The 71,655-nt window shown below is 46.9% G+C and overlaps 1 protein-coding gene across 1 annotated transcript; it reads right to left on the reverse strand.

Annotated features, from left to right (window-relative positions):
- Positions 1-1,371: 1,371 nt before the first annotated feature.
- On the reverse strand, positions 1,372-38,145 carry SI (sucrase-isomaltase). The gene is given in 26 exon segments (XM_054386200.1): positions 1,372-1,466; positions 1,469-1,490; positions 4,292-4,357; positions 5,564-5,734; positions 7,541-7,590; positions 8,727-8,815; positions 9,760-9,884; positions 10,689-10,745; positions 12,457-12,541; positions 13,089-13,243; positions 14,083-14,199; positions 15,685-15,856; positions 16,533-16,650; positions 17,482-17,566; positions 19,360-19,473; positions 20,748-20,867; positions 21,011-21,142; positions 21,994-22,119; positions 23,007-23,119; positions 23,829-23,928; positions 26,805-26,976; positions 29,229-29,380; positions 31,016-31,125; positions 31,215-31,335; positions 36,455-36,528; positions 38,022-38,145. Coding segments are annotated over 26 exon segments (2,865 nt in total).
- Positions 38,146-71,655: the final 33,510 nt, after the last annotated feature.

The following is a 71,655-nucleotide window of genomic DNA, read 5'->3' on the forward strand; positions in this document are numbered from 1 at the left end:
ATTAAGCTAGATGGAAAATTCCTGTTCAGCTATAACTTAGAGGCTGTTGTGAGTTTTGAGTGCAAGCAATCTTCCTGCTTGCAGAATGACTGTTACACCACGTCTTGGGTTGCACAAGTACTGCTTTATTTAGTACCAGAGAATACATTCAGAATGCAGATTAAATATTGTCTTTTTTCCTCTCAAACTCCCATTTTTCTATGAATTCCAAGTGTCTCAGCTGTGCAGTTTGTCATGGTCCTTCCTGCTGTGGTACCTCTCAGAACAGAGGGAAAGGCTTCCTCTGTGTTTCAGCTCAGACTTGATACACAGAAAAATGCTGATATAGTTTAGTCTGACATTGTGGGCTCCTCACAGTGCCCAAGCCCCATGAGGCCTGGCTGGCAGCAGAGGCATCAGGCATCCGTTCCTGTCCTGTCAGCAGGTCCTCTCCTGCCCTGACTGGCAGCCCTGCCATGGCTGCCCAGTAGAGCACCCACCCAGTCAAGCATTCAAGCAGCTCTGATATTTGCTTGCTTTATGGCAATAGCAAAGTTGGTACCAAGGGCTCTGAGGTCATGAAGAGCTATGAAGAAATCCAGGCCCTTGCTTACTTGTTGCATTGGAAATGCAAGAGCACAGATCCCTTATCTTTAGATCACACCTTGTCTAAGGCAGGCTGGGGTGCTCTTCAGATAGGAGCCTTGGAGCTGAGAAAATCAATTGCTGAAAGCAAAGCTTTGTGCACCCAGTGTGCATTTTAAAAGTCACTGCTTGCCCTCCTCACTACCACTGTTTTTGTTTAAGCAGAGGCTATAACCAAGCCTGACTCAAAGCATTCTATGATTTTATGATTCTCTCGTGCCTCCCAGAGACTTGGGAGCTACACAAGCAATGACCTTGGGAATGTTCTGTGCTCCATGCTTCAGCATGTTGTGTGTGGTGGAGGACCTTCACCACATGTCTCACTATTGACCATAGAATCCTTTGGGGAAAGACCTTGATGATCAGCGAGTCCAGCTATTAACTCCACCCCACCATGGCCATCAAACCATGACCCCAAGTGCCATGGCCACATGTTTTCTGAACACCTCCAGGGATGATGACTCCACCACCTCCCTGGGCAGCCTGTTCCAGTGTCTGACCACCCTTGCAGTGAAGACATTGTTCCTAAGGGCCAATCTAAACCTCTCTGAAGTGACATGGAAGAAAACTGAGAGGATATCTCTTAGGGAACCTTCCCCATCCACCCCCACTCAGTGCTGCTATACCGTGCAGTGATGATGTCAGCCCTGCTGGAGCAGCCTTTGGCAGGCAGAGTCATTGCAAGGCAAGCCAGCCTTAAGGTATTGAGCACACAGGGCACAAGGGAATGGGTTGTCTTGAAAAGAGCTAACAAAACCAAGAGAAACAAAATAGAGACATTTCATGAAGTTTTTCCTTGTCCCTGCTTGTTGGGGAGCTCTTGAGGCTTAGTGCTACTGGAGCCTTGCATTTTGATAACCATAAAGCTGAGAAGCAAAAATCAATTTATTTCAATGAAAGAGTTGTTTGAAGTCTTACATATAACGAGGGAAATCTGATAGAAAGTTGATGAAAATATTTGGTATTTTATTTCAATTAATATTCTCAAATTCTTTCACAGTTTTTGGTTTGGGAAAACAAAACAAACCAAAAACCCCAAACCAAACCCAAACAAAAAAACTACCAAACAAAAATCCTCAGCAACACAAATCCAAGCACCAAAACCCAAACCAACCAAACAACCAAAACCAAAACCAACTAATAAAATAAAATAAAATGAAATCACAAACCTGCAGGAGTTCTTTTGTATCAGGAATGGCTTTATCTGATTATTTATATAAATTTCAAGTCTATATTTATATTTAAAATATAAGGGGCTGTATGTATGTGATAAATATCTCTCTGATGCATCATTTATCCAACTTGGAGAGATTCCCTTTTGAAGTTTTCAGTGTTCTGGATGCTGACAGAAGTCAGTTTTTGATGCATGACATTTTAAGGTATCACATTTCTTTCAGCACTATGAAATAAATCCTAGGATGGCTTAGGTTGGAAGGGACCTCAGATATCATCTGCTTCAGCCTCCCCACCATGGGCAGGGACACCTCTCAACTAGACTTAGCTGCTCAAGGCCTTGAACACCCCCAGGGAGGAGGCAGCCACAGCCTCCCTGGGCAGCCTATCAATTCTATTCTAAATAATACTGCAGTGAAAAGAAGTAGAATGATTAAGGTAAAAATAAACTCTACACTCCCAAATAACTTTATCTCTGCATTATCAAACTGTCTTCATTTCTGACTTGACACCACACCTGTGCCTGATTTTTGATTCACATCACTGCATTGTAAAACTGAGTACAAAATCCTAGGATAAAAACAAAGAATAAAAAGATGCAAGATAAGGGCAAGAGAACTGATTGGTTATTCATACCACTTATCCCTAGAACAGCCCCTGAGAGTTCCATCTATTTAGTTAAGGGCTCCTGACAGCAAGTTCCAAACCACTTCCAGGCTCCTGTGACAGGGACACTCAGGCTGGCTGCTGGGAGGTTCCATCAGCTGATGCAGGTTACTGCAGACCACCACCAGCCCTGCCCAGCTCTTCAGCTGAACCTGTGCCTGCTCCACATCTCTTCTCTGCTAATGAAAGTTTATTCACCTAGCAGCACCAAACCCAAAGTGTGCTCAAGTCGAAAGACTTCCAGTCCGCAGCAGGACCAGGGTTTGGTTCCACAGCAAAAGTCATTTCCAAAGGTCCAAAGTTACCAAAAACATTCCTAGCAGTGCAACAAAGTCAGGACAGTCCAGCAGCCACTTCAGCTGTTGCTGCTTCAGGAGCAGCTGGGGAAGAGTTGTGGTCTTCATGCTTAGGACATATGTCCAGGTTGTAAAGTTTAGTCTTGGAGAAGTCATTGAGCTGGTGGGACCCCAACTGCATTCAGAAGCTGCACTGAGTGGATCCTGTACAAAGTGAAAAATACTACAAAATGACATTTTTCAGTGAGGGAAGTTTAGTTTTGGAGAAGCATGAAGTCATTTAGTTGGTGGGACCCTCTGAAGTTCAACCCTGCCAGGAGATGCTGCTCTCATAAGTTAACAGCCACGGGGAAACGAAACTGTGAACAACTGCACAGCAGAGACTGTGATCTGGAAACCCCTCCTCAACATGGCTACAACCAGTTAAGTTCTCAGATGAACCACAGTTTCCAGGGCAGTCCAGGATTTCTTCTCAAACTGAAATCCAGAGAAATTGCTTCAACTTCCAATGTGCTTCAGAGAGTCTGAGTGTCAGAAACAGGGGATGAGCCTTGCAGGTCCCAGTGCAAGGGAAGCAGAAGAGGTAGCTGGAGAGGGTATTCTGCTGTTTCACAACCCCAATAAAATTTCTATCAGTCTCTCTAAACATGCCACCCTTTTCCTCAATTCCTGTTGTACTTTGGGAGAGCTCACACAGTTGCCAGCTCACACAGGTGCCAGCCACCTTGAATTTAGTGAAGTAAATAAAATCTGCTACTCCAGGCCAGCTAATGTCAGCTCATTACATTTACCTCTGACACCTCCACCAGGCTTCTCAGGGCTGTGAGTGCCCAGCTCAGGCTCTGCTCACTGGGGCACTTGCTGAAGCTCAGGGTACCTTGGCACAGCCAAGGGCTGCTGCTAGCAGGCAGAAGCTGATGGGCAGAGGTCGTGCCAAGGCCTGGGGGGCACGAAGCCTCTGCCTCACACTTGCTGCTCTGCACACCAAGGGCCCTGCCACAGCTCTGCCCCCTCTTGGGGGGCAGGAAGGCAGAGGGGGCAGCTGTGGGGAGGAGCAGACAGCACAGCTGAGCCTCAAGTGCCCACCAAGGGATTGCAAGCCCAAGGATGGCATCAGCAAGCTGAGGGATCCCCAGGGTCAATTTCTTCCTTCTCTTCAGTGACCAGCATCCCAGGAGGACTCTGTCCATTCTGCCTTTGATACATGAGTTCCTGAATTCATCTCCAGAATCCAGCTCCTCAATCTGCTTCCCATATACCATTGAGTCCAGTCTGAGACTTGCCCAGTGCCTGCCCCCAGCAGCAGTGGTGCCAGTGGTGCCATCCTTGCCATCAGGGCTTGGGTTCCATGTTGGTTTGTGTCTCTGTGTCTCTATTTCATTTTATTATCATTTTCATTAAACTTGGTTCAGTTTGTTTGTTTGTTTCCTACTCCATCAGTCTCTCTCCCTTATTCCCTTTCTTTTCCATTTGGGAATGCAGAGAGGGCAGAGAGAGCCTCTGGCAGCAATCTAGTGTCTGGCCACGCTCACTCGTTGAGTCCATTGTACTGTGTAGGACTTTCCCAGTTCAAGCTGAAATCCTCTTAGGAGGGCAACCTGTGAATATTAAAGAAAAAGAGTTATTAAATCCCAGATGACAGTCAGCAGTCAGCAGGGATCCCTGTCCTCAGGACCACTGTGCTGCATGCCAGCTCACAAAAGAACCCTGTCCTGTAACATTTGGGTTAGTCTCACTTTTGTACACAACTGATGCTCTTGTAGATAAAAAAAAATAAGGCTCTAAAGAAGCTGATAAAGGTTTAGCCAGTGTGCTTGAGTTTGTTTCAAAAATCAAGGCATTAATGCTCATGCAACACGTTTGTCACCCTGCTCCCATAGCATTCACAATCACAAAGCTATTGCTCCTCACGCAAATTAAAGGTGGCAACAGGAACATCTGCAGAGCTAAAACTTGTAGTGTGGGTCTGAAAGCAAAACTGGGATGCAGGTCCCATGCAGCTGGGACAAGTGCAGTTGTACTTTTGCTGTATTTTCGTAGAATCATCACAGCATGGCTCAGGTTGGAAGGGACCTCAGAGCTCAGCTCCTCCAACCTCCCCACCATGCCCAGGGACACCTCTCAGCTAGACTCAGCTGCTCAAGGTCTCATCCAGCCTGGCCTTCAAAACCCCCAGCAAGGAGGCAGCCACAGCCTCCCTGGGCAGCCTGTGCCAGAGTCTCACCACCCTCCTGCTCAACAACTTCTTCCTCAGCTCCACTCTAACCCTGCTCTGCCTCAGCTTCAAACCATTGCCCCTTGGCCTGTCTCTAGACCCCCTCAGCAAAAGTCCCTCTGCAGCCTTCCTGCAGAATCCCTTCAGGTCCTGGCAGGCAGCTCCGAGGTCCCCCTGGAGCCTTCTCTTCTGCAGGCTGCACACCCCCAGCTCCCTCAGCCTGGCCTCACAGCAGAGCTGCTCCAGCCCTTGGATCATCTTTGTGACCTCCCCTGGCCTCCCTCCAGCAGCTCTGTGTCCTCCTTCTGCTGGGGACTGGAGGCAGGACTGGAGGTGAGGTCTGAGCAGAGCAGAGCCAAGGGGCAGAATCCCCTCTCCTGCCCTGCTGCCCACACTCCTCTGGCTGCAGCCCAGCACATAGCTGCCTGCTGGGCTGACCCAGCTGCAGGACCTTGTTCTGACTTGTTGACCTGCATACAGTTGTCACTGAGCCACTTCTCAGTCCTGAGCACTGTCCTTTGCAATGTATAAAATGAAGGTGATGCAGACTGAAAGGTGTTTCCTTCCCATGTTCCTGTTGCTGTTTTACCTTCTGCACAGGGTCATAGCTGATGTTAACTGGGTGATTCTCCATGACACCGTTCTGAGTGACAGTAACTGCTATTATTTCCTGCAGTGCTCCCAGTATCTTGATATCTTCAAACTTCAAGTTGTTTGGATCAGAATAGCCATTGGCTTTTGCAGATATTTGGAGAGCACTCTGAAAAATAATAGTGATGGCATTGTTATAAAAAAACCACTGCCAAATATCCTCCTGATTTAACTGCTTTTTCTAATTATATTTCCATAATCAGCATGAAGTAAGCCAATTCCTTCTGCCTAACATCAAAGATTGCCTTGCTTGATGTTCTTACAATGATGTTTGTCTGCCATGTATACAATATGCCTCAAAACTGTGTTTTAGCTGCAGGTTTGTTGGTTTGGTTTTGTGCTTGCTTTGGCAATAAAAAAGGCTGACCTGTGTCTGTGACAGGGCAGATAATCTCTGCTTGACTCTGATCTCTTCAGGTGCCAACACATGAAAATCCATATTCGCTTTCCTTGACATACAAATACCAGTTCCCAGCCAGTTCATTACTTATTATCAGTTTAAGAGTCCTAACAGTGGAGCTGAACCATGACTGCTAGCACAGAATCCCAGAATGGCTCAGGTGTCTGTTCAGTATAGAATCACAGAATCATAGAGTGGCTCTGGTTGTAGGGGACCTCAGAGCTCATCTGCTCCAACCTCCTCACCATGCCCAGGGACACCTTTCAACGAGACTCAGCTGCTCAAGGTCTCATCCAGCCTGGCCTTCAACACGCCGAGGCAGGGAGGCAGCCACAGCCTCCCTGGGCAGCCTGTGCCAGAGTCTCACTACCCTCCTGCTCAACAACTTCTTCCTCAGCTCCACTCTAACCCTCCCTTAAACCATTCCTCCTTGACCTGTCTCTAGACCCCCTCAGCAAAAGTCCCTCTGCAGCCTTCCTTATTGCTCCCCACATATAAATGCATCTTCATTTTTATTTCAACACCATTACCTCTGATAATCTGGCTACAAGAGTTTAAAGCCCCAAAAGGAATTGAGTTTTTTATCTACAAATGATTATGTGATTAGACATGATTAAAGGCAATAACTAATGTATGTGCTTCCCCTTTATATTCCTTTGCTTCCACTCCCGTGTTCCTCAGCAATCTCTCTCATTGCTTCCCTGCTTTTTCACCAGGGAATGGGAAAAAAAAATCTTGACTAGATATTTCTATTATTAAAAAATAAAATCATATTACTTGGAATTCTTCTCATATTGTGTCTCTGGTCAATATGGCTGCCTCCTGCCTGGGGGTGTTGAAGGCCAGGCTGGATGAGGTCTTGAGCAGCTGAGTCTAGCTGAGAGGTGTCCCTGGGCATGGTGGGGAGGTTGGAGTAGATGAGCTCTGAGGTCCCTTCCAGCCTGAGCCATTGTATGGTTCTGTGATTATTCTGTACTGAACAGAAACACTCTCTGGACTGCACTCTGACAGAGATTAACCCTTCCAAGGCAGTTTCACTGTAAGAAAAATGGTGTCAAACTCAAAGCTAAAGCAGCTTCCGTGGCTGCAGACAAGATGTAGGTGTCCTCCTCTCTCTCTGTGAACACCCAGATTTATTTTTACAGTTTGCAAAGATTTATTTTCAAATTTCCAATATGCTGAGAATTACAAACACTGCATTCAGCTCCCTTCTGACTCTTAACTGCTGTTGATGCTTTATGGTTCTCCCATTCAATGAACATTGCTGCTGCCTTTGGTGTGTGAAAGGAAACAGGAGCTCTTCAGATGCTTATATTAAGGAGGAGAAGGCAAACAGCACATTTCCATCCCAGTTGAATTACAGTAATTTGAACACAAATCCACTTGGAGTTTGCCAAATATTTTGCTTCTCTGTAAAGCTTGTAGGAGAATGTGGCAGGAGAAAAGAATGCCCTTTGCAGGCATTATTGATAAAGGCAAAATTAAAAGTAAGAGCATTTCCAATAAAATACTTACGCTGGAGACTGTAAACTCGTAGTAAATGTAGGCTTTCCTCTCCACTGTGCCTGAGAGGCAAAGAGAGAAGTTAGCAGGAAGGAGAGGCATTTAAACAAAGCAGACCAACAAGTTCTAATTCTCAGCATTACTCCAGTTAGAGGCTGCACTGAGCAGCTCAAATATTTACTAATGATTCTCTGAGGAATTGAATTTTCTCTTCTTCTGTTTTCCTTAGGCCAGACTCCCAGGAGATTGATTTTTTTGAACTTTCCCACATTCCCTGAAAGCAGTTTTGCTAAAATACACATTTCTTTTTCAGACTCATTTCTTCTCATCTTATCTTAAATGTAGATGTATGGCTTACAGTTAATATGTCACTATACCCCAAAGAAGCCCTTTTTGTGGCAAAAATGAAAATAATATTAACACTCCGTTGCCCACAGAAGCATGAGGGAGGAAAGAACACACCTCCAGGAAAAGGCAAGGCAAGAATGGAGTCAATTTGGCAGGTTTTCTCCTCTGGATGAAAAGAAAATCACTGTCATTGCAGCAAATTGTAAAGAGTTTCTCTGAGAAGCTGCAACCTGCAAGTTTGGGGCAGGAAATAAAATCAGAAGATGTTTTATTGGTTTGTTTCTCAGGAGCAGTGAGTACAATAACAGCTTCGTGATTTTAAGCCCTGACAAAGGAGGACATAGAGCTGTCACCCATACATCCAGCAACCACCCAAGGCCTTCATATTTATGGCAGCAATAATCAGCTGCATCACAGCTTTATTTCTTAAAAGCAGCCCTAACTTCCACAAACTTTGAAAAATGAAGGCTTGGAAGTTTTGCTGGAGCTATGATGAGTGGAGTTAAAATAACAACAGGGAGTTTGACAGGCTGGATGGATGGTCTGGAGGCTAAGGTAAAAAAGGAGATGTATCTCAGCTGTGAAGGAAGGCTGAGGGAGCTGGGGGTGTTCAGCCTGCAGACGAGAAGACTCCAGGGGGACCTTAGAGATGCCTGCCAGGACCGGAAGGGATCCTGCATGAGGGCTGCAGAGGGACTTTTGCTGAGGGGGTCTAGAGACAAGCCAAGGGGGAATGGTTTGCAGCTGAGGCAGAGCAGGGTTAGAATGGAGCTGAGGAAGAAACTCTTGAGTAGGAGAGTGGTGAGACTCTGGCACAGGCAGCCCACAAAGCCATTCTATAAGTGCCCACCTGTAGATTCTCCATCATCCCAGAACAAGTCCCCAGAAGCCGCATTGTTGTCATCCATGGCAATTATAAGTCCCATTGGATTCTTGCGGCTGTGGAAAGAGAGACTTGTGTGTCACACAGACAACCAACACCTCGCCAGTGCCAGCCTCCTTCCTCTCCCTGTTAGGAATGTGCCACTCAGCAGGGCTGCAGCACTTGGAGAATTGCCTCAGGTTAGTCCTTGGTTGCCTGTCCTTTTCCCATAACCAGAGTAAAAGGCACGGCAAGGGTCTGAAACGCTGCACGACTAAGCCTGGCCTTGGTGACTGAGCTTGCGCTGGAACCAGCTGTGCAGCTGAGCTTGGCACACAGCTAGGGCCCTGCTTCCAGGAGGAAATGCTAAACAGAATCAGAGAATCACTTGGGCTGGAACAGACCTTGAAGATCTTTGAGTCCAACCTGTCTCTACTGTACCAAGGCTGGTGCTAAGCTGTGACCCTCGGCACCACAACTCTGCCTCTTTGAAACACCTCCAGGGATGGGCATTCAGCCACCTCCCTTGGCAGCCTGTGCCAGGCTTTGAAAACCCTTTCAGTGAAGAAGTTTCTTCTAATACCCAACCTAAACTTCCCCAGGGGCAACTTGAGGCCATTTCCTCTGGTCTTATCATTTGTTGGTACAGAGAACAGACCAACTCCCACCTCCCTCCAGTCTCCTTTCAAGGGAGTTGTAGGGAGCGATCAGGTCTCCCCTCAGCCTCCTCTTCTCCAGAGTAAACAACCCCAGGTTTCTCAGCTACTGCTGACCAGAGCTGTTCTCCAGACCCTTCCCCAGCTTTGTTGCCCTACTCTGGCATCACTCCAGCCCCTCAATGTATTCTATGAACCTCTGAATGCCCTTCTTGGAGTGAGGAGCCCAAAACTGAACCCAGGATTTGGCCTCACCAGTGCTGAGTAGAGGGGGAAAATACAGGAGGCTGCTACTACTTTGTAACCTGAGTCCTCAGCTCAGTCTTGAAAATAAACCCATGAAAGCCATGAGGGTTGAAGCACACCTTGCAGCTGTTGTTTGATCTGGCTGTTGAGTAGGGTAAACATAGCCTCCCCTCAGATGGAGTCCCATTTTGTCTGCTGGCAGGAAGAGGCTGGTCCATTCTTTTCTCGTTGAGATTTTTGCCCCCTTTTTGGTGGAGAAGGGAAACAGAACAGGTCACATTGCATCAATCACTGCTTGGGCTGCTTTCGAGTCATGAGTTTCATCTTAATGCTTCATTTTAGAGAATGTTTAAGTTATGTAAATATCTCTGTGCCAGAGGGCACATAAAGTTACATCAGCTGCACATCAGTGTAAAATAAATCAACATCTCTCACTATTCAGGTTTGGCTCAGTCAATACAGAGAGCAAGTCCTGTTGGGAGTCTGATGTGAATACAGGAATCTGATGTGAACACTGTTCCTTTTTTCACCCACAATATCCCTTTTTCACCCAGCAAAAGGATTATCACAGCAGCTGGAAACTTAGAATCATAGAATTATTAAGGTAGGAAAAGACCTTTAAGGTCACTGAGTCCAGCTGCTTTGCAGAAATCAGATTAGTAAATTGTAACTGCAGACTCTTGTGCATACAGTTATGTGTCATTGAGTTAAATCTGTTGCTGATGTTCAATGCCATGCTGCTGCCATGCCAGCTACAAAATGAAAGTGCTGGCTGGAGCAAAGTATCCTGGGGCTTGCAGTTCAGATTGTAACAGGGTATTGTATTCTGTTCAGGCACAGCCTTTGCTCAGGTTTCCACTCATCTCCCATGCTGTGTTCCATATCTCTGTGTCCTTCCTTGAGGTGTTGACTCATGCACTTACCCCACCACCCTTCATCCCTTGTCTCCACATTTCCCTCCTGCAGGCTTGTCTTTAGGTCACCCAAGGGGATTTCATCACACAGCCACTTGGAGGCTCTGCCCATAGCACCCCCTGCACTTACTCACCATCTCATAGTCATACCACACTGCGTCAGGAAAATAGGCTTGAATCGTGTCCACACCCTGCAAGGAGAGCAAAGAAAAAGCCTTCAGAGCTGAAGGCAACTTCATCCACTGCACTGCATTTTCCAGTTAAAGCTCAACTTTACACTGGGGAAAGCGATGATACTTCTCCACCTCATTGCTATCTTCATTGGGGTTCATGATGCTGTCCAGAAAGAGAGCATGTAACAGTGTGAGAGCTGAAATCCCCATCCCACACTGACGATGACCAGGCTAGCTCAGTCTGGCAGCAAATGCAAGCTGTATTTACAGGAAAAACTACAATCTATGATGAAATTAAATGAATCTGTACAAATAGACACTAGTCACAACATTTACAAATAGGTACAATCAACAGAAAAACACAAACAAGCCCTCTTTGGGCCCCCCTTCCCTCGAGGGGCTGTGCTTCTTCCCCAAGGGGCCTTCCCCCCCAGCCAGAATGAATGCCCCCAGTCCCCCCTGGCAGAAAGCAGAGAGTCAAGAAGCAGAGATGCTTCTTGATGTTAGACTTAGCTTGTCGAGACCAGTGTGTTATCTTCAGGCAGAAAAAAAGAAGCAGGCAGCTGACTTCCCATCTCCCCAACCTTGTTTTGAATAGAGATTCTTAAACATTTCTAGCTCTCCAATGGAAGTGTTTAGAATAACATTGTTTTGCTTTCTTACATCCAGTGGTGACTTATTTACATTCTTTCACTTTCTCTGCTTGAACGTTGTGAAGAAAAATTAAAAAGACAGTCTCAAAACTATCGCAGAGCAATTCAAGTACAACTTCTACAAAGTTAACAGGAGAAAAGTGCATGAGGAGGGGAGAGAGGAGAGAGGAGAGGAGAGGAGAGGAGAGGGGAGGAGAGGAGAGGAGAGGAGAGGGAAAAAGAAAAAAAAAGGAAAAGGAAAAGGAAAAGGAAAAGGAAAAGGAAAAGGAAAAGGAAAAGGAAAAGGAAAAGGAAAAGGAAAAGGAAAAGGAAAAGGAAAAGGAAAAGGAAAAGGAAAAGGAAAAGGAAAAGGAAAAGGAAAAGGAAAAGGAAAAGGAAAAGGAAAAGGAAAAGGAAAAGGAAAAGGAAAAATTAACAGGGGAAAAGGGGAAAAGGTAAAAGGAAAAAGGAAAAGGGAAAAAGGAAAAAGGTAAAAGGGAAAATGGAAAGAGGGAAAAGGGAAAACTAAAGAAGAAAAAAGAGCAAGGAAAAAGGGAAAGGAAAAAGGAAAATTGAGTAAAGAAAAGAGAAAAGAGAGAAAAGGAAAAAGGAAAAGGAAAGCAAACCCCAAGCTCAGAGGCATAGGTAATGTGTTGTAGCTATGGCAAGATAAATGTAAGCTAAGGATTTAGCCAAACCCTGTGTTTGCACTGGAGACAGAGCTGTGCTAATGCTAAGCAAGGCCTCTGCCATCCCTTTGCCAACAGTGCTCGCAGGTCTGGTGAAGACAGAAGAGTTCAGACTAGAAGAGGACCTCCTAAGCTCCTAAGGAAGATGTCAAAGGCTTCTGTTGCAGTTCAGCACAAGAGGAGAGACAGTGTGATTTCAGCAGGAGGCACACACAGCAGAGCAGCTCTATGCTCTGAGCTGGCTAACAGAACTGTCACGAGGCGAAGGGGTAGGACTGGAGGTGGTTTGTAATCAGAGCAATGAAGGACTGACAGGAACAGTGTAACTTGGGGGTTTTATGCCAGAAAAAAAAAGCTCAAACTGATGGCTTAGCCTGACCCCAACGACACCAAAATAGCCAAACCTACCAGGTCAAGCACAGGGGAAATGAGCAGCCCAGGACCCCACAAGAACTGTCTGTCAATAGCCCACGTGCTGTCATCCGAGTAGAACCTGGGCAGGTGGAGAGGACAGAGGAAGATACAGCATTAGCTGGATTTAATGAACTAGAGCAGCAGCAGCAATCCAGATAGTCAGGGTACTGGCTGTCTACAACCATGACTGAAGAGTGGCATGGCAAAACTGCTCTTTTACAGTTCCTCTTGATCTGAGTCAATCTGAAGATAAGAAGGTCACATTGGATTAGTTTAGTTAGTGTTTACAGGTAACAAAGTGCAGGGGGCTGTGTCCTTCACACAGCTCATCCAAGAGCTTCCAGGCAAGAAAAGAAGCATTTTAATGTATATGTGGTGGTGGAGAATAATTTGATTAGCTGAAAATAGCATCTCATAGCAACTTCTAAGAGTGACTGATAATAATATCTGCAGAAATTACAGCTGGTTTGTGATTACTCTTCTGATTACTCCAAAATGGTATTCCATGACTTGGGAAGTGTCTACATATACTCCAGTCCACATTTGTGCTTAGAAAGTCCCTGACAACATTGGGTGGGTTTTTCACCCCTCACACAGTGCTGCCCAAGGCTGAAGGGTGCACTCACTCATGCAGAAGCGGCCGCACCACCGTGTCCCCTCGAGTATGAGCTTTGTAGAACAGGGTGTACAGGTAGGGCAGCAAGGTGTAGCGAATGTTCAAGTAATGCCTGGAGGTGTTCACCAAGAGGGAATTGGCTCCAAACACAGCTGGGTCCTGAGACTGAAAGCAAACACCACGTTATTACTAGTATTTTCATAGATTCACAGAATGGTTTAGGTTGGAAGGGACCTCAAAGGCCATCCAGTTCCAACCCCTGCCATGGGGAGGTTCAGGGACACCTCCCACCAGCCCAGGTCACTCAAGGCCTCATCCAGCTTGGCCTTGAACAGCTTCAGGGAAGGGGCATCCCTGGGCAACCTGTTCCAGAGTCTCACTATCCTCACTGTAAAGAATTTCTTCCTAGTCTAGACCTCCCTTCCTCGAGCTTTGATCCATTCCTTCTCCTATCACTACAAGTCCTAGTAAAAAGCCCCTTCCCAGCTTTCTTGAAGGCCTCTTCCTTCTGGGCTCCTTTCATCAGACAGAAAGGGCTCTGCAAAACATGTGAGAAGTGGCTGCTGCTTCGGAGGGGCTGAATTTCAGTGGTGCACATCTGCATGGTGCTTGCCTTTTCAGTGATGTGACCTGAGGTCCTGCTCCTCTGTGATCCCTGTGTTTTCTGCTGCGTGCCCCTCCTCGCCCACCCGCAAGGAGGGCACCTCAGGATTAGCCCAGGTTTCATCCTGGCATGCAGTCAGGTGCATGCTAAAGGGCCCCCAAGAGTCAGCCTGGTGGGGTACACAGCAGTGAGAGCTTGTCCTTGGTGCTGGGCACAACCAGCACTGCTCAAATGCTGCCAAATAAGCCTAGTGTCAATTAGCCGTTTGGAAGGCAAAGCTCTCAGGTCTAAGGTTTCATAAAGAGGTTCTGCTGCCTTCAAACTGGTCAGCTAAATGCTACTTTCCAAGGGAATGTGCAGTGAAACACCAGACTGGTTTGCAAGAGAAAGCACAACTTACTATATATCCTTCAGCATTGTGGTTCCTGGAAAAGGGGTAAAAGGCTCCCACTTGCATCCAGCGTCTGCAAAGCTCTTCTGTGGTGTTGTCAAAGAAACCACAAATGTCTGCTCCAATCTTTAAATGCAAACAGAGTGTGTTGGCTGTGCAGAAAGGTGCACCTCCAATACCTGCAGACTTCTGCTTTGCAGAGATGCATTCATTCAAACTTGACTGCTGGCCAGACCAATCAAGCTACACAACACATCTGAACCTTTCTTCTTTCAAGTTCAAACAATCATGGAATGGTTTAGGTCAGAAGGAACCTTTAAAGGTCACCTAGTCCAACCCTTCTGCAGTGAGCAGGGACATCTGCAACTAGGTCAGTTTGCTCAGAGCCCTGTCCAATCTGACATGGAATGGGGCCATAGCTCTGTTTCTTCCAAACCTTCACCCTCCTGTTTGATGTTCATATGCTTAAATGAGGACAAAGCTTAACAGTCAAACAAATTTAAATTATGGGAAAGGATGTGGCTATTTCTCTCACAAATGGATGTCTCTGTTGCATGGGAAATGAGAAGAAAAAGAGCAAAGTGTTTCACATTGATCACCAGTGCTTCAAACTTACTGGAAGGAACAGGTAGCTTGTGATAGTCATACAATTACAGAATGGTTTAGCTTAAAGCTCATCCAGTTCCAATCCCCTGCCATGGGCAGGGACACCTCCTACCAGCTCAGGCTACTCAAGGCCTCATCCAACCTGGCCTTGAACACCTCCAGGGAAGGGACATCCACAACTTCCCAACAGGACAACCTGTTCCAGTGTCTCACCACCCTCACTCAAAAGAATTTCTTCCTTATCTCCAGTCTCAGTCTCCCCCCTCCCAGCTCAAAACCATTGTCCCTCATCCTGGCACTCCCAGTCCTTGTCAAAGTCCCTCCCCAGCTCTCCTGTAGCCCCTTCAGGTACTGCAAGGCTTCTCTGGGGCCTCCCTGGAGCCTTCTCTTCTCCAGGCAGAACAACCCTAACTCTCTCAGCCTGTCCCCATAGGGGAGGTTCTCCAGCCTCTAACCATCTTTGTGGCTCCTCTGGAGCCTCTCCAACAGCTCCAGGTTCTTCTTGTGCTGGGGGCCCCAGAGGTGTAGACAGTGGTGCAGGTGGGGTCTGAGCAGAGCAGAGCAGAGCAGAGGGGCAGAATCCCCTCCCTGTGCTGCTGCTCTCCCTGCTTCAGATGCAGCCCTTTGGGCTGCCAGTGACCATTTCTGGCTCATGGGGAGTTTATCACCAACTGACACCTCCAAGGCCTTCTCCTCAGCACTGGTCTTGAACCACTCCTCACCCAACCTATATCTGTGCTTGGGATTGCCCCAACCAGGTAGAGCTGTATACAAGATAATTTGTTAGCCACATTTATCTCTCAGGCTACACCCACAGCCATGGCACTCCAAAGAGGTGACCTAACCCAAAACTGAATAACTGGAAAGAACTGTTAAAACTAAACTGCTAGGCAGAATTAATTTGGAGCTGAAACCGTAGGATGATTATCTAGAGGGCATTTGATTAGCTGAGCTGTTATCCCAGAGCTGGAGTTACTGCTTATCCAGGTGTTTTGAATGCCATACATAAGGGAATCCAAAGAGGTTAAATTCCAGCATTCCAGGTATGGCCCATCTTAAGTGTTCCCAGGTTGCTGCATTGTCTCCCAGCCAGTGTCCTGTGTAATTTCCTGATCCAACAAAAGTAGACCTCGAAAGAAGGAAGCTTCTTTTCCCAGGAAACACAGCCTCGATGGCTCTGCAAAGGAAATGAGACTGGAATGATGCAAAGGAATGCAGACAATTCAGACATGGACAGTTCCACAGCAGGCAGATTTACACTGCCTAGTTCACACTGATTCTTCAGCCCAGGGATGTGGATTCTTCTCCAGATGCCCAGGTGTATTTTAGTGAAGCTCAAATCATTTGGTGAAGACCTTTCCATGCAGCTCTGACGATCAGCGTGGGGGTAACCTTACAGTCAGTGGATTTTGCCTTTGCTGCACTGGCTAAAATAAAATACAGCACTGGCCAGGAGCTGGGGTCTTAGATGTGAGAGAGACTGTTTGCAAAGGCCTGCACTGACAGGATGAGGGGCAATGGCTTTCAAACGAGAGCAGAGCAGACTGAGATTGGATGTGAGGAACAAGTTCTGCATCATGAGGGTGCTGGAACACTGCGACAGGTTGCCCAGGGAGGTGGTTGTGGCCCTATCCCTGCAGATACTCAAGGTGAGGCTGGACAGGGCTTTGGGCAAATGATCCAGTTGAGGATGTCCCTGCTCAGTGCAGAGGGGTTGGACTGGAGGTCCCTTCCAGCCCAGACTACTTTGTGATTGTGTGATTCTGTGAAGTGAATTCTTTGTTGTTTTGGAAAATGCAGGGCATGTGCTGTGCTGAGAGCTTGCTGTAAAGATTTCAGGATGCATTACTTACTTCTTTGTTGACATGGCCATGGAATGGCCATAAAGATTGTGGACATCATACTGTTGCCCCCACTTCTGCACTGCATCCAGACAAAGTGTCTTGGAATACATGAGTCTGTCCAGAATATCTACAGTAAAGGAATACAAACAGTGCTTTCTTTCATGCATGTTCATGGCATTCAAGCCTTTTTCCCTCTTTAATGTCTGCACTAAGGCCAGTATGGAGCCAGGCTCTGCTCAGGGATGTCCAAGGACAGCACAAGGGGCACTGGGGGCAACCTGGAGCAGAGGAGGTGCCACAGGAACAGAAGGGAAAACTTTGTCACTGTGAAGGTGGTGGAGCCCTGGAGCAGACTGCCCAGAAGGGTTGTGGAGACTCCTTCTCTGGAGACTTTCCAGCCCCACCTGGATGTGTTCCTGTGTGCCCTACCCTGGGTGATCCTGCTCTGGTAGGGGGGTTGGGCTTGATTTCTAGAAGCCCCTTCCAACCCCTACCATTGTGTGATTCTGTGATTACTACTACAAAAACCCAAAATGCCTCTTTTGGCTGTGACCTTTTCTATTCTTGATCTTCACAGCCATGCAAGGAATAGCTGAGAACAGCACTGGAAATGTTGGATTCAGTATCTGACAACACACTGGTTACCTGAACAATGGTTACCTGAACCTTCTCCTTAATACAAATGATGACCTTTGCATGCATCTTAAAATCTACTGGTAGTGAAAGCAGCTCATTGTTTTATCAGACATCATTAAGGCAATGGCAATGTTCAGTAGTAATTACAGCAAAAAGGCAACTACACAAAGCAGGCCTTGGGTGAGGGGCAGAGATATTTTCTGTCAATAGCAATGTTCAGACCCCACCCATGAGAACTACACTACCTGTGCTTTGCATCTTTGTAGCCAATTGCACAGTAATTCACCATCTTTTGATGTCTGGCTAACACAGAAGGACTTACTGGGAGTGTAAGGAGGATAGTTCTTTTCATTCTCTGCACAGCCTTTGTTCGAGCCTTGGACGAAATTGGATACTTCATTCATGTCCTGCAAAGGTAACATCATAGAATCATAGAATCAGTCAGGGTTGGAAGGGACCACAAGGATCATCCACTTCCAATCCCCCTGCCATGGGCAGGGACACCTCACACTAGGCTGGCCAGAGCCTCATCCAGCCTGGCCTTAAACACCTCCAGGGATGGGGCCTCAACCACCTCCCTGGACAACCCATTCCAGGCTCTCACCACTCTCATAGGGAAGAACTTCTTCCTCATGTCCAGCCTGAATCTCCCTACTTCCAGATTTGTTCCATTCCCCCCAGTCCTATCACTATCTGAGATCCTAAAAAGTCCCTCCCCAGCTTTCTTGGAGCCCCCTTCAGAAACTGGAAGGCCACAAGAAGGTCATCTCAGAGCCTTCTCTTCTCCAGACTGAACAGCCCCAACTCTCTCAGTTTGTCCTCATAGCAGAGCAGCTCCAGCCCTCTGCTCATCCTCATGGCCCTTCTCTGGACACCTTCCAGCACCTCCAGATCACTCTTGTAATAGGGGCTCCAGAACTGCACACAGTACTCCAGGTGGGGTCTCACCAGAGCTGAGTAGAGGGGGAGAATCACCTCCTTTGACCTGCTGGCAACACTTCTCCTGATGCAGCCCAGGATCTGGTTGGCTATCTGGGCTGCAAGTGCTCACTGCTGGCTCATGTTGAGCTTCTCATCCACCAGCACCCCCAAGTCCCTCTCCTCAGGGCTGCTTTCCAGCCAGTCCTTGCCCAGCCTGGATTTGTGCTTGGGATTGCCTCAACCCAGCTGTAGGACCCTGCACTTGGTCTTGTTGAACCTCATGAGGTTGGCTTGTGCTCACCTCTCCAGCCTGTCCAGGTCCCTCTGGATGGATCCCTTCCCTCCAGCTGTCTGCTGCACCACACAGCTTGGTGTCATCAGCAAACCTGCTGAGGGTGCACTCAATGCCTCTGTCCATGGCACCAACAAAGATGTTGAACAAGCCTGGTCCCATCACTGATCCCTGAGAGACTCCACTTGTCCCTGGCCTCCACTGGGACATGGAGCCATTGACAGCCACTTTTTGGGTGCAGTCATCAAGCCAGTTCTTTATCCATCTCATGGTCCACCCATCAAACCCATGTGTCACCAGCTTGGAGACCAGGATGTGGTGTGGGACAGTGTGGAAGGCTTTGCTCAGGTCCAGGTCAATGACATCAGTTGCTGGTCCCTCATCTATTAATGTTGTCAGCTGGTCACTGAAGGCCACCAGGTTTGTCAGGCAGGATTTGCCCTTGGTGAAACAATGCTGACTGTACCAAATCACCTCTTCACTATTCTGTCTGCTGATGCTGAACGTCATGAAGTTTCCTAAAGTACATTTTGCTAAGAAAGCCTTGTGTTCTGTTCTCCCATCCTTCAAGAAACAATCCCTTAGAATCACTATCATACAACTGAGCAAGAATACTGGAACTCAGATACTGACAGAGGTCATTCCTGCAGTAATTAGCATCGGTCTCAGGGCTGGACAGACTTCTGTAAGCAGATGAGCATCCTGTCACCAGACTTACACCTCACCCCTTCACAGAGAGCAGTTGCAAGAGATGCTCAGGTACACACTGTCTCTGCCTAAGGCCATCCTCATGTATCTCTCAATGCAGTAGCTCTGGGATGGAGCACATGTGGAGAGAAAAGCAGACCCAGCGAAGGCACGTTGTCAGCACACACATCCTGTGCTCAGCCCAACCATTTTGAACCCAGTGCAGACTGAATCTAATCAAAATCTGTCCTTGACTGCTTCTGCAAGGAACAATAGCAATGGAAGTTGTGAATGGCTTACAATCCAGATCCCATCGTATGGCACGGCATCATAAAACAGTTTGCACTCTTCCACCCACCAGCTTTCACAGTCTGGGTTGCTGAAGTCTGGGAACACAGCTTCCCCTGGCCACACCTGCAGTGTTCAAGGGAAATAGCCAACTAAGCTTGAATGATATTAAAAAATAGAATAGATTCATAGGATCAGAGAATAACCCAGATTGGAGGGAACCATATAAGATCATCTGGTCCCACCTTCCATGGGGAATGGAATATAAATGAGGTCATCTAGCACTATGTCCAATCACATCTTGAAAATCTTCACTGATGGGGACTCTACCATGTCCCTGGGAGGTTGTTCCAATTATTGTTCTAATCTTAAAAGATTTCCAGTGCAACTTGTACCCATAGCCCTTTGTATTCTCCATGGGCCTGCTCATGAAGAGAGAGCCTCTCCTCTTTTTAGCTTCCCTATAGGGACTGGAATATCGCAGTGACCTCTCCCCTCAGGCTTTTCTTCTCCAGAAATACTGAACTTCAGTCCTGCCTCCTAGAGCAGCTTCTCCAGCCCCTTCATCATCTTTGTGGCCCTCCTTTGGATCCTCTCCCATCTGTCTGCATCTCTTTTGAGTTGTGGGAACCAGAACTGGACACAATGTAGCCTGTCAAAGGCTGAGCAAAGTGGGATGATTCCAACTCTGTCTCTGCTAAGTGATGCCCCAGTAGGTGAAGCCCAGGATTTGGTTTGCCTTTGCTGCTGTGGTGGCAAACTGCTGACTCACACTCAGCCTGTTGTCCACCAGGACCCTCGCAGTTAGCCACCAAAGGCAGTGCTAATACAATGAAGCCTTGTGAACAGCAAACTGCTGGTGACAAAGCTTGGATGCAGAAGGGAGGCAGAAAGAGCATGAGCCTCTTAACTGGGGAGTTTTCAATTCCTTTTATGTCACACAACAACAAACATCACAAAACTCTGTCGATAAGAAGCTGGAAATCTAAGTAAAAAGATAATGTGGGAGCTTGCTTTTAAGTCACTACTGGAAATAAATAGGAATTGGGAAATAAATAGGAATTGGCTGATGACTTGCCTCTTGGCTCATCAAACCAACTTGGCTTTCCTTTTTTATTTAACATCAAAAATTGTAATAAAGTAAATAATAAAGAAAAGCAGAGACCTTTGGCTGTTAATTAATTACCTTTGGCTGCTAATTAAGAATAATATATGTTTCCATAATTGTCTAACAGGACAATCCAGAGAAGTATCATATCCTAAGTGAGACCTTAAAACTGAGTTCTCACTGGCAGGTAACTTTTACTGAAAGAAGCAGCTTAGAGAAGGGGAGCTTAGAAGGAACCCCCTGCCCTCAGAGTGCCACCAGAGCAAGTTCAAGCTCATAAACCCACAATTACCTCCCCAACTAGCGTCGTTTCTCCATCTGATTCATAAACCCAGACTTTTCTGTTCGCTCCCCTGACGTAGCTTCCATAGGGACTACCATCAGCTAGATTTTGGGTGCTGATAGCAGGGTCCTAAAAAGAAAAATTAAAAATGAGAAAACAGAACATAAGAGCAGCTCACATACACTCCAGCAATGCCTACTAGAAGGTTGGGCAGTGCATGCCACAATTGCATAGAATATGCAAAGTGGGGAAAGAAACAGCTCTCTGCTTACCAAGATGATGATGTACTTCTGCCCAGCAGCATGCATGTAAGCTGCAAAGGTAGGGAGATCTCGGAACTTCACTTTGTCATAAGTAAAATCTTTCTTTCCTTCCATGTAGTCGATATCAGTGACTTGAGTATCCTGAAAGAGAAGGGAGTCCAGCCCTAAGACAAGGAGTGCCAGGGAAAGGCTTTGGATCTCAGCCCAGCACACCTTCTGCCAGCTCCCCTCTGTCCCACAGTGAATCTGCTGCTGGGATCTCAGTGCAGCCTGGCAGAAAGTGTGCTGTCAGGAGCACTTGCAAACAAAGTACATCTCATCTCATACTTTCAGCCCTAATTAATGGTACTGACACATCTTTTGTGCCTCCAAAGAGCCTCATTTCACAGCAGCAGCATCTCAATGAGTGTGCTCCTTGGCATCCTCTCAGATAGCGCCTGGCCCTGTGCTTGTTTCATTGTAGTTGCCTGACTTCAAGAGCTGTCCCCTTGAATTCAAACACTCCCTCCTCAAATCTTAGCTTAATATTAGGGCATTTTTATTCCATTTAAGCCATCAGACTAATGTAATCTGAAGCTTGATTTTAAAAGTTAATTGTACTTTACCTTTGGCTGTTAATTAATGTGGTGGGTTGAAACCGAACTACCTAAATTGTGGTAGCCTAAAACTACCACAATTAAGAATAATATTTGGCTCCATAATTATCTACAGGACAATTACAAACAGAATGTTGTGGATAAGGTAGCATGAGAAGTGGATCTGGAAAGTGTAACTGAATAAAGGTTTCTAATCCAATGCTCAGATAAAACCTTCTGTCACTGAGCCCCACCATGGCCCAAAATGCACAAACCCCTGCGCCAACACAAGTCTGCATATCAAAATCTGCTAATTTGAGCTGGTGTCAAAGGAAGCAGCTGCAGAACACCATGGCCAGACTCTCTGGGTCATTTCTCCTCCGACAGGATGCTGTCCCCCTCAAGGCCCACACTTACATACGGGATCCCAGTCGCCCTGTTCCTCTCCACAACTGCCTTCACCTCATCCAGGGAGCCATAGTTCCAGCGGCTGAGCTGGAAGCCGAGGTTCCAGTAGGAAGGGAAATATGGCAACCCCACAAACTGCAAGTGGAGAGCAGAAACACCACATACCATCAGTGGACACTGCGTGTGTCACCTCAGCCCCCATCTCCCTGCCCATACTCTCAAATCAATAGTGTAGAGGAAGCTTGAGCATGTGGAAGGAGCAGCCTACTCCCAAATGCAATAGTTTTCTATGCTTTTTTAAAATGTAAGATACATAAGTATCCCCAAATGCAATAGTTTTGTATGCTTTTTAAAGTCTGAGATATATATACACATACCCAAATGCAATAACCATCTATGCTTTTTTAAATTTGGGATATATAAGTATTCCTGGGCAATGCCCAATCTTTAAAGTGCTGCTGAAACCTAAGCAGATCTCAAGGAGAACAAAAGATACCAGTGATGCCTTATGACCATGAGGTTTATACCCATGACATACTTGCAAGCACATTTTGTACCCTAGCCTAACATCACAGCAACAATATTTTGTCCTTATAACAAGAGGGAGCCCCACCAAGAAAGCTTCTCCATCAAGCAAGCTTAAGTCATTCCTTCTCTAGCTCCACTGACCACTGTATAAATCAATGAGGACATAGAGACTGATGAATTTACCAGCTGCTGCATGGCTGCTGCTCCAGCATTTCCAGCAAAAGCAGAGTTAAAATTTCAGCTGCCTGTAAGAGGTACAGCTAAACACAGCTACAGCTCATCTTAACTACAGTTATTTGTAAGTAATGGCAGCAGCCAGGTCAAGGATACACTAACAGTTGTAGATAGTTAAATATATTTAACATCTGCAGTTCATAGATAAGGTGGTGCAGACACACAGTCATATGAAGAGGTGGAAAGAACAACCCACCAGGAAAAACCCAAGCACGTTCTTTTTGATCTGTTCAGTGCATAACTCCTCTAGCTAAAGGCACCTGTAGGTACTCCTGGACCACTTCCTCTGGTGTGTTCCCCAAGAAGATATAGAAATCAAGGATCCCACCAATGGTTCTGTAGGTCACTGCTGGAGCAGGCTGCAGCACAAACTCTGCCAAAGAGAATTGATTATTAGAAAATTAATTTCAGAACAATCCACACAGTATAAAGCAAGGAACTCAAACCCATTAGCAGAACTTGCAATGAAGGGGAAATGTGTTCAGGTAAATAGCTTGTATGTCCGTATTTCCATTTTACTACACCCTACAGAGAATACAATGAGAACAAATCCAATGGCTCAACCTTTTATCTTCACATTTCAGCACAGATTCCCAGCCCCCAGAGCTGTGAGGAGCTCTCTACAGCAGACTCATCTGCATGCTCATCTGAAGAGACTAAAGGGCATTTTCTTTCAGGTGTTATTCACTGTGAATTGAGGCTTTGGTCCCAGTGTCCACCACATCGGCACAGGTTTTGAATGAGGTTCTGATCATCAGGCTTCTAGCACAACCTTCACGTTATAGAATCATAGAATAGCCCAGACTGGAAGGGACCTCCAAAGCTCATCCAGTCCAACCTCCCTGCAGTCAGCAGGGACATCCTTGACTAGATCAGGTTGCCCAGAGCCTCGTCGAGCCTTACCTTGAATACCTCCAGGGAAGGGGCCTCAACCACCTCCCATGGCAACCTGTGTTCCCTTGTGTGCTGCTTACTGCTTATGTTGTGTGTGCAAAGCACTGTGGTTTTAACCCCAGACCCAGAGATCATTTAAAAAGATATTTAACTGGAATACCCAGAGCTAGAGAGAAAGCTTTCCTTACCCATGGCATTGCTGTTCATTAGGAAAACACCAAAGGAGGCTCCAGTGCTGTCTTCCAAACAGAGGAAGAAAGTTTGAACTCCATATAAATTATGCATTGCCTTGAAGAATAAAAAAACCAAAAAGTAAGAGAAGTAAACTCTGATAACAGAAACTGCCCTGGAATGCCTCAAAACATATCATAGGTAGAACTTTGAGGTCCACAAAGTACAGCAAACAACAAAACCAGAAATCCTGACAACTTCGAATCATAGAATCAAGAAGGTTGGAAGAGACCTCAAAGATCATCGAGTCCAACCTGTCACCCTAAACTTCATGACTATCTAAACCATGACACCAAGTGCCACCTCCAATCCCCTCTTGAACACCTCTAGGGATGGTGACTCCACCACCTCCCTGGGTAGGTAGTTGTAGACAGCAATGAGGTCACCCCTGAGCCTTCTCTTCTCCAGGCTAAACAGTCCCAGCTCCCTCAGCCTCTCCTCACAGGGCTTGTGCTCAAGGCCTCTCCCCAGCCTCGTTGCCCTTCTCTGGACATGCTCCAGCAATTCAACATCTTTCCTAACCTGAGGGGCCCAGTACTGGACACAGTACTCAAGGTGCAGCCTAACCAGTGCTGTGTACAGGGGTACAATGACCTCCCTGCTCCTGCTGGCCACACTATGCCTGATGCAGGCCAGGATGCCATTGGCTCTCTTGGCCACCTGGGCACACTGCTGGCTCATGTTCAGCTGCTGTCAACCAGTACCCCCAGGTCCCTTTCTGCCTGGCTGCTCTCCAGCCACTCTGACCCCAGCCTGTAGCTCTGCATGGGGTTGTTGTGGCCAGAGTGCAGCACCCGGCACTTGGATTTGTTGAATGCCATCCTGTTGGACTCTGCCCATCTGTCTAGATGGTCTAGGTCCCTCTGCAGAGCCCTTCTACCTTCTAACAGATCAACACCTGCTCCCAGCTTGGTGTCATCTGCAAATTTACTGATGATGGACTCAATCCCCTCATCCAGATCATCAATAAAGATATTGAACAGGATGGGGCCCAGCACTGATCCCTGGGGGACACCACTAGTGACAGGCTGCCAGCTGGATGTGGCACCATTCACCACCACTCTCTGGGCTCGGCCCTCCAGCCAGTTCCTAACCCAGTGCAGAGTGTTGCTGTCCAAGCCACAGGCTGCCAGCTTGGCCAGGAGTTTGCTGTGGGGGACAGTGTCAAAGGCCTTGCTGAAGTCCAGGTAGACTACATCCACAGCCTTTCCCATGTCCACCAGGCAGTCACCTGATCATAGAAGGAGATCAGGTTGGTGAGGCAGGACCTGCCCTTCCTAAATCCATGTTGGCTGGGCCTGATTCCTTGGCCATCCTTCAGGTGCACAGTGATTGCCCCCAAGACAATCTGCTCCATGATTTTCCCTGGCACTGAGGTCAGGCTGACAGGCCTGTAGTTCCCAGGTTCTTCTGTCCGTCCCTTCTTGTGGATGGGTGTCACATTGGCCAGTTTCCAGTCTTCTGGGACCTCTCCAGTGAGCCAGGACTGGTGGAAAATGATGGAGAGAGGCTTGGCCAGCTCATCTGCCAGCTCTTTCAGCAGCCTAGGATGAATCCCATCAGGTCCCATGGACTTGTGAATATCCAAGTGACTCAACAAGTCTTGAACTAATTCCACATTGATTTCAGGAGTACAACACTGCTCCTTGACCCCATCAACCAGCTCAGGAGGCCAGTTATCCTGAAATCCTCCTGCCTTAGCTTCCCCAGCTGTTTTCCCTTTCCTTGCATTCTTCTCCTTGATGAGAAACTTTTCCATTAAAAACCAAAGTTTCCTCAAACACACAGGTCACAGAAGCAAGCAGATGTGATGGATCTCCAGGCAAGACTGCATTTACTGCAGCACTATTTCTGAAGCACATCAAGTGAACAGCAGAGCTTGAAAGGTGCTTCCATCGCCTTTCAGCATCACTTAGATTTTACATCTGATCTATATGTCTATGAATCCTGCAAAGCAGTCATTGCAATGTCTAATCTATGGAAACAGCAGAGTGCCTTGCTTCTTTTTTTGTTTCCTACCTAATGCTTTTATTCCGTTATTGTTAGCGACAAAAGACTTAGAGATGTTGCTAATTGCTGTAAACATCGTGCTTCTTCCCCAGCAAAAGAAAACTCAGAACAAATTAACCAGAAACAGAACCTGAGCAGCTGGAAACTAGCCTAGCTTGGTTCTGCTTTGGTCTTGATTAGTTTAATTTAATGAGCCTACACTCAACAGAGCCATTCAGATAAGAATTATCTTTAAACTAGAGAAGATAGTGAGAAGGTGGCCCAAGGAATAAAAATTCCAAATGATTCATTAATTACACAGAATGGTCTCACCCTCTAATTTCTGTTAGCAGAGCTCCTGTTTCAGCCAAACACTGAAGTGGCCTCTCATGGGAAAAGCAATGCATTGCTGCTTTGCAAAGGAGGCTGAGGTTATAGGGACAAATAGTCTCACAATTACCAAAAAATGGGTGCCACAGCAACTGTTTCATAAAGAGGCAGTGACACAAGCTGTAGAAATAAGAAACTGCTGCCAGACACAGTTTAGTTTGCAGAGAGACAGCTGCTCAGGAGAACTTCCCCATTGTTTGCTGAACAAGAAAGATGTGAGCTGGAGAAGTGTTGTGTCTTCTGCACTGAGCACTGCACACAGCAGTGCAGCAGGACAGGTTGGTGTTGGTGTGAGCAGGAGAAGCTGGAGGCTCTCAGCTATTAATGTTTAGCAACAGTTTCTCAACTGCACATCAACACAAAAATCAAAATATATGTTAAGTGACTCCTCAGGGCACGTTCATCAGCTCCAGCCAGCTTGCAGCAGTAACATGCAGTGCCTGACAAGCCCCTGGAGGAAATTCCAGTGGAGATTATTAATGTGCCTGCTGCATAACAGGCTGGGATTAGAGAAGACCTCTGCAAAAAGAAAGTGTAGCAAAGCCAGTCCTTACTCCAGAGGGGCCAATGTCCCTGCTGAACATGGGCCAGGTCTTCCAGTTGACGTCGTGCCGGTACTGCTTGTGGACGTGCTCCCCCACACCATAGATGTTGCTGCTTGGCAGTTTGATTGACAGCTGCAGGAACTGGTCAGAGTACTGCAGAGGCCCTATGGTAGTGTCAAACCTGATGACATTGTGTGAAAAGGAAAAGCAGGAATGTGACTAAGGATGGTTGCAGTGATTGCTCTTACCCCTTCTAGCCAGAGCTGGGCAGCAGGGTCAGGTATCCACCCAGAGAGGTGAAGGTGGGAGGGTGCAGGGCTGGGACACAACAGCCCTTGCACTGAAGATGGGATGAGCAGCATCCATCTGTCCTATAGAAACCCTTCTATTGTCAAGGCTACATTTGCAGTCCCCTCTTCCACCAAAGCTTCCTATCCTGCATCTGTTGTACTGAATCCTGAATCCACTCTCTGTGGCCCCTCACAGGAATGGGGCAGATGGGAAACTTCTGTGGGTGGACAGCAACACAAAAATAACCCAACCCCATCAGACTGCAAAGCCATTGCAGCTGCTGCTTGCCAGGGAAGCTGAATAGGACTCACTCTTGGGCTCTGCTGCACCAGTCCCTACAGGTAGAAGCAGACTGTGGCTGTGTGCCAGCTCCCCAACAAACCGAGCAGAGGTGGGTGCAGATTCAAGTGCTAAGGTGGCAAATAAAGACACAGGGCACTGGTAAGTGCCAATACTGCACAAGCAGCAGCACAACCAGAGGGCTTTGGCTTTGCTACACTTTGAATCTGCTCTGTTACTTTCTCTCCTTTTCTTAAGTTAAAAATACTAACATTTGAGATTGGCTTCAGAGGTAAATACTTGACTGATATATTTCTGTCCAGTTTTAAGGATTCCAAGGACTGTCTTGCCCATCTGCTCACAAATTGTATCCAAACCTGCTTTTCTGGGAAGGAAAGTCTGCATTTCTAGTGGAACTGTGCAGCTCTTCTTGCAAATGGTGAGCTTGAAATCAGATCTCTTAAGCCTTTGGTGGGGCTCAGGTGTAAGAAATGAAGATGGCAGGTGACAGGCTGAATAAGTGCCTGGCTAATGAGGATGTTGCAGGGAGCTGTAATAACACAGCAGTCTGTGTTAACTCTTGCAGGGAGGCCTCTCTTTTGTCTGGAGCTGTAAGAGCTGGGGCAAAGCACTCATCTCCTGTGAACCAAGGCAGGGATTTGTCCCTGAGGGGCTGCCCTTACCCCATGACAAGCACAGCTTTCTGTAAGCCACTCAGAGGCAACAGGCACTGCAGTTTCTTTCTTTACAGACAGAAACTGAGGCCACTTTTACCAAATTAAACAGGAGCCTAAGGAAAAGGGGGACAAGCTTCCAGAGCACTTCCAACTGGCTTCTGCTGGACTGGCTTTGCTATTCCCCTCCATACAGCTCTGAATACCAAGCCCACCCTTTGTGCTCTCTGTCATTGCAAATCAATCATTCTAGAGGATTCTGAGCAAGAAAATACTAATAAAAGCACAAAAGTAATCCCTAATTAATTCCCCTTGAAGTGCTGATGATCCAGCTGGGCCAGCACTCTGATGGGCAATCACCTTTACACTGATGTAATAAGAGTGTTCATCCTGACACTCCCTCCTCCTAATGGGCCTTCAAGCCATGCCATTAGTTTTAGAGGTCTGTTTCATTTATTCGTTTTTAGAACCTGAGAGGAATGAAAGCATTCAAGGTACAAGTCCATCAACCATTAGACTTGCATCATGACATAAGACGATTATCAGTGGCTTCCACCAGCTGTTCTTGTGCATCATGGCTCTTAAGGGCAACCTGGTTTTGGTGATTCAGGGCTTCATCATGTTTCTGACAAAGAAAAGATGCCACGAGGAATGAATGCTCTCATTCCATTGGAAGGAAAATCATATAATCACAGAATCAGAGAATGGTTTGGGTTGGAAGGGACCTCCAAAGCTCATCCGGTCCAACCCCCTGCACTCAGCAGTGACATCCCCAACTAGATCAGGTTGCCCACAGCCCTCTCCAGCCTCACCTTCAATATCTCCAGGGATAGGGCCACAACCACCTCCCTGGGAAACCTGTTCCAGTGTTCCACCACCCTCATGGTGCAGAACTTGTTCCTCACATCCAATCTCAATCTGTTCTGTTCTATTCTGAAGCCATTGTCCCTGGTCCTGTCTCTGCAGGCCTTTGCAAACAGTCTCTCTGCAGCCTTCCTGTAGCCCCCTTCAGGTACTGGCAGATTGCTATAATGTCTCTCTGGAGCCTTCTCTAGGTTCAACACCCCCATCTCCCTCAGCTTGGCCTCATAGCAGAGCTGCTCCAACTCTCTGCTTGTGTGGCAACCTGGGCTCTCAGAGCCTAGCAGTGACATATTTGTCCTTCAGCAAGAGAACCAAGGTTACTTACAGCATTCTGTTGTTGCTTGTTCTGGTCACCATGATGCCGAAGGGATCTGGCTTCACCTCTACTTTGTAGTTTAAATTGGAGGCCTTGGATCCAGTGAAAGATTTGACATGTTCATGAGGGACCTCAAATCTTTGTGTGTTAGGATCGGTGATCTGCACAATTTTCAAGAGCAGAAGTGGTGGACTTTGAAATATTTATGTTTTAGCCAAACATTTGAGAGTTTTAGATCAGAGTCTAGATATACAATTTAGATTTTCCATCATTAACACACACTTCTGACTTAACATATTCCTACCCATCCCAGTCTTCTCTTCCTCCTCCATTGTTATTCACTTCCAACTTGTATCACTCCTTTTCAGCCATTTCCCTCAGAAGACTCAATCCTGTGTCTCCATGGTCCACAGGAGCCCAAGAGGAATGTCTCACATGGAAGAAGCCTTGATCAAGCCCAAACACATCCATGTCCCCCATTCATGGCATGGAAAACATAAACTCACTGGAAGATCTGATGTCTGTCCAAATTACTGGGAGATCAGAGAATCATTTCTGCTGGGAAAGAACTCTGAGAGACCAACCATTGACCCACCACCACCATGGCCACTAAACCATGTCCCCAGGTGCCACATCTATGCATTTTTGAACACCTCCAGGGATGGGGACTCCGCCACCTCCCATGGTAGCCTGTTCCAATACCTGACTGCTCCTACAGCAAAGACATCTTTCCTGATCTCTAACCTAAACTTCCCCTGGCACAATTTCAGGTCACTTCCTCTCGTTCTATCACTTGATACTAGACACCAATGCCCACCTAACTCCAACCTCCTTTCAGGTAGTTGTAGAGATGTCTCACCTCACCACCGTCTCCTCCAGACTAAACAGATATGTCCGGGCCATACTGTGTCAGTGTGAGCTGAAATTCCCCCCACCCCACCCCCCGACAATAACCAGGCTAGCCCAGTCTGGAAGCAAATGAAGGCTGTATTTACAAAGCAGAATCTACAATCTACGATGAAATGCAATGAATATCTACAAATATACAAAATTCACAACATTTACAAATATATATATATAATCAACAGAAAATCACAACCAATCTCCCTTTGCTTCCCCCCAAAGGGGACCCTTCCCAAAGAGGGGCCTCCCTCTTCCAGGAGCTTCCCCCCAGACTCCCCTTGGACAGAAAGCAGAGTTAGAGCAGAAAGTTGTTAACTTAGCTGCCAAGCTCAGTACGTGTTATCTTCAGCCAGAAAAGAAGAAGAAGAAAACAGCAGCCAGACAGCCCAGCAACTGCCCCCACTGCAGAACGCAGAATGTGCAGAGTGCCCCACTCTGTTTTGAGTAATAGTTCTTAAACTTTTCTATCTATCCAATGGAAGTGTTTAGAACAATCAGTATTTTGATTTCTTACACCCAATAGTGACTTATTTACTCTCTTTCACTCTCTCTGTTTTGAACTTTGCAAGGAAAAATTAAAAAGACAGTTTCAAACCATCACACCATACATAAAAAAATAACTAAATAACCTTTTCCCCCCAGATGTTCCCATGATGAGGGTAAAATGCAGGTTTAAAAGCTGAGGTCTCAGCAATTTTTTCAGGCAGCAATCCCACTGTGCTCTAAAGGTTTATCAACCTGAAACATTGCAACAGCAGGGAGGACAGAACAAAGAGGAGTCCAGTACTTCAGTGGAAGTCACGTTGGGGATTAACCCATCCCTCCTGAGCTCACTGCACTGCACCAGCCAGCCCCAAATCCCCCACAGAACAGACATGGGCCAAAGGCCTGACCTTGAAGTGGAAGCGGTTGGCTGTCTGGTACTCTGCTGTCAGAAGGACGGTCTCCATGTCCTTTCCAAAGAGGGAAGGTGAGGGCAGCCTTGTCAGTGTGTTCTCAAACCCTTTGGAGAAAGCACAGGTTGCACATGGTTACTGTGTTCAGTCAGACACCAGCACCTGCAGCAGCTGTGGGGCTCAGCCTGCAGCTTACCTGCCTCAGTGGATCTCTCTGCCCCATCCACTTTGTACCCAGAGTTGGTTGGGAAATAACACCAGGGCACGTTGACATCGCTCTGGGGACTCCAGCAGCAGCCACGCAGGGTGCAGGTTCTCTGATTCAACAACAGGAGCAGCACAGATCAGCTGGGGTTACACAAGTCCTCTGCTGTAGCAGGGCAAATGCACATGGAGTGAGACACGCCCCCCCCCCTCTCCCCCATCAGAAACCTTCCTAGGCCCAAAGCTACTGAGGGATTCAGTGGCACAGGATACAGAGACACAGAATTACAGCATGCTGGAGAGTGGAAGGGACCTCTGGAGATCACCCAGTCCAACCCCCCTGCCAGAGCAGGTTCATCTAGAGCAGGTCACACAGGACAGCATCCAGGTGGGTTTAGAATGACTCCAGAAATGGAGATTTCACCAGCTCTCTGTGCAGCCTGCTCCAGGGCTCTACCACTCTCAAAGTAAAGAAGTTCCTCCTCATGCATGAGAACTAGAAAAGGTATTTTCTGCATTCAGAGTAGAAATTTGCCTACTAGATAGTAAATCTGTCTTAAAACCACAAGATCCACAGGCAAAAGGCACATTTAAACAGAATTATTTAAACAGTGGAGCTGTGACAGATGTGGTGTAGTCTGACCAAAAGCCACACACTGGAGACGGACTGAAAGTTATAGTTGGCTTAACAGCTGGTCAACATCTGGTTAAACATCCTTGCCTGCATAATTGATCATTGTGAGTAAAAGCTTCATTTTAATGCCATTTTCCTGTATCAAGCATCTTCTGATGGCTTCTGCAGGCCCTCGAGTTGGGATGAAGCAACTTTTTAACCCTGTTGTTTGAAGCACATCTCAGGGGAGTGGCACCAACCTTCACACCACCTTGGAGTAGACTCATAAGCTACAATACCTTTGCTCACCTATTAGAAATTAACTTCTTCACGTTCTGCCTGCCTGAGTTTTATCTCTGCAGATAAGCTTTGGGTACCACAGCACTAAGCTTCCACACATATTCCCACATTAAAACCCCAGCTCATTGTTTAGGGCAAAGGGCAGCACTAATACAAGTTTCACTGAGGGTAAAGGGCAGCGTCCAGAAGTGATCTCAGGTGTCCAAATCCAACAGACAGATCTTCAAGATCTTTCTCTCCACCTATCCACTGGCAGAAGTGGATTCTGCCTTCATCCTGATTGTGCTCAGATGGTTCTGGTCTGTGCCATGCTTAATCTCAGTGTTCTGCAGCTTGAAACAGGTGGACATGGTCCCAAATCTCTCTTGCTGCTGTCCCTAGTGACAGCAGTTGGAGGGTTATAGAACCTAACTTGGTCATTGCAGAGCAAATGCTTTTCCAGAACTCTATAGAGAGCAAAGATAAAAGCCAAATCCAGCCCAGAAATCATGGAAGTGCAGAAGAAAAGCAGAGGGAGCTCAAAGAGCCACTGGCTTGGGAAGTCTTAGTGCCTTTATTTGGCAGTGATTGCACAGAGCACAGAAATCTCTGCAGAACCACCCCAGGTAAAACCCAGCTTCACCACACAGATCAGTTTTAGCCTCTCTGCCACCTCCAAACAAGTCTGCTGTCACTTTAGCAGTTTCCAAGAAAAAACATGGTTGGAAGAGAGAGACAGTGACTCATTTCCCCCTACATGGACCCTCAAATCTGTGGAAAACCCTGTGCTCACTTTCCACCTTCTCACCTCCTTACTGCCCACTTTACAAACTAATGCAGAGTAAATTAGAAGCACCAAGCCCCTCCAAGACTGCTGAGGCCACAGCTTTGCTCCCTTACTCCCTTCCAAAGGGGAATATCCCAAACACCTGAGAACAGAACCTCCTTCCTCTCATCCTTTCCTAGGCCACTGAGTATTCCCTGCAAGGCAGCAGAGCTTGAGCAGCAGATGTTCCTACAGCCTGGCACCTCAGGCATCTGCTTTCCCAGTTTCATAAACTTGCTTTTCTTTTTACCCAGCTACTTCTCATGAACACTTGTTGTCTTTTTTTAGCAGTTATTTCACTGGTGTTCCTCTGGCTAGGTCTTTTTCTAGGGTGTTTTGGTGGCCTGTTGGACCTGCTGCATAAGGAGTTCAACACAGAAGTGCAAGATCAACAGTTAGGCCTGACACAGGGAAAGGAGCAGAGTTCATCCACAGCCACTGGAGAAGCTGTTGTAAAAGCTATCACTTAGGATAAATAAGGATGAAGATGATTATAGCCTCTGAGCTATAAACACCCAATAAAGCCACAGAGAAAGTCCAAGCTGAATTAGAAGCAACCCTTGCTGTGAGGAAAGAGTTTCCACTGGGATACAACGTGGGATGGCTCCTGAGCACCCAGGATGAGAAGAGCAGCTTTGTCTGTGTGCTGCTGAGCTAAAACGTGCAAACAAACCTCTGCCAGCAGGATATTTGGTTTAAGAATCCCCAACACAGGAACCAAAACAAAGACACCAACGCTGCCTTCCCTCAAGCCTTCAGAGGTATCACTCACAAAGGACTACTCCAGCTCTGCTCATGGCAGTGCATTCCTCACTGATGCCTCTCCTTGTCTAATCAGAGTGTCTAATCTCCTTGTCTAATCAGAGTGTGGCAGCTTCCCACAGCAGGGACTAGTTAATAACTCTCTCCTTCCTTTCAGCATGTCTGTCTTTGTCACCCCTGTGAGCAGTTAATAACTGTCTATTTGCTTCCCAGACCTCCATCCTCTGCAATCCTACTCATTTTCTGGCTTCATCCAGGACATCTTCAGTGAATGCAGAAATCCAGACAGACACTAACCTGCAGTACAAGCTTAAGCAAATCATGTTTTTCCCTGTTGCTGGCTGTTCTGGAAACCACTACAGAAGAGTTCTGTTATGGTAAGCATCTACCTGTAGTTTGACAGCTCTGCTGGTGCTGTGCCAGAACAGCCTAAAGAAGGGCAACCAAAATCTTCCCAGAAGAAAATCCAGACAGGAATGAATGGATATGCTGGGGTGGGACTCTGGCTTGTGTTGGATGTGCACCTAGCAGCTGCCATTAGGCCACAGGGTGAAGGGGGATTTATCTCTTGTCTTCACTAAGAGCAGAACCGATCCAGGAATAATTTATTTCATCTCTAATTCCAGGGCAGGTGCCCCCATATTCAAACTTGCATCTGGCCCTACTTTAATCCAAAAAAAACCTGACTATTTTTAATTCATTCTGCCATCAGTGATGATAAAAAGCAAAGACAGACTTACAGCAGGGCTTACAGTTGCAACCAGAGCAAAACTGTTTCCCTCCCTGTATGATGAGTGCAGCAGTAATGTGGGGTGACTGCTTCAAAGGCATTCAAAGGCATTAAAGTCATTTGCATGACTGCTCCGACCCTGGTGTGCTTGCTCCTGGAGGGGTGGAGGAAGTGAAAGAGCAGAGGAACAGGCTGCAATGTGAGCCTCTCCTAACCTGCTAACCAGCAGCACCTTATTGAACTGTATATCAGAACCAACCCCATGGCAGGACAGAGCCTTACCAACTGTTAGTTCTGGAACTGGACTGGGAACTTCTTCAGAGACTGAGGCAGATGGTTAGTAATGTTTTGTACCTCTGTGGATGACATAAACATCACACATCATAATATATTAATTATTTTTCCTCCTAACCTGCCCTCCTAAACCACAGAAGGATGCCAGGCATCCCTCAGCTTCCCCTGGAAATTGAGAACATCCATTGAAAGATGACAACTAATAATGCTGATAAACAACAACAGCAACAGCATTCCAAGACCAACAAATACAAAAAATGTTCTGAATGTGAGAGCACTGAAAAATTAAGATGATTTACAGGGATCTGCTGGAGAGAGTCCAACAAAGAGCTATGAGGATGATTAAGGGACTTGAAGACCTTTGGTGTGAAGAAATACTGAGAGACCTGGGTCTGAAGAAGAGAAGGCTGAGAGGGGAGGTATGATCAATGTCTATCAACATCTGAGGGGTGGGAGTCAGGATGGAGGTCCCTGAATCTTTTGGGTGGTACCCAGTGACAGGACAAGGAACAACAGGAACAAGGTGGAACCCAGGAGGTGCCACCTCACCATGAGGAGACACTTCTGTGTGGTGAGGGTGACAGAGCCCTGGAGCAGGCTGCCCAGAGAGGTTGTGGAGTCTACTTCTCTGGAGACTTTTCAAACCCATCTGGATGTGTTCCTGTGTGTCCTGCTCTGGGTGATGATGCTCTGGCAAGGGGGGTTGGACTAGAGGATCTCTGGAGGTCCCTTCCAACCCCTAACCTTCTGTGATTCTGTGATCCTTTCCACTGTGGATTTTAACTCACAGCTTCTAAGCTGAAAAGTGATTTCTAAACTCTCCCAGATAATAGATATCACAACCAATAAAGGAAGATTCTGAGATTAAAATTGGCTCTGAAAGGAAGCTGTGTCCATGTCTCTTACAAAGGTCTTCTGCACCTGGGTAAAGTGCATCTCCACCTGCTATTTCTGACTGCCTTAAATGCTGCTACTTGACTGTTAGATGAAAAGAAACTGCTCAAAGTTGATAAAAGTCAAGAGTGGCTTTTTTTTAGCTGCTGGATGTCTGACCAGTGTTGTTTCCACCTATCCCAGAACAAACCTGCTGGAAAGATCACTTTGGCAGTGATCTTTAACCCTTGACAGCAAAGTGCTACAACAGCTGGAATCATATAATCCTAGAATGGCTCAGGTTGGAAGGGACCTCAGAGCTCATCTGCTCCAACCTCCCCACCATGCCCAGGGACACCTCTCAGCCAGACTCAGCTGCTCAAGGTCTCATCCAGCCTGGCCTTCAACACCCCAAGCAGAAGGCAGCCACAGCCTCCCTGGGCAGCCTGTGCCAGAGTCTCACCACCCTCCTGCTCAACAACTTCTTCCTCAGCTCCACTCTAAGCCTGCTCTGCCTCAGCTTCAAACCATTCCCCCTTGGCCTGTCTCCAGACACCCTCAGCAAAAGTTCCTCTGCATCCTTCCTGCAAGATTCCTTCAGGTCCTGGCAGGCAGCTCTAAGGTTCCCCTGGAGTCTTCTCTTCTGCAGGCTGAGCACCCCCAGCTCCCTGTCTGTCAGTGGGTTGAAATGAGTTACCTATGGGTTTGCTTCCCTGAAGAGTGTTCAGGCAATCAGAGATGAAAAGAGGTTGAGATCATGACAGATTTAGCAGAGAGCAGTTAATTTTCTGTAATGAAGCAAGAGGCTGATGAGCTGAAGGCCCTTTTCTAATTAGTTCTAGAACGTTTCCAGACCTTTGTAGCTATCTGATCCGGGATGCAGTCAATCCTCTCTGCTACTGCAATTTTCGGGCATCGTGGGGAAAACACTGTCAGGGAAGGAAATGAACAGGTTATCAGCAGGGCTTCCAAAGAGTAGGAATAACTTGGCTACCTCTTACCTCAGTAACTGCTTCTGCTCTCTGCTTCTCACCATCAGGAAACTCTAACCATTACTACAGGTTCAAATGAGTATGAACTCTACAATGATTTTACCTTTGAAAAACTGCAGACAGCTATTTGAGATAAAGGTAGGACAACTTCACTTGAAAGGTTATGAAGAGATGGGTGACACTGATAGTTTTATTTCTGAAGGTATTAATCTGGTTTTCAGTAATCCCTGCAGCTCACTGTGTAGTGCCTCTTATGAAAATGCATCTCAAATGCAAATTGGAAGGACTTTCATTTATCATCAGTGGTATCATGCTGCAGCTCCCATAGGTTGTCCTCCCCCTGAAGTTCTGTTCTCCCACAGAAGAATTGAAGCACCAGGTAAAAGCACCTTAAAGCTCCACTAAGATGCTCCATTAGATTTTATGTTTGTCAGACCAAATTTAAGGTGACCTCTTGGCAACTTCAGCTGACAAAAGGGTGCCTGGTGGTGGTTTTCAGTTTCTCGAAGCACTGGAAGTTACTCTACAGGTATTCTGGAACACTCTGTATGTTTAGAATGAGAGCTGTAACATGGAACAACCCTGTCCCAGGCTGAGAGACACACAGAACCTTGCCTGTTTGCATTACCTGCAATGCAGGCCCTTGTCCTTTTTGCTCGGGCAGGCTCCTGCTCATCTTGAGGCTGATGCAAGTATTTCCTGCTTGGGCAGTTTTAGTAAAACACCAAAATATTTGTTCTGTCTTATTGACTATTTTTGTCTATTGCCACACTGCCAGCACAATGCTTCAGTGCTCAGGTGTAAAAGGAATTACTCACACAAAGCAGAACTGTGTGCAAAGCAGGGTGCCATGCACAAAACCCCTGCCAGACAAGTGGTTTGCAACATACAAGTGCAGGAGCAGGAAGCACTGCAGGGGTTATGGTTATAGTGCATGTTCCACACCAGGGGGCTGCTCCCACATAGTCTCTCTGATCATTTCCTTTTTTTTAGTTTTGTGTTCTGCATACTCAAAAACACTGGCATCATGCTAGTTCTGTGTCTATTAAAAAAGCCCAGTCTCAGGAGAAAGGGAGAAAAGTCTTTTTCACAACAATAAACTCTGAGTCATGCTGTTTGCTACGTTCATCATTGGTAAGTGTACTCATCTTATCTGTAGGAAGGCTTTGGCACAATTCACCTTTGGGTACTGATAAGAACACTACAGTCACATTGAGGGTCAGGGCTTTACAGTGCTGTGTTTGTTTTTTTAGAGCACTTCTCACCTGAACATCCATGTTCTTGAGAAGTCTGTATCAGCGACAGAGGTGATGCCAACATTTAGCTCCTCAGCCTCTGTGGCACTCAGAATACTTCCAAGTGAGCAGAGCTGAGCAGTTCCCTCTCAGGGTTTTTGCTCTGGTCTCACAGCAGCACTGGGGAGTGCTCACCTGTAGGTTTGATTCCAGATTGTCCTGATGCTAAGAGCCCAATGAGGACACAGGCTGTGACTGTCACCAGACAGACAATGATGATCAGGGTGGTTTCCAGCTCACTGAACTTTCCTTTGGCCATCTAGACCAGGAGAAACACATTGGTGAAAGGAAAACACAGCTTGGCAGGGAACTTAGAAATCATCTGCTCCAACCTTCCTGCCATGCCCAGGGACACCTCTCAGCCAGACTCAGCTGCTCAAGGTCTCATCCAGCCTGGCCTTCAACACCCCCAGCAAGGAGGCAGCCACAGCCTCCCTGGGCAGCCTGTGCCAGAGTCTCACCACCCTCCTGCTCAAAACTTCTTCCTCAGCTCCACTCTAACCCTACTCTGCCTCAGCTTCAAATCATTCCCCCTTGGCTTGTCTCTAGAAACCCTCAGCAAAAGTCCCTCTGCCTCTGCAGGATCCCTTCAGGTCCTGACAGGCAGCTCTACGGTCTCCCTGGAGCCTTCTCTTCTGCAGGCTGAACATCCCCAGCTCCCTCAGCCTGTGCTCACAGCTGAGGTACATCTCCTTTTCTACCTTAGCCTCCACACCACCCATCCAGCCCGTCAAACTCCCTTCAGCTATTGGAAAGCAGCTCTAAGAGTCCCCTGGAGTCTTCCCTTCTCCAAGCTGAACAGAACAAGACCAGGTTCCTCAGCCTGTCCTCACAGCAGAAGTCCTCCAGCCAGAACCCATCATGTGTACCAGCCCATGGTATGCTGCCAGCTTTTGAGATCACAACCACAATGAGGGAGTTTATGTCAGTGGAGTCAGTGCCTTAAAATGCTGAGTAAAAGTCATTTTTTCCCCAGCCTTGGTGTTATGGGAGTCAGAGTGGAGCAAGGCAGGCTGTGTCAAGGGGCTGTGCTGGGACAGAGCCAGCTGCCCAGCCACGTGCAGGGGACAACACACTATCATTAATGCTGAACTGCACATCACCAATAAAACTAATTAAAGCTAATCTCCAGAACCCAGATCAATAGGCACTGGCAGCAGCTAACACATGTTGGCTAAGCTTAGAAACATTGAACCTTATAAAGCAGCCTTAAATATTTGCTCTTTTTAGCTAAAGCAAGAAATTGTGGGAGCACCTCTGCATTGTAGTGGCTTAGCAAAACACTCACACAGGTCTTGGTAATGACCCAAAGGGATCAAAAATACTTTTAAAACAGCTTTTTTTTTTCTTTTTCTTTGTGTGTGTATGTGTGTAACAATATTTTAAATCCATTTTATATTCTTGTCTCCCATTTCTTCCAAGTATAACCCATCACCTTACCTGCCTCTCTGTTCATGCAAGTCCCACAGCCACGAGAATGAATGGAGCACTGGCCCATTAAGAGTCCTCAGAAGAGGAAAGCTGGTGCTTGGCTAACTAAGTGCTTCACAGTATGATTAGTAAAGAACCTTTTGTAAATAACTTGGTTCTAGCCCTATCTTCTGCATCTGTAGCAACACCTGTAGCCGTTTTCAATATGACACTGGTCGTTACTCCTCCAGGGAATATTGTCCTCAAAGTCTGCATCTTAGGGCCTGTCCTTTGTGATGAGGCAATGATTCACAGAACCATAGGATAGCTTACATTGGAAGGGACATTAAAGACCATGTAGACCCAATCCCCTTGCCCTTGGCAGGGACAGCTTCCCCCAGACCAGGCTGTTCAGGGCCTCATCCAACCTGGCCTTGAATATCTCCAGGGAGGGGACATCCACAATCTCCCTGGGGAACCTGTTCCAGTGTCTCACCGCCCTCACTGTCAAGAATTTCTTCCTAATCTCCAGTCTAAATCTCCCCTCCTCCAGCTTCAATCCATTCCCTCTCATCCTGTCACCACAAGCCCTTGTAAAAAGTCCCTCCCCAGCTTTTCTGTAGTCCCTTCAGGCGCTTGAAGGCTGCTCTAAGGTCTCCCTGGAGTCTTCTCTTCACCAGGCTGAACAGTCCCAACTCTCCCAGCCTGTCCCCATAGGGGAGGTTCTCCAGCCCTCTGATCATCTTTGTGGCCTTCTCTGCTTCCACTCCATCAGCTCCTCTCTTGAGGTCCCTTTAATATTGCTTGAGTATGTTGACTAGGAACCCTAAAAAGTCATTTTCCTGAAAACTAGAATTTTATTAAAATTCTTATCAAGCCCTCCCCACCCTCTCCCTGCCACCTTCAGCTATAATGTTGCATTTCAGTTTCAGCCTCCTGTTAGCCACCTCCAAGGCCTGAAACTTGGGAAATAAGGCTTTATCATTTACAAAAGTAAGTTCTGCTGTGTGATGGGTTCTCAGCAGTAAGTCAAAGGTGTCCAGAAACATGGATGCAATAGAAAGGATGACATACCTTAGAGTCACTCTGGTTCCTTCATCTGCTGCTCCTGGTTGTGAAGCTCAACATCAACCCCAATGCTTTATCCTTGGCTGTTATCAGCTCATTGCTCTGTTTGCTAAGCCCTCTGCCAATGGCAGGGAGATGATTGCAGGGCAGATTGCAGGAACTCTTTGGACTAAACACAGTGGCTGTGCTCATTGCAGCCAAGGAATGGCTGGTTAATTAATATTTCACTTTGATATGTATCAGACTCTGCAAATGAGAGAAAAGCAGCCATGAAATGCCAATCAGCTTATTCATGGTGCTTAACTAAACAGTTTCTATTCCATATCTGCTAACTGAACCTTCGCTGAACCTTCACATTCTTGGTCTATCACTTCTGCTGTAAGCACCACAAGAAGTCATTAAATGTTTCCAGCTAAGGGAAAGAGATATTCAAATAGTTGCAGGAGATAATTGGATTTATGGCCATTAGAAGTTTCTAGGAATGAATTAAAAAGTATGAAATTTAGCATTAATTTAAACAGATCTCACAGGATATTAACAAAAAGTGTTGGAAGCAGAAGAAAAAGATGGAAGATGAACATGGAGAAGAGTTTATAGGGATGAGTCTTCAATCATAACCTTAGTAAGAAGCCTTTGTATGCATCTGGGGTTTTGTCTCACAGCAGACAGCAGAAGCTTGACATTTCATCTTTATTTCCCAAAGGAAAGTTTTCAGATCATACCATTGAGGTATTTACAAGTTCTAGAAAGGGCTGAGAAGCACCACTTGTATTTGTTGAGCCACTCGCAGATATCTGCAGCTTCCTCCCCTCAGCCTGTGAAGCGCAGGACTGAGCTGTGTCTCCTGGGAGCACCAAGGGAATCGCTCATTTTTCCTTAGTCAGCACTCAAAAGAAGGAAAATCAATGCTGCCTGCGGAGCGCTGGGGCTCTCCTGCAACCAGCCACCTCTGCACAGATCAGTGCCACCGCTCTCGGCGCCTCTGGGGCTCACATGCAGCCTGCTGTTTAGCTGCCTCACCCCTTTACTGAACCATCACCCACGTCCACGTGTGTGCAAGGAACCTCTGGCAATGCGGCGCTGACCTCCCTCCGCGTTGCCAGGCAGGCTGCTTTGTGAGTGCCTATTGGGAAGCAATGGTTCCACGTGGATTACGGAGGTATCAATGGTCTGGCTGACCTGCGGGTTTTGTTTGATGGGTATTTGTTCTCTGAGCTTTACATCTTCATTTAACCGTTCCAGGAAGGTGCTCAGCCCAGCGAAGCACATGGCCACGTGTTTCAGTGAAGCACGTCTGCAATCAGCCTGCCATCAATACAACCATTTCCTTAAGTGCTCTCCTGCATTCACAGGGCCACAAACGTAAATCATCAATCACCCAGTCAACATTTCCTGTGCGGCTTGAGAGCCTAAAAGCGGGGCACAGAAAGGTCTCCCAGAGGGTCAACCAGCAACTTTCCCAGCCGAGTGTATTGTCGTTAGACTACAAAGGATATCAACAACAGGGCTCTCAACTCAAGAGGTGATATTGAACTTATAGGAGGAGAAATGGGGAAGGCTCTTCAGGTGGGGACAGCGAGAGACCGTAAACACAACCAAGAACTCTATTAAATCAAGAGTTGGAACAGCGTGGGCTCTGCTGTGCCCTGCTTCAGTTTGCAGGAATTAAGAGCTGCTTCATTTCTGCCAGGTGGCAAGCCCAGGAGTAGAGGCTGTACTGTAAAGAACAGCATAGCAAAACAAGGCAGGAAATGAGGTTCTGTTAAAAATGGAGTAATTTTAAAAGAGACATTGGTTTCTTCATGTTAGGAAAAATAAACAGTTTATGGGGTTTTTTTTCTACAGTTTCATGAGATTCATTTTTTCACTGCTTTGGCAAAAAATGTTTATTTTTAATTGCAGTTTGGAGCCCTTAATTCCAGTAAGAAACCTCTGGCAGAGCACCAGTTCAGTCAGGAACATAATCATTATCATAGAATCATAGAATCAACCAGGTTGGAAGAGATTAGGGGAGGTTTTATCAATGCTAATCAATACTTAAAGGGTAGGTGTCAGGAGGATGGGTCCAAGCTTTTCTTCAGTGGTGCCCAGTGACAGGACAAGAGGCAAGAGGCACAGACGTGAACATAGGAAATTCTATCTAAACTGAGGAGGAACTTCTTTGCTTTGAGGGTGGTACAGCCCTGGAGCTGGCTGCCCAGGGAGGTTGTGGAGTCTTCCTCTCTGATGTCATTCAAAACCTACCTGTACACCATCCTGTGCAACCTGCTCTTGGTGAGCCTTCACTGCCCATGGGACTTGGCCCAGATGATCTCCAGAGGTCCCTTCCAAGCCCTATCATCCTGTGGTTCTGTGAGAGATTCTGCATTAGAGATCCTGCATGCACTAAGTACTAATTTGCTTTTCCTAAGACAACCCAAATATCCTGCTTGGGCAGAGGTTAAATAATTGGGTCAATTACCATTTGGTAAGAGGCTCAGATTCTGCTTGACACAAGTGAGCAGGTTGTTGGCAGGAGACCAAAGCTGTTCCTGCTGCAACTGCACTGCCCTGAGTGGGTTTATACTGGTGATGAATTTACTCCCAAGAACTTCAGGGCATGCTGGCAAACTGATAAGATAGATGCACAGAAGCAGAAAACTGGTCCAGCACAGCTCTTAGAAGGCTCCTGGGAACCTCTTGATAAAACAAGCAGATCTCATGGATGTTACTTGACAAGCTGGAGAGGTGAGCACAAGCCAGCCTCATGAGGTTCAACAAGACCAAGTGCAGGGTCCTACAGCTGGGTCGAAGCAATTCCAAGCACAAATACAGGCTGGGCAGGGACTGGCTGGAGAGCAGCCCTGAGGAGAGGGACTTGGGGGTGCTGGTGGATGAGAAGATCAACATGAGCTGTCAGTGAGCACTTGCAGCCCAGAGAGCCAACCAGATCCTGGGCTGCAGCAAGAGAAGTGTGGCCAGCAGGTCAAGGGAGGTGATTCTTCCCCTCTGCTCCACTCAGGTGAGACCCCACCTGGAGTACTGTGTGCAGTTCTGGAGCCCCTATTACAAGAGTGATCTGGAGGTGCTGGAAGGTGTCCAGAGAAGGGCCATGAGGATGAGCAGAGGGCTGGAGCTGCTCTGCTATGAGGACAGACTGAGAGAGTTGGGGCTGTTCAGTCTGGAGAAGAGAAGGCTCTGAGATGACCTTCTTGTGGCCTTCCAGTTTCTGAAAGGGGCTCCAAGAAAGCTGGGGAGAGACTTTTTAGTATCTCAGGTAGTGATAGGACTGGGGGGAATGGAACAAATCTGGAAGTAGGGAGATTCAGGCTGGACATGAGGAAGAAGTTCTTCCCTATGAGAGTGGTGAGAGCCTGGAATGGGTTGTCCAGGGAGGTGGTTGAGGCCCCATCCCTGGAGGTGTTTAAGGCCAGGCTGGATGAGGCTGTGGCCAGCCTGATCTGGTGTGAGGTGTCCCTGCCCATGGCAGGGGGGTTGGAACTCGATGATCCTTGTGGTCCCTTCCAACCCTGACTGATTCTATGATTCTATGGTTCTACTCCTGCCTCCCAAATCTTCCTCTTTGACACTGAAATCACTGAACATTTGTTCCAGTGTTCAGCTAAAAAAAAAAAAATAAATTGCCACAGCCTTTCAAAAATGGAAGCACAGCCTCTCTTCAACTGGTTTAGAAACTCCACTAGAGCCATCCCAGCCCTTTGAGAGAGCTCACAGGAAACACAACTGCATTTTTCCCGTTCCTGTGTTTAACTGGAGAGAAGACTGGGTGCTTTCAGGGCTATTCTTCTGTTTTACATACTGAATAAAGCACACAGTGCTGAAAGAGAGGCTGGAGACCAGGAGTCCTTCATTTGAGAAGAGTGCCTCAGCCTTTCAGCAGAAGCCATTACATGTTCTCTCTGGCTTGAGCAGCACTGAATTAATAAACTACCCTGGCACTGCTAAACAACAGCAAAGGAAGCTTTGGGTTGATCCCTCTTGCTCTTTATTTTCTCTAGGCTGTACCTAGTGTTCTGTGGTAGGTTGAAATTACCCCCCAACTAATTTGGAGAAACTACCCCCAAAATAAAATCGCCAGACCAGCTCAGTTTGGGATGGAAGCAAATTACAAGCTCCAGTTACAAGCAAACTACAATCTAGAAATATGAAATGCAGTCAATATGTACAAACTATACAATAGATGTACAATATATAGATATATTTACAATTTATGAACAACACAGAAACTCCTCTGGATGGATCCAGGGGACCATTCTCCTCTTCCCCCTCTCCCTCCCTCCTTCCTGTTACCTTATACAGTAGTCAAAACATAGATTCCCCTGGCAAGGCCACAGGAGAGAAGGAGAAGTTGCAAGCAGAAGTGACAGGAGAAGAAAAGAGAGCAAGAACTGTTTGTGCCTCCGCTCTATATCCCATTAGCAATCAATTAGCATTATTTTTCTTCTGTATTCAATGGTAATTTATTTTACTTTCAGTTTTTGCAGTCAGGGACTAGGCTAAAGTTCTCCCTTCAAACTGTGCATGTTCTTTATCACGTGCATGAATGGAAGCCTGCACAAAACCCTCACTAACAACTAACTCCGTGAGCAATGTGAGGTGTGATGAGTTTGGTGGGATTCAATGTGCTCACACCATAACCAGTTCTTTAGCACTCCCCAGCACTGCAGTGAGCATCTGGAATGAGGTTTGTCTGCTGCACCACCACCCTCCAGGACTCTACCAGCTCCTGTGAGCTCAGTAAGGAGATGAATTGCAAAGAAAACAGCTTCAGAAAGTTCGTTAATGGCTATAACAAAGCAGATTCTTCCCACACTACAGGCAGCTCATACCTAAGTTTCAAGAAGCAGTGTTCAGAGCAGAGCTTGGAAAAGCAGTGTGAGGCAGCTTTTTAATCAAAATTTCTGGACAGAAGCCTTACCCTCAGAGCTCCCTGGGACATCTTTATTGCAGCTCCAGAGTGTGAAGGCACAATGCTGTTTAGCCTTGCAACGTGGTACAGGCTGCTGAAGAGGACACAGAAGATTTCTGTGTTTAGGGGAAAAAACAAACCCTCAGCTGTGAATCAATTTTAAGGAGAAAGTGAGCAAGAAAACTTCACATTAAAAAAAAAAAAAAAAAGAAACAAACAAACAAACCAACAACAGAATAAAAAGTCTTTAGGTGCCCTTGAGTCTCCTTCAGACACCAAACCCAGCTTAATGCAAATCTGGCCCAGCAAGACAAAGACCTGGGAATGCTCACAAATGCATGGCAAACATTCTTCCCCCACTCCCTAAAGAGACTGTGGAGAGAATTAATTTGAATTCATTCAAAGTCATCTCCTTTTCCCAAAGCACCTCACAACTCAGGAGCAGGCACTGTGAGCCTGGGCTCAGGCACAAGTGGTTTTCATTTCTAGTGACTGACAGCCAAAAATTCTGATTTTGTTTACCAAGCAGGTACAGCAATAAGGTCAACTGAATAATTTCATTGTCATGGAAATGCAGAAGATGACTGAAGCTCATTTTCAAACTAAAAACAATGCAATTAGGCCTTGCAGAAACACCATCTTTGGATATCTGGAGGGGTTTCTGTGTGTCTAAACAATGAGGTCTTCTCTTTCTGAGTCAATAGAGTATGGCAAAGGCAGAGAACACTGGAAAGTTGAGTCTCAGTGTGTGATGGTTTGAAACTGTCTCTTTAATTTTTCTTTGCAAAGTTCAGGCAGAGAAAGTGAAAGAGTGTAAATAAGTCACTATTGGGTGTAAGAAAGCAAAATAATGATTGTTCTAAACAATTCCAATGGGTAGTTAGAAATGTCTAAGAACTATTACTCAAAACAAAGTCTGGAGTCTGCAGTCTGCAGTCAGAGCAGCTTGCTGGGCTGTCTGGCTGCTGTTTCTTCTTCTCTTCTGTCTGAAGATAACACACTGACCTTGGAGAGCTAAGTTAACAACTTTCTGCTTTAGCTAACTCTGCTTTCTGCCAGGGGAGTCTGTGGGGGAAGCCCCTGGGAGAGAGGCCCTTGGGAAAGGTCCCCTTTGGGGGGAAGCAAAGGGAGCTTGGTTGTGCTTTTCTGTTGATTGTATATATTTGTAAATGTTGTGAATTTTGTATATTTGTACATATTCATTGCATTTCATTATAGATTGTAGATTTTGCTTGTAAATACAGCTCTCATTTGCTTCCAGACTGGGCTAGCCTGGTTATTGTCGGGGGGGGGGGCGAATTTCAGCTCACACTGACACACAGTGTTAGCCATGATTTTTTATCAGGGCAAGTTAAAGACCACAACAGTGATCACAAAGGTAAGAGTTCCACTGAACATCCATTGAACAGAAAGAGGAATTCCTGGTGCAAAGGAGGAAATGCCTTGTTGTGAACCTCTGCAACCACAGCAATCACAGCTGGATGTCTTACAGCAGCTAGTGAAGCACTTGTTTCTCAGGGGCTTGTGGGGATCCAGTTGTTAAGGCCTGAAATCAGAATAGAAATGCTATAAGAAAGCATTCCAAACCCTCTAATTCTTACAGCTAGCAAACACAAAAAGCAGAAAGCGAGAGGGCATCTGACACAGGAGGAACCAGTGGCACAGTGGTTAAACCATAATCGCTCAGGAAATCACTTGATTGGGGAGGTAAGTCAATAACTGCTCTTCAAGATGGCAAATGGTTGGTCTCAGCAGAGCCAAATCTTATGTATTGTCCATATTGGTTATCTTGGTTTTCAGCTGAGAAAGGAATTACAGAATTGCTTGGGGGGAAAAATGGTTTTCTTTGGCTATTTGTGCATGAAGATGTAGAAACATTGAAATGCGTTTGACACCAAATCTGTTTTTATTGTTGTTGCTGTTGGTAATAACCATAATGATGATGATAATAATAACAACAATAATAGTAATAGCAATAGCTATTAATAATTTTTATTTGTCTGTTTGGGAATATTAAGAAATGTAAGATGTCCTGCCCTGAAGTGATTTGAATCTGTCTCTTGTAGCCGTCAGTGTTAGCTTGAGGATAGACTTCATTGCCTCTAAAGGAAGGGGGGAAAGGAGAATCAATATTTGCTTCCAGCTAATTGCTAATTCCTGATAGTGCATAAAGTTCCAAAGTTTTTCACCAGCATCTCCCAGCTACACCCCCACAGTTCTGCTCTGCCACCTGAAGGGTGCTCCAAAGAGGACGACACTGTCTGTGTCCTGAAGGAAGCTTTGGGTTGCTGCAGCAGAAGGCTCCTGACGGTGGACTTGGCAGTGTGGTACATCTGAACTCCTCAGGAGGTGTGCTGCAAGCTGACAGACCAAGCCCAGACCAAGTGCTGGGTTAAGGGTCCTACTACTGGGAACAGCTTTTAGATTTAACTCAAGTCTCCATTCTCTCAAACTCTTCAGTTACATGTGACTTTTGTCTGTGTGTGTTCCTTCCTCTCTGAAATTCACCAGCAGAAAAGGGATCTTCATAATGGGTACATCAAGGTTAATGTTCAAGTTACAATTTACTGCTTGGAATATAAAACCTGCACTGCTTTTGATGAAACCTAATGGGTGAACAATGGAAGAAGTGGTTTCAGCAAACAAATATGTATTAAGCATTAAACTGTTTAAAAAGAGAATCCTCCCCATCCATTGTTACTGTACAAAGAGGGCAAACCGTTTCTTACACCTCCCAAGGCATGTCATTAATTTTTTGCTTTCTAGAAATGTTAAGTTTGCATCTCTCTGTGCTTATTAAAGCACACACAGTCTGATAACACCTGATACAGGCTGGAGCACCTCTGCTATGAGATCAGGCTGAGGGAGCTGGGGGTGTTCAGCCTGGAAAAGAGAAGACTCCAGGGGGACCTTACAGCTCCCTTCCAATAGCTGAAGGCATCCTACAGGAAGGCTGCAGAGAGACTTTTTACAAGAGTGTCCACTCATAGGACAAGGAGAAATGGATTTAAACTGAAGGAGAATAGGTTTAAATTGGATCTTAGGAAGAAATTCGTCACTACAACTGTGGCAAGACTCTGGCATGGATTGTCCAGAGATGTTGTGGATGTTCCTTCCCTGGAGATGTTGAAGGCCAGGTTGGATGAAGCCCTGAGTAACCTTGGCTAGTTGAGAAGCGTCCTGCCCATGGCAGGGAGGTTGGAGCAGATGATCTGTAAGGTCTCTTCTAGACTAAGCTGTTTCATGATTCTATGATACATCAACCACAACCAACAGAGTCCTGGATTTGAGAGCCCAAACCATCCCAGTCTGCGTTCGGGCTGTCAAAATGCACACTAAAGTGAAATAAATATTTACACCACTGCCTACTCTGCCACTACCTACTGATTACCCACCATATGTGAGCACACATATGCACACACCACCAGGAAGCCTGAGGACCTGCCAGCTCCTGAAGGTTCTTGAGTCATACATCAGGCAGATCCAAATCAGCCTTCAATGTCTTTTCTACTGCTATTAAAAGCTAACAACAACAACTAAGAACTCTCTCACTTTCTGGGCTTCTGAAGTTGCATAAGAGTATTTATTTTTTTTTCACTCTTTCTTGCCAGAAATTCATATTTAATGAAGTGACTAATTTTTTTGAAGTGACTAATTTTAATGATGTGTCTAATTTTTAATGAAGGTTAATATCTCCACTTAATTAGATGAATAAACATAAATAAATAAATAGCAGCAAGCATTTTAAAGTGAAATTATGGAGCTGCAATACTGACAATAACCTAAAGGCGCTAAACCACTCCAGATAGTAAATAACAACTCAAAACTCACCTTATTAAGTCTTAACTTCAGTAGAGACAATTCCTAACCTATTCATATTTTTTTTTCTTTCATGTGATTATGGCACAAAAGCTGGAATGGCAGATTGTGTCCCAGCTTTTGGAGGGAGGAAAAAGATAATTCTGAAAGTAGCTGCTTAATGAAATCACTGTTTTGACCCTTTGCAGGTTCTGTCAAAGCCTGTCTGCTGCCTGTGTCTCTGACCTTCCTTGTCCTTGCTGCAGATGATCCTGCAGCCAATGCCCATGCTGCTTGCTGCTGCTGAGCAGGAAGCAAAGCAAAGCCTCCATGGTTAGACAGGGATTCCTTGCCAGCTTTTTACTTATTTAGGTGCTTTATTACAGGACATTATTCAGCTTTGCCACTTCTTTCCAGTAAAAATAATGGATGCTCACTGTAAGGAAACAAAAGGATTAAAGGCTCAGGAGGTTTCTTAAGAAAGGCTGAATATTGAATAATCACATATTTCTAATAATAACTGAAGGACGTGAATAACATCAGTGCCAGGAATCTAATGTTCCTGCACCTCCCTTTCTAGATGGCAATTCAGCAGGAGGCTGCTCTGCAGGAGTGATGTGCAGGCAGCTTGGATCAGCTCATGCTTAGATCATTCAGGAGATTGGAAACCTCAAAGTTCAGAGAGATGCCATCTCCATTAACTTAGAATCATGGAATCATAGAATGGCTGGGGATCAAAAGGACATCCAAAGGTCAGTAGGGACATCCTCCACTAGATCAGGTGCCCCAGGGCTTAGCACTGGGTCCTGTCCTCTTTAATGTCTTCATCAATGATCTGGGTGAGAGCATTGAGGCTCCCTCAGTAGATGTGCAGATGGCACCAGGCTGGGTAGCTGTGTCCATCTGCTAGAGGGTAGGGAGGTTTGCAGCAGGACCTGCACAGGTGACACCCATGGGCCAAGGCTGATTGCATGAAGCTCAAGAAGGCCAAGGGCCAGGTCCTGCACCTGGCTCACAACAACACCATGGGGAGCTGCAGACCTGGGATGTGTGGTTGGAAAGCTGCAGCTTGGAGAGGGAGCTGGGGGGGTTGGTTGGCAGTCACTGACCATGAGGCAGCAGTGCCCAGGGGGCCAAGAAAGCCAAAGGCCTCCTGGCTGGCATCAGAAGCAGGGTGGGCAGCAGGGCCAGGAGGTGAGCATCCCCCTGTGCTCAGCACTGGGGAGGCCACAGCTCGAGTGCTGTGTTCAGCTCTGGGCCCTCCCTGCAGGAAGGACATTGAGGGGCTGGAGCCTGTCCAGAGAAGGGCAACGAGGCTGGAGAAGGGCCTGGAGCCCCTGGGCTGGAGGAGGGGCTGAGGGAGCTGGGGGTGTTCAGGCTGGAGAAGAGGAGGCTGAGGGAGACCTCATTGTTCTCTACAGCTCCCTGCAGGGAGGTTGGAGTGAGGAGGGGACAGCCTCTTCCAGGCTTCTTCCAGGCCTCTTCCAAGCTGCAGCAGGGTAGGTTCAGGTTGGATGCTAGGAAATATTTCTTCACAGAGAGGGTTCTCAAATATTGGAACAGGCTGCCCAGGGCAATGCTGCAGTTCCAGCAGCCTGTGGAGCTGGTGCTTAGGGACATGGTTTGGTGTTGAGCCTGCAGTGTTGGGTCAAAGATTGGCCTGGATGAGCTTGGAGGCCTCTTCCAACCAGGTGCTGTCTGTGTTATTCTGTGTGTGTGTGATCATTGGGTGAACAACAAAACTATAGGTGATTTTAGAACCAAGACGAGTTGGCAATTACCTTCACAGGGACCAGTAAAAGAGAAGCACACTGAGAAATAACCCTTAAATGTCAAAAACATTAGCAGCAGCTCAGTAAATAGTTACCTTTACAATTAATCTTGATCTGAGCTCTTAAGGAGGTATTGATACAGGAGGTATTGATAAAGGAGCAAGCTTTTATTAACCCTGCTGAGCTAACAGAGCATCATACACATTAGGAACACTTTGCTCCATGGAACCTGACTACCAGAATGACCTTGCACTGTCTGCAAAACTCACTACAGCTGAATAAAGATTTTCACTGATAGCACACTTTTGTGAACACACAGAATTGCCCCAAATTAATTCCTAAATGAAAAATAAATTGGGAATTCAAAGCAAAGGAACTTGTTACTATAGCAATGTAAAGTTTCCCATGACAGTCCTAGTTTCTCATGAAAGGAAATATGAAAGCTAATGAATTCAGTGCTTGACTCTTTTTTTCTCACAAAGCAGTAACTTTACCTAATTTGAGCCTGGGAAGGCTTTTTTGTAACTCCTATTGAAATGCTGTTTCCCATAATGAAGGGCTCCAGAGTTGGGTAGTGTTACCAGCAACATTTTCAGAATTAGGAGAGTGAGCTGGGGTTTGTCTCCTTGAAGCATCACCAAGAAGAGCTCTCAGTGCTGATGTGTTTATATTTTGTCATAGAATCACAGAATATATCTGGTGGGAAGAGACTTCCAAGGTCACCCAGTCCAAGCTTTAACCCAGCACTGAAGGGTCATGAAGACAAGAAGCATCACAGACAGCAATGCAAACCCATTCATCCCCATGAAGCTGTCCAGCTGCAATGACATTTTGCTAATATGCAAAAACCACTTTGCATTTAGCATCTTTTATATTTCACTTTATGCTCCTCTCAAGCCTTCCTATAACCTATTGGTATTAGCAATGATAAAACGTGCATCAAAATCTACACAGCAAGACAAAGCCAAGGGAATTCCTCTGCCAAACCAGAGCACCTTCATTCAGTTATTCTTTAATTCAGGGGTAAGTGCTACTAAACCCAGCAGGTATCAGTCAGCCCAGAGAGGGGAAACAAAAAGAAGGAAGGGGAGAGAAACCTGGGATGAGTACTGCCAAAAATCTTTAATGCAAAGGGCTGATGCATTCCAGGGTACAGAATTTATGATCCCTCTTTCATAGAATCATAGAATTGGTTTGGTTGGAAAAGATCTTCAAGATCATCCAGTCCAACCATTTTCTAGTTCTACCAAGGCTGGTGCTAAACCATGTCCCTCAGCACCACATCTCTGCCTATTTGAAACACCTCCAGGGATGGGGAGGTGATATGAAAGTTGCTGAGGTAAGACAGAAAAAAAGACTTTGCCCAGGGAGTTGTAAGTAAGGAATGAAATAATGTTAAGAAGCAAATCTTTCTTTTAGTTCTCCAGATGGTGACCACTAGGTAGAAATAAACACTTAGTACTTTAGTTCCTGACAGAGTAAGGAAAATGGTGCACAAGTGTGGAATGGCTGCTCTTGGATTTCCCACCAATACCTCATCTGGCAAATGTACTCAGACACCCTGTGGTTCCAATACAAACTTTAAACCAGACAGCTACAGGGTAAATCTGTTGGTTTAGGAGATTAGGAGAAGCCATGCTTGGCAGACTGTGACTCTGCTTTGTATTCTGTAGGCTGATGGGCCAGAGAGGGCAGAAGGGCAAGAAGGGTCACAGTGTTTACCTCAACCCCTCTCCTGTTACAGGCCTGTTACCACAGAACCATAAAGGCTGGAAAAGACCTCTAAGATCATCAGGTCCAACCTTCTACCCAGCACCTTCATGACTACTAGACTATGAAGTGCCACATCTACTCATTTTCTGAACACCTTCAGGGATGGGGACTCCACCATCTCCCTAGGCAGCCTGTTCTGGTGCCTGACTGCTCTTTTGGTAAGGAAATTCTTCCTAATACCCAACCCAAACTTCCACTGGTGCAGCTTGAAGCCATTACTTTTTGTCTTGTTGCTAGTCACTTGGGGGCAGTGGCCAAGACTGTTCTCATTACAACCTCCTTTCTGGGAGTTGTAGAGATCAATGAGGTCACCCCTCAGCCTCCTCTTCTTCAGGCTAAACAACCCCAGTTCCCTCAGCTGCTCCTCACCAGCCCTTTCTGCAGGGCATCACTCCACACCTGAAAGAAGAGAGCAGTGCACCAGGGATGCCAGGGAGCATTCCCAGTCCTTATGAAATGTGTTGAACAAGGCCCTGGCAAATTGGGTGGGACACAGGAAGCAGCACAAGAACCATGGGGCTGCATTTTTAAAGGCTTCCAAACCCCCTGGCAAGGTGTGGGACTGCAAGATGAAGCTGACAGGTCTGGGAAGGGAGATTTTCAGCCATGAGATATCTGCCATGCAAACAGGCCTCCTCTCTAGATCTGCAGCTGTAGCTGCAATAGAAGGGCTGCTTCCCTTTGCTTTATTTCCCCAGTTCTCTTGTTTTACAGCTTCCAACGATGCAGTCCTAGGCTAGCCCCTAGGACTTCAAAAGCTTCATAAGGAAACACTATCCAGATGAAGCCAATATCCAGTTGCTCTCTCTGTCTAAGGGACAGAGAACTACTTTGGCATTAAGCTAGATGGAAAATTCCTGTTCAGCTATAACTTAGAGGCTGTTGTGAGTTTTGAGTGCAAGCAATCTTCCTGCTTGCAGAATGACTGTTACACCACGTCTTGGGTTGCACAAGTACTGCTTTATTTAGTACCAGAGAATACATTCAGAATGCAGATTAAATATTGTCTTTTTTCCTCTCAAACTCCCATTTTTCTATGAATTCCAAGTGTCTCAGCTGTGCAGTTTGTCATGGTCCTTCCTGCTGTGGTACCTCTCAGAACAGAGGGAAAGGCTTCCTCTGTGTTTCAGCTCAGACTTGATACACAGAAAAATGCTGATATAGTTTAGTCTGACATTGTGGGCTCCTCACAGTGCCCAAGCTCCACGAGGCCTGGCTGGCAGCAGAGGCATCAGGCATCCCTTCCTGTCCTGTCAGCAGGTCCTCTCCTGCCCTGACTGGCAGCCCTGCCATGGCTGCCCAGTAGAGCACCCACCCAGTCAAGCATTCAAGCAGCTCTGATATTTGCTTGCTTTATGGCAATAGCAAAGTTGGTACCAAGGGCTCTGAGGTCATGAAGAGCTATGAAGAAATCCAGGCCCTTGCTTACTTGTTGCATTGGAAATGCAAGAGCACAGATCCCTTATCTTTAGATCACACCTTGTCTAAGGCAGGCTGGGGTGCTCTTCAGATAGGAGCCTTGGAGCTGAGAAAATCAATTGCTGAAAGCAAAGCTTTGTGCACCCAGTGTACATTTTAAAAGTCACTGCTTGCCCTCCTCACTACCACTGCTCTTGTCTTAAGGAAAAGACAGAACAGAGCCAATCTGAAATGATCAGTATTGCAGATCTAGATTAGTTTTCCCTCCCTGGTTGTGTAGTGCATACCAACATCAATGTTAGAGTGAACCAGGCTGGCCCAGCAGAAATTAGCAACAAAGTGAATTTTTTATTTTAATTACAGTAATCATGTGAGGCTGTCACTGAGCAATTACTGTTCCCAACAGCTGATGGGAATCTCTAGACATCTTTCCCACTCTGCCATTTTCAATGAGTACCTGAGGGAGCAATGTCAGTGGATGGACTGCTCCGGTTCACAATGCAGAGCAACACCCAGGGTGGCCCTGGGGACTGCCTCATAATGGAAACTTCTGCTGAAGAGGCAACATGTTATGTTTGAATGTGTTGGGACAAGGAAATACCCCAAGGTGAGCAATCACATCCAAACTAAACTCTCTGAGAAGCAGTGCTGTTACCATCTTCTTTCAGAATACAGCTCAGCAATGAAGCTGGCACAACAGAACCTTTGTATGAAGGAGCTCCTCAGAGCTGGTGTACAAATCACTGCTCCCCAACCAGGTGAGCAGTGACTTTTCTTAGTATCAGCCTTGAGCAAACTATCTTTAAAACATACCTTGAAATTTGTGTCAGCTCAGGCTCGGTGAGCTGCCAGCTGCTCAACACAAAGACTTTGCTTGCTTGTCCAGGGACAGACAGAGATGCAGCTGCAGGCACAGGCATGCTTCAGCAGGGGGAGGGTTGGTTGTTTGTTTTTTTTCCTTCTAGCTGGCTCCAAATGCAGCAGGCATTTATTGCAGTGAAACCATAGATGCACAGCTTTAGCTGAGAGCTGCACAAAGCCACTTCTTCCTCTCCTGCTCACCACTTCCTGCAGTTCAGGTTTATACCACCTTGCTTGCACTGCAGGAGATACCAATGTGGCTGAACAACACCTGCCAGAGCTACAGAACTGCTGCTCCAGCTTTGCACACCAGTCTCTATTTCTAGCTGAGCTGAAGGATCAAGGTACTGGAATGAGAAGGTTTCTGAGGCACATTAAACAAGCTGGCCGTAACAACACAGCCACAGACTACACATTGTCTACCTGCTGGGAACATATCCAAACCATATAGGCAGCTGGCTAAGGTAGCAGGCACTGCAAATCTGAAACGCTGCCACATAAGCCAGCAAAAAACTGGGTGAGGATGGGAGAAGGGCCATGTCTGAATATTAACTTCCTGACAGTTCCTGAGATATATTCCTGTGTATAATAACACAACAGTGAGCAACAGGAGTACTTTAATAGGCCATTAATAAATAATTGCTAATTAGTACTACTTTACCTCAGCACTTAAGAACAGCCAAGCTAAGAAAGCAAAGTTGCAACTATTTTACTCTATAGATTAATGCTACTAGATGTACCCCAAAGCCACTAGATATTCAGGCATCAGATTCCATAGGCTTTATTCACATCAATTATCCCTGAGAGTTCCATCTATTTAGTTAAGAGCTCCTGACAGCAAGTTCCAGACCACTTCCAGGCTCCTGTGACAGGGACACTCAGGCTGGCTGCTGGGAGGTTCCATCAGCTGATGCAGGTTACTGCAGACCACCACCAGCCCTGCCCAGCTCTTCAGCTGAACCTGTGCCTGCTCCACATCTCTTCTCTGCTAATGAAAGTTTATTCACCTAGCAGCACCAAACCCAAAGTGTCTTTCAACTTGAGCGCTTCCAGTCCATAGCAGGACCAGGGTTTGGCTCCACAGCAAAAGTCATTTCCAAAGGTCCAAAGTTACCAAAAACATTCCTAGCAGTGCAACAAAGTCAGGACAGTCAAGCAGCCACTTCAGCTGTTGCTGCTTCAGGAGCAGCTGGGGAAGAGTTGTGGTCTTCATGCTTAGGACATATGTCCAGGTTGTAAAGTTTAGTCTTGGAGGAGTCATTGAGCTGGTGGGACCCCAACTGCATTCAGAAGCTGCACTGAGTGGATCCTGTACAAAGTGAAAAATACTACAAAATGACGTTTTTCAGTGAGGGAAAAAATTGATTTCTACTTATCATATGCTGACAACTGAAGATCTTGGTGCTTCATCTACATTCCTTTAAAGCTCAGAATTTTACATTCATTCTCTCAGCCCCTGTGGTAGAGCATTTCCCATTTCCAACAGAAAACAACTAAAGCTTCTCTCTCCACTCCCCCCTCCCCCCCACCCCCCCCACCCCCTCTTCATTGGGAATGTGGGAGGTTATTTGTTATTGTAATATCATTTTTACATCTCCATAGAGTCATAAAATAGTTTAGGTTGGAGGGGACCTTGAAGATCATCTAGTCCCAACTTCCCTACCACGGGCAGGGAAATCCCTTGGGCAGTTCCTCTCTTCTGTTGCACTTCAGCTAACACAACTTGTCCACATGAGACATTTTCTGCACCTGTGCCTGTTCTTGCTGCTCTCTTTGGGTCTCCCATTGACCTCAGTCTGTGCAGAGGACTGAAACTTGTAAGCAGATTGGTCTCTCTAGCTAAGACCCATGTGAGGAAAAGGTTTTTAATCTATGAATTATGAAATATTAATTATGGAAAACAATTTTATTATTACATATTATTAATAACCAATTAATCACTATTTTATATAGAGAGATTCTAGTGCACAGTTGTGAAAACATATCCCATAACTGGTTTAGTATGTACAATTTGACCCAATTAGAGTATTTACAGAATTAATTTCTAATTAACGACGGGTGCAGTTCTGCCACTTGTCCACCAGATGGCGACGCGACGAGACGCTTGGCGGTTTGACTATATACACAGAAAAATTTACAATGTTATCGAAGGCAATTCAAGCTGGAATATCACGCGGCTAGGCGTGGGTGCTTTGAACTGAAAATCAGTGAGTGTTGCACACGTGAAAACATACACTGTGTCTCTGTTTGTAGCGAAGTATACTGCTGGGTTATGCTGGCTGCTCCCTGTCTGAAGCAGGGGCTGTTCCGTTCCGGGCAGGAGAAGGCTCCCGGGGCTGAGGCTGCGGCTGAGCCGCTGGCGTGCCGCGGCGGGGTGCTTTCCTCCGGACATTGACTTTCTTTCTCCCCCCGCCTCTGTGGGAGGGGCGAGGCTTTCTACCAATCGGCAGCTTCCCTTAAAAGGGTGGTTCCACGGTGCAATTGCGGTGGTTGGGGGGGCTGGCAAGGCCAGTACAGCTCTTGGACAGGATCAGCCCGCACGGTGGGGCGGGGCGACGGTTCCCAGTAGGCGGGGTTGGGCGCCTCCAATCCCGGCAATGGGCTTCGGAGAAGGGGTGTGGCTACGCAGAGCGGCGATTTCCCCTTGCTTGGCTCGAACTGAGCTGGCAATGCCGATTCTCAGACACTGCTTCCCATTTAAGGTTACAATGCAGTCCTTGACCTGAATTCAAAGGAGAGGGCAGAACTCTCTCCGAGCTTATGCGAGCCAGTACAAACGAAGTTGTGGCTGCTCAGTCTGCTACTTAGAGCTGCAGCAGATTTTGGACTGCCGGGCTTGGTCTAGTCCTTCCCCCTCTGGGCTAGAGGCTTACTCTGGGGAGTTCCAGTCCTCCTCTTCTGATGTGCTGGGACTGGGCTTTCAACGCTGGCTTTCGTAGCTTCAGTGAAGGGATCTCCTTTGCTGGTTCCTCAGGCAAACTGAGGCAGGGCAGCCTTCCCGGGGCACTTGCTTCTTCCCGTGTTGCAGAGGCTGCTAGTATGCTTGCATGTGGGAGTGAGAAGACTTACAGACAGTGAGCTTAACAGCAAAGGCTTAGCTCTTAGGCAATGAGCTTACAAGCTCAGGCAAAAGGAGAGAGCACTTGTAAACAAGGGGAGTAATACTTACAAGTTTCTCGAGGCTGGATCTGGACAATGGGCACACTTGTCAACAACCTGCTCTAGTCTATAGAAAGCATGAAGCTAGAATTATGACCTTAGATGGAAGATGCATGAGCACACCATGCAATGGGTGCATGGAGTTGTTTACCCCTTAGGAGACAGGTTGGCACCTGGGCCTTTGTCCCCACTCCAGAAAGGAGGGTGGAAGGGTGGAACTCACCCAAACATGTGGGGACAAGTTTTCCAGTGTTTGGGGCATAATTCTGGGCATATGGTGCCTTCACCACAACCCACCAAAGTTAGGAGAAAAAAGTAACTCATTGCTTTTCCACTACGACCCTAGGAAGGGATTTTCATGATTTATCCACTGCAGTTTCCATCAAAAATTTTGAATATTTGCTCTCAACATTGTTCTTTGAGGAACTGAGGGTTCTCTGACACTTCTGTGCCAGAAAAACTGAATTTTCCATAGGTTTCAAAATATTTGCTAATGTTTGGCTCAACGTTAATCTGTCACTATACCCTAAAGAATCACAGAATCATAGAATGGCCCAGGCTGGAAGGGATCTCCAAATGTCATCCAGTCCAACCTCCTCTGCACTCAGCAGGGATATCCTCCACTAGATCAGGTTGCCCAGAGCCCTCTCCAGACTCACCTTGAATATCTCCAGGGTTGGGGCCCCAAACACCTCCCTGGGCAACCTGTTCCAGTGTTCCACTACCCTCATAGTAAAGAACTTGTTCCTCACATCCAATCTCAATCTGCTCTGCTCTAGTTTGAAGCCATTGTTCCTCATCCTGTCCCTGCAGGCCTTTGCAAACAGTCCCTCTGCAGCCTTCCTGTAGCTCCTTCAGGTACTGGCAGGCTGCTATTAGGTCTTCCCAGAGCCTCCTCATCTCCAGGGGGCTGAACACCCCCAGCTCCCTCAGCCTGTCCTCGTAGCAGAGCTGCTCCAACCCCCTGATAATTTTCCTGGCCTCCTCTGGACCCTCTCCATCAGCTCCATGTCCTTCCTGTACTGAGGGCTCCAGACCTGCACACAGCACTTCAGGTGAGGTCTCAGCAGAGCAGAGCAAAGTGGCAGAATCACCTCTCTGGTCCTGCTGGCAGCACTTCTTTGGATGCAGCCCAGGCTGGCATTGGCCTTTTGTGCTGCAAGCTCACACTGCCTGCTCCTGGACAGCTTCTCATCCACCACCACCCCCAAGTCCTTTTCCTTAGGGCTGCTTTCTATCACCTCCTCCCCCAGCCTGTATTGCTAGTGAGGACTGTCCTAGCCCAGGTGCAGAACCCTTCACTTGCTCTTGTTGAACCTCATGAGGTTCACCTGGGCACCACCTCTGCAGCATGTCCAGGTCCCTCTGGATGCCATCCTGTCCCTCTGGTGTACCGACAACACCACTCAGCTTGGTGTTATCTGCACTTTGCTGCTGGTGCATTCAATTTCACTATGAGGCTGATAAAAATATTAAACAGTACAGATCTCAGTACAGACCCCTGAGGGACACCACTGTCACTGCTCTCCATCTGCACTTCAAGCCACTGAGCACCACCCTCTGGATGTGACTATCCAGCCAATTCCTTACCCAGTGAACAGTCCACCCAGCAAATCCACATCTCTTCATCTTGGCCAGCAGGATGTTGTGTGGGATTGTGTCAAAGGCCTTGCAGCAGTCGAGATAGATCCCATGCAGAGGCTGTCCCTTATGCACTGCCATAGTCACTTTGTCATAGAAAGCTACTGGGTAGGACCTGCCCCTACCAAAGCCCTGCTGGCTATCTTGAATCACCTCCCTGTCCTCCATGTACCTCAGTTTGGCATCTAGGAGGGTCTGCTCCATGATCTTCTCAGGCACAGAGGTGAGGCTGCCAGGTCAGTAGTCCCCAGAGTCCTTCTTTCTACCCTTTTTACCACTGGCTATGATGTTTCTTTATTCCAGTCCCCAGGCACCTTGCCTGACTGCCAGGACTTCTCAAATATCATGGAGAGTGGCCTGGCAACCACATCAGCCAATTCACTCAGGAGTCTGGGATGCAATCCATCGGGTCCCATGGACTTGTATATCTTCAGGTTCCTTTTTGTGCAAAAGTGAAAATAATATTAACACTCCGTTGCCCACAGAAGCATGAGGGAGGAAAGAACACACCTCCAGGAAAAGGCAAGGCAAGAATGGAGTCAATTTGGCAGGTTTTCTCCTCTGGATGAAAAGAAAATCACTGTCATTGCAGCAAATTGTAAAGAGTTTCTCTGAGAAGCTGCAACCTGCAAGTTTGGGGCAGGAAATAAAATCAGAAGATGTTTTATTGGTTTGTTTCTCAGGAGCAGTGAGTACAATAACAGCTTCGTGATTTTAAGCCCTGACAAAGGAGGACATAGAGCTGTCACCCATACATCCAGCAACCACCCAAGGCCTTCATATTTATGGCAGCAATAATCAGCTGCATCACAGCTTTATTTCTTAAAAGCAACCCTAACTTCCACTCACTTTTAGAAAAGTAGTGGCTTGAAAAGTTTTGCTGGTAGATATTTTTGGGATATTTAAAGTAAAGAAGGGAGTTACCCAGCTGGGATGCAGAACATTTTGTAAGAGGTTGTGGTTTTTTTCTCTCTTTCCAATGAATTTTCCAACATTGCTGACATTTCACTGGGCCAAATCATATCTGGGTCACCTTCTCAGGATATCTTGACAGTGCCTCTGGAGTTTCTCCTCTCACATTCCCCCACACCTATAACAGTTACAAGGAAAACAAAGAACATGCTCAAAACACACAAAAGGTAGAAGACTCAGAAGAGAGGAGAGACAGAGGCAGGTGGTGTGTGGTTTGGTGTGGCGTGGATTTCAGTGATACATAAACTGTTGTCATAACACCAGCTGGATCTAGACAAGAAGCAGGAGGCTCAGGTCCTGTTGAGCTCCTGAGGTCTCACCAGGGGTGCTGGGAAGAGCTATTCTGCCAGAGGAGGAAGCAGAGAAGCAGCAATTTCTACACTTGTCACAGAATCATAGAATGGTCTAGGTAGGAAGAGACCTCCAAAGGTCATCCAGTCCAACCCCTCTGCAGTCAGCAGTGACATCCCCAACTAGATCAGGTTGCCCACAGCCCTCTCCAGCCTCACTTTGAATTATCTCCAAGGATGGGGTCCCAACCACCTCCCTGGGCAACCTGTTCCAGTGTTCCACCAGCCTCATGGTGCAGAACTTGTTCCTCACAACCAATCTCAATCTGCTCTGCTCTAGTCTGAAGCCATTGTCCCTGGTCCTGTCCCTGCAGGCCTTTGCAAACAGTCTCTTTGCAACCTTCTTGTAGCCCCCTTCAGGTCCTGGCAGGCTGCTATTAGTTATCCCTGGAGCCTTCTCTTCTCCAGGCTGAACACCCCCAGCTCCCTCAGCCTGGCCTCATAGCAGAGCTGCTCCAACCCCCTGAGCATTTTCCTGGCCTCCTCTGGACCCTCTCCATCAGCTCCATGTGCTTCCTGTTCTGATGGCTCCAGCCCTGCACACAGCACTGCAGGTGAGGTCTCAGCAGAGCAGAGCAAAGTGGCAGAATCACCTCTCTGGCTCTCTGGCAGTGCTGCTTTGGATGCAGCCCAGGCTGCCCTTGGCCTTCTGTGCTGCAAGCTCACACTGCCTGCTCCTGGCCAGCTTCTCATCCATCAGCATCCCCAAGTCCTTGCTAATGAATTGCAGAGTGCTCTCTCCCTCCAGTCTCTGTTAGCAGAGCTCCTGCCTTAGCAAAGCACTGATGTGCTTTCCTGAAGCAAAGCAGAAGGATTGCTGCTTTATGAAGGCAACAGTGACAAATGGTGTTTATTCAAGGTTCATTATTTGATCATAAATAACTTTAGGAGCTCCAATAAAAACCAAGCCAGAAATATTCATTTTAACAAATACCCTTCCATTCCTGCTCTACATTTATTTCTTTCTCCAGAGTGTTCACAATCTGTAGATCCTCTGCCAGCCCTGTGGGTTTTTCAATGGCTTTTGCACAGTATTAGCTCAAGTGAGCACTTACAAGCTCAGCAAATATCACCCCAGTCAAAGCAGAAGCTATTCATGAGCATGGCAATAAGATTTGATTGTTTACATCTCCAAAGTACAGAAAAGACTGTCCCTGGGAATATGCAGTAGGAAAACACAACAGGCAGTGCAGCTGTCTGAATCTCCATCTCACCTGACTTCAACACCCATGTACTGAGTGCACCTCTGTTAGCAAATCACTGCAGGGAGGAACTGACAGAGCAACACCATCCACCTGTGCCCACACCTGCTGGGCGAACTTGGAGCCAAGCCCAAGGAAGTCTCTGTGCAGATTCTGCTTATAATTATTAAAAAATGAGTGTCCAGGAAATCCTTCTGGACAGAGAGAATGGTACAGACAGGTAACTGCTGCCAGACACAGTTTAGTTTGCAGAGGGACAGCTGCTCAGGAGAACTTCCCCATCGTTTGCTGAACAAGAAAGATGTGAGCTGGAGAAGTGTTGTGTCTTCTGCACTGAGCACTGCACACAGCAGTGCAGCAGGACAGGTTGGTGTTGGTGTGAGCAGGAGAAGCTGGAGGCTCTCAGCTATTAATGTTTAGCAACAGTTTCTCAACTGCACATCAACACAAAAATCAAAATATATGTTAAGTGACTCCTCAGGGCACGTTCATCAGCTCCATCCAGCTTGCAGCAGTAACATGCAGTGCCTGACAAGCCCCTGGAGGAAATTCCAGTGGAGATTATTAATGTGCCTGCTGCATAACAGGCTGGGATTAGAGAAGACCTCTGCAAAAAGGAAGTGTAGCAAAGCCAGTCCTTACTCCAGAGGGGCCAATGTCCCTGCTGAACATGGGAGCTGAGTGCATAGTTTTCAGCCTTGAGGTGGGATAGACCTTCAGGTTATCTAGGATGCCAACACACTGCTCCACAAGTGTAGGGCTACTGCAGCCAGGCTTCTCAGGAGAAGGCCAACTACACCCCTGCCCCCCTTTAAAGCTGGGGAACCAGACTCAGCTGACCACCAGCGATGCAGGTTGTGACCTTGCCTGCAGTCCCTGACACTGCTCAAAAGGGCTTCACTGAGCATCTCTCCTGAGAGATGGAAGGGATAATCTGCAGGGAACTTTTTCTACAGCCAGGTGTGTGCCTAGATCACCACCAGAAAATCCCAGCATGGTGGGGATTGGAAGGGACCAGCTTGCCCAGGATAACAATGGCCAGGTGGGTTTGGAATCTCTGCAGTAAGGCATTTGACAACTATCTGCCAGAGCATCCTTGCAGCTGAACTCAGGCAGTGTGCCCTGGGGGATCAGGGAGTGAGGTGGATGGGAACTAGGTGAAGGGAAGAAGTCAAAGAGTTGTGGTCAATGGGATGGAGTCTAGTTGGGGTCCTGTGTCTGGTGGAGTCCCTCAGGGGTCAGTACTGGCACCAGAGCTGTTCAATATATTCATCAAGGACCTGGATGAGGGCACAGAGGGCACTGCCAGCAAGGTTGCTGATGACACCAAACTGGGTGGAGTGGTGACACAGGAGGGTTGTGCTGCCATTCAGCCTGACCTGGACAGGCTGAGAGCTGGGCAGGGGGAAATGGAATGAAATCCAACAAGGGCAAGGGGAGAGTCTGGCACCTGGGAAAGAACAACCTCATGGAGCAGGAGAGATTGGGGACTGAGCTGCTGGAGAGCAGTGAAGGGGAAAAGGCCCTGGGGGTGCTGGTGGATGGGAGGTTGAGCATGAGCCAGCAATGTGCTCTGGTGGCCAAGAAGGTCAAGGGCAGCCTGGGGTGCATCAGAAGGGCTGTGGTGAGTAGGTTGAAACACGATCTCCTGCCCCTCTACTCTGCCTTGCTGAGGTCACATCTGGAATATTGTGTCCAGTTCTGGGCCCCTCAGTTCAAGAAGGACCTCAGGGAAGTGCTTGAGAGAGTCCAGCACAGAGCCACAAAGATGCTGAAAGCAGTGGAACACCTTCCTCATGAGGAGGAAGCTGAGGGTTGAGGGAGCTGAGGGCTCTGTAGCTTGGAGAGGAGGAGCCTGAGAGGTGACCTCATTGCTGGTGCTAAAGATGTGCAGGGGGAGTGCCCAGAGGCTGGAGCCAGGCTCTGCTGGGTGATGCCCAATGCCAGCACCAGGGGCAGTGGTGGAAGCTGAGCCATAGGAAGTTCCATGGGAACAGGAGGAAATTTTTTTTCACTGTTGTGCTGGTTTGAGGCCAGCCAGAACATCTCTTGCCCCGAAAGGGACAAAAGAATGACACATGCAAACGGATTGGAGAGTGGTGGAAAAAATTAAAATGGAAAAACGAATTGGTGAAGCTACAGAGAACTACAAGCTACAAAGCATAGTGACAAAGAGTATCCCAAATCATACAGAACCCCTCACAGAATTCCCAAAAGCTTCCCAGTCCTCCCTTCCTCCCACCTGAGGGTCTACCCAACCCCTCAGGGCTCTTCCTTCCCCCCCCTCCTACTGCTAGGCAAGTCTCAGGCTGGCCAGGTCTGAGACTGCCCCCCCTCCATTCTCCTCCTGGCATTAGGCCTAGACAGGCCTAAGAGGCCTTGAGGATACTCCCCCGGCATTACCCGATAAGAGAGGACATCTCCCATGGGAGCAGAGGGAAGAAAGAGGAAGAGAATGACTCTGCAGATGGCCTTATAGGGCGCAGGATTTATGGGTAGAAATACGCCATTTCCTGTGTCCACCCCTCTGGGTGGGCACCCAGGACACCAGAGGTGTATCTCATGCAGCAGTGGCAGGGGGCATCCAGCCTAAACTGCCACAACTGTGAGGGTGACAGAACAGTGGAAGAGGCTGCCCAAGGGAGTTATGGAGTCTTCCTGTCTGGAAATACTCAAACCTGCCTGGATGTGTTCCTGTGTGATCTGTCCTAGGTGACCCTGCTCTGGCAGGGGGTTGGACTGGATGAGCTCTGGAGGTCCCTTCCAGCTCCTAACATTCTGTGATTCTGTGAAGGAGACTCCATAACCTTTCTGGTCATTTTCCACTGTATGACAAGAATGCTGGGATTTTGGTCATATTTGTTTTAGTGATACACTTAAATATCCTTCTAAAAACCAAGTGCAGAGGATTAGTTGAACCATTTTACTTCTCCTCAGCAACACCAAATACCATCCTGGGCAATGGTCTCTCACAGCTCATGGAATCAACCCAAACATTAAATTTCATTCCTTTTGGACTTAATCATGTTCCTTCTCCTCCTTCAGTCCTTTCAGTGAAGAAGTTACTTGTAATGTTCAACCTAAACCTTCCCTGGTGCAACTTAAGGCCATTTCCTTAGGGAGACGTCTTCTGTTTTGAGTGGGACAGTGGCTCTTTCTCAGTGATGCATGTACATTTGCATTGGGAAACGCATCAATAGAATAAGTTTGAGTTTCCCTCAGTCATGATTTTTTAAATGAAACAATCACAAAAAGAATTCAATCATGAGTTAAAGCAGAGAAGTTGGAATCCAGATTTTATGGGGTGTCAGGGAGTGATAGGCCTGGGGGAAATGGAGCAAAACCAGAAGTGGATAGATTCAGATTGGATGTTAGGAAGAAGTTCTTCCCCATGAGGGTGGTGAGACACTGGCACAGGTTGCCCAGGGAGGTGGTGGAAGCCTCATGTCTGGAGGTTTTGAAGTCCAGGCTGGATGCGGCTGTGAGGAACCTGCTCTAGTATGAGGTGTCCCTGCCCATGGCAGGGGGGTTGGAACTGGGTGATCCTTGAGGTCCCTTCCAACCCTGACAATTCTATGATTCTATGATTATAGAATCATAGATTTTCCTCAGATTTGAAAGTGATCTTCAGTTCCATTAAAGCAGGAGCTTTAATCACTTTCAAAACAAAATCACTTTCAAACACTGTGTCTTGAAATTTGTTCCCATATCCCACAATTACAGAATATTCCATCTACTTACTTGATGTAGGCTTAATTTGAAGTTCTTTGATCAGCTGCATTTTGGTGCGCGCCTGGTGACAGGTAAGAGCCCTGGCGTCCACCTACGGGAGGGCAACACAACCTTCTCTCCATGGGCACAAACACAGCCCCCTGAACGTTAAAGGCCTTCAGCATTTCAGATGTATCAGCTCACTATAACCACACTCATCATTATCAGCATGGAATTAGCAGCAATTTGGTTTATGCAAGAAAAAAAAAGGCCCTTAAACTATGAATTGCATACACAGTGCATGAGCAACTGCAAAGACCGCAGAGACAAGGACCAAAGCCAGGACGGTTCGAGCTTGGGACAGCTTTAATCTGCTCATATTGCTGCTTCTTTCAGTCAGAGCTCTAAGTCAAGAGTCAGAAGGGCCTCAAGTGTAAGAAATGAAGATGGCAGGTGACAGGCTGAATAAGTGCCTGGCTAATGAGGATGTTGCAGGGAGCTGTAATAACACAGCAGTCTGTGTTAACTCTTGCAGGGAGGCCTCTCTTTTGTCTGGAGCTGTAAGAGCTGGGGCAAAGCACTCATCTCCTGTGAACCAAGGCAGGGATTTGTCCCTGAGGGGCTGCCCTTACCCCATGACAAGCACAGCTTTCTGTAAGCCACTCAGAGGCAACAGGCACTGCAGTTTCTTTCTTTACAGACAGAAACTGAGGCCACTTTTACCAAATTAAACAGGAGCCTAAGGAAAAGGGGGACAAGCTTCCAGAGCACTTCCAACTGGCTTCTGCTGGACTGGCTTTGCTATTCCCCTCCATACAGCTCTGAATACCAAGCCCACCCTTTGTGCTCTCCATCATTGCAAATCAATCATTCTAGAGGATTCTGAGCAAGAAAATACTAATAAAAGCACAAAAGTAATCCCTAATTAATTCCCCTTGAAGTGCTGATGATCCAGCTGGGCCAGCACTCTGATGGGCAATCACCTTTGCACTGATGTAATAAGAGTGTTCATCCTGACACTCCCTTCCTCCTAATGGGCCTTCAAGACACCAAGAGAGCAGAATACATACATGTAGGCTTATTTTAGGTCTCCTATGAGTTCCAGCACTCTTCCTTTCCTTTGTGCTGGCAAAGGGCTCTGGGTTATTCTAGAGCCAAGATGATTTCATAGTGACCAGCATACATGCACTATCATACACAATCTGCCTTGAATTACCAAAACAGCAGCAGCACCTCCATGGGAACCTGGTTCTCCTTGCAGTTAATTTTGCTTCTGTATCAATACTTCCTTAAAAACCTGGTTCAGTCTCTTGTTAACTCTGCAGATGTCACAACACATCACCCACATCCTCAGAAAACTTTACTCCAAGGAAGGAAAAGTTTTGCTGCTGGTGTAACCTTGCTGTGGAGACACTTGCTACCATCACAGAATCATAGAATCCCAGAATGGCTCAGGTTGGAAGGGACCTCAAAGCTCATCTCCTCCGACCTCCCCACCATGGGCAGGGATGCCTCTCAACTAGACTCAGCTGCTAAGGCCTCATCCAACCTGGCCTTGAACACCCCCAGCTCCCTCAGCCTGGCCTCCTGCCCTTGGATCATCTTTGTGTCCTTCTCTGGACTCACTCCAGCAGCTCTGTGTCCTTCTTCTGCTGGGGACACCAGAGCTGGAGGCAGGATTGGAGGCGGGGTCTCAGCAGAGCAGAGCCAAGGGGCAGAATCCCTTCTCTTGACAGAGGTAAATGACTCTTGAACATATGAACCAAAATCCCTTTAGAAAGCAGAGGCTATCACAGCATCCTTGTTCCAGCTGTGACATTATTCCAAAAGCTTTGGGATGTGCTGGATAACACTCCCAGTTTCTCCCATATTTCTGTCCAAGTCACACTTTCAAGCCCATGGATAAACAGAAGAAAACGTTTGCAGCATTTTCAAATGAAACTTCTGTGACAGGACCCTCAGGCTGCTTCGTTCAGTCCTTGGGATTTTTGAGATACTACTTGGTGTAGAAACTGTAGCCACTGGCTGTGCCTGCACATGCCAGTCACATGGGACTACAATTTCATGTCCTTACCTAGCAGCAGTGCTCTGGCAAGCTAAGCACAAAAACCTTCAAAGCTTCCTGTCGTTGTCCACAGCAGACAGCACTGTGGAAAACATTCAGTGGTGATGAGTGTGGGTCAGACACTGCAGCCTCTCAATGCTGGGCTGTGCACTGCAGATCCTCACCTTGGCAAATGCAGCTTCAGAGGAAAGGTGGATTGGATGCCTCACCCAGGACTGCAAGTCAGGAAGCAGAAGCTGCAGCCTCCAGTGGCTGGCAATGTGCTCACAAGCAAGGTTATTTCTTAGGCACTCTGCTGACCTGTGCCTATGTATCTCCCCTTCCTGGAAAGACGAAAAGGGAGGTGGGTCCTGTCACCCCTGCTGCCACTAGCCCATGGTGCCCTTGCTCATGAAAGGTGCTCTTGCTACGGCATGAGGCTTCTTGATTTTCAGAGCTGCTGTCAGTCTTCAGCAGCTGAAGGCTTACTGCTGCAGCTTAGTGCCTGCAGAAATGCCCCAGTGACAGAAACACCCCAGTGACAGAAATTCCCCAGTGTCAGAAGCACCCTGGAGTGCTGCTGGCCTGAATGAGACTTGTCACTGTCCCGGCACCATCCCTGCCTCCTGCTGAAGGAGGGCTCAGCCTCTCTTCAGATGTGCTCTTTGCCCTAGGTGAAGACTCAGAGGTTTCAGCTCTTACAGTTTGCCTCAGGAGCTTCCAGGTGTCTAACAGCTCTCCCTGAGCTGCTTTTCACACTGCCAGGCAGCAGCCACACTTTGCAGTGTCACACCTGCAGGCACCACTCTTGCTCTGGCACTGGAGTGACCTGGCCCTGAGCAGGTGACACTGATGGATCTTTTCCTTTGCTTTAGCTGTTGCTTTCTCATCCCTTTCTTCCCTCCACAGTAAAAGGAGCAAGTGAAAAATTGGCTTCCTCAGGTTGAGGTGAAACCAATCACATCAAATTTGCTCACTCAGCTGAAATCCTCCAACGTGCATGGTGCTTGTAGCCTGTCCTGCTAACACCCATCCCAAAATGCTGTGGCTCCTGGGGGGGAACTGCACAACCAAATCAGTTCAAAAGGAAATGATAACATCTGGAAATGTTTGAATACTCGACTTCAGTATTACTTAATTTTGTTTAATGTCATTGAACTTGTGGTAGTTTTGGGCTGTTCCTGGAAATTTTTCCACAGATTCTGAGCAGAAAGTAGGAGAATGTAAATAAATCACTATTGGGTGTAAAAAGGAAAGTAAGGACAAGTTCTAAACACTCCCATTGGACAGACTACTAACAGAGTTGGTGTAGACTAACTTCTCTCTTTCCACTTCCTCTGCTCTGGCTGCTGCTTCTGCTGGAGGGGGGGGGGGGGGGGGGGGGGGCAGGAAAGGGGAAGCTATTAGTAGCTCCCCCTGGTTTTGTCCAGAGGGGTTCTTGTGCTGTTTATAAATTGTAAATACCTGTAAATATTTTAAATATTGTATATTTTGTACATATTCATTGCACTTCATTTTAGATTGTAGTTTTGCTTTTAAATGCAGCTTCATTTGCTTCCACCTGGGCTGGTCTGGCAATTGAATGTTGGGGAGAATTTTCAACCCACCACAGAACTAATGAAAGAAAGAGAAAGATAGAAAGAAAGAAAAGGAAACCCAAATTCATTGTTGCTGTTTTGTGGTAGCCTGGCAGGCTGAGATTTGGTATCTAGACATGACAGAAAGCACAACAGAGGGACCAGAGGCTTCAACCCTACCTTGGGAAGGCTGTTTTGAAAATGCTAAAACCATTCAGGTGCTACTTTCACCTTCAGCCAAAAGGCATCAGTTAGCACCAAACACTATTGCAGTTGGAGGTGCTGGGACAGGAGGAGGCCTGCATACATTTACTGAATTTACCTTCCATGTAGCAGCAGTTGAGGAGGAGAATCCCTGGGGCCATGAGACAAAACCACCTCTTTTCTTTTCTCTTGTGAAATGACATCCAGCAGACAGTAACAAATCTTCTCCTCAGCAACTCCCATCTTAGCTGCTTCTTTTTCACATGGGTGTCCCCCTTGGTCCAATTCATAATTTCAGCATGTGCTTTGTTTAGGTTGCTCTTATCAATGAGTTCAGGCTCTGGAGAAGTGAACTTCAAGAGTTTTTTTCCTGTCACTCATCCCCGGAAGCAGCAAGAGGACAACTTGGTGTTTAATCCATTGGTGCTCATTGATCTGAAAGACGTGTGGCAGCAGGAAAGCTCAGACTTGTTTGAAGTACAAATAGTACTCAAAAGAAGTTGTGCAGATACTCAGAATTATTCTTTCACCTTGCTCTAGTTGCTGTAGTCTGACCTGAGCACATGGCCATCCATGCAGGGTGGGATGGGACTGTTGTTCCTGACATCTTGGTCCATAGCTGCCCTTTCACTGTTAACACCTTCAAATTGGGTCTCTGCTCCTTGATGAGGAACAGATGATGAAGAATATTGTTTTTCTGATCTGAAGAGTTGGCAGAACCTCCTCAGTGGTGACCTTAAAGGTCTTTTCCAACCAAAATGATTCTATGATTCTGTCCTATGGTTGTTGTCATGATGTGCAGGAGCCACATCTTTGAGCTCCACCAGAAGGTCTTGTGGCATTGCAGCAGGAAGAGTTTCCTCACCCTGACTGCTTGTGCATGTGGTTTGCAACATCCCATTTCTCCCTCTGAAGGAGGGATAAAATACCCTCAAGACGGGTAACTAAGCTTAGAGACTTGGAGGACTGAGACTGGATTTGAGGAACAAGTTCTGCACCATGAGGGTGGTGGAACACCGGAACAGGTTGCCCAGGGAGGTTGCCCAGGGAGGTGGTTGTGGCCCCATGCCTGAAGATATTGAAGGTGAGGCTGGAGAGGGCTCTGGGCAACCTGATCTAGTGGAGGATGTCCCTGCTGAGTGCAGAGGAGGGTTGGACTGGGTGACATTTGGACATCCCTTCCAACCCAAACCATTCAATGATTCTGTGATTACAAGTTCAGATGCCAGTCAGGAATATTGCCTATCCGGGGCCAGGGTTAAGGACGTAGTAAGAAAACTTCCTACCCTTATCCACCCAACTGACTACTACTCATTGTTGGGTTTCCAAGCAGGCAATGATGACATTTCAACAAGAAGTTTGAGATCAATGAAGAAGGACTTCAGAGCGCTGGGATGAAAGGTTAAGGAGTCAGGAGCACAAGAGTGTTTGCTTCTGTCCCCCCACTGCTATGCCTGACAATGGACTAACCATGAAAATCCAGCAGGTTAATGCCTGGCTGTGGGATGGGTGTCAGCGGCAGGATTTTGTGCTCTTTGATCACAGGCTGCTCTACAAGACTCCAGGCCTGCTGACTATAGAAAAAAAAATCACTTATCTCTGAGAGGAAAAAGAATCCTGGGACAAGAACTGGCAGGGCTGATTGATAGGTCTTGAAACTAATTTTGAAGGGGGAAGAGGGAAAGACAAGCCTCACTGAGGACATTCCTGGGACAATTGTGAGGCAGGGTACCAGCTCCACTGCTATCCCAGGGGCTGTAGGGGACAGTGGATTAAGCAACACCCACAATGGTAACAGATACTCCTCTGTTCAGTCTCTGAAGTGTCTGTATACCAAGGCAAGAAACATGGGGAATAAGCAGAATGAACTGGAAATCTGGCTGCAGTCCCAGGGCTATG

This window comes from Indicator indicator, chromosome 13 (assembly GCF_027791375.1).
Source record: "Indicator indicator isolate 239-I01 chromosome 13, UM_Iind_1.1, whole genome shotgun sequence".
NCBI classification, from domain to species: domain Eukaryota; kingdom Metazoa; phylum Chordata; class Aves; order Piciformes; family Indicatoridae; genus Indicator; species Indicator indicator.